Source organism: Carassius auratus, chromosome 19 (assembly GCF_003368295.1).
Source record: "Carassius auratus strain Wakin chromosome 19, ASM336829v1, whole genome shotgun sequence".
In the NCBI taxonomy this organism is placed as follows: Eukaryota; Metazoa; Chordata; class Actinopteri; order Cypriniformes; family Cyprinidae; genus Carassius; species Carassius auratus.
The window spans coordinates 27,052,034-27,124,122 of NC_039261.1; the positions used below are offsets into that span (position 1 = coordinate 27,052,034).

General features: G+C 36.2%; 4 protein-coding genes across 9 annotated transcripts in view; 2 read left to right on the forward strand and 2 right to left on the reverse strand.

Moving 5' to 3' along the window:
* The first annotated feature begins 13,008 nt into the window (after positions 1–13,008).
* Positions 13,009–16,345, forward strand: LOC113120036 (cholecystokinin-like). Its single transcript, XM_026289858.1, has 3 exons — positions 13,009–13,084; positions 13,799–14,059; positions 15,903–16,345. Exons 2-3 carry the CDS (start codon positions 13,813–13,815, stop codon positions 16,031–16,033), a joined length of 378 nt encoding a protein of 125 aa, XP_026145643.1. The 5' UTR covers positions 13,009–13,084; positions 13,799–13,812; the 3' UTR covers positions 16,034–16,345.
* A 1,816-nt stretch (positions 16,346–18,161) lies between these two features.
* trak1b (trafficking protein, kinesin binding 1b) lies at positions 18,162–33,631 on the reverse strand. 4 transcript variants are annotated; one of them, XM_026289862.1, is made up of 16 exons: positions 33,517–33,631; positions 31,901–32,370; positions 27,714–27,790; positions 27,095–27,211; positions 26,773–26,870; positions 26,418–26,526; positions 25,655–25,733; positions 25,432–25,562; positions 25,255–25,329; positions 24,989–25,126; positions 24,593–24,669; positions 24,283–24,480; positions 23,082–23,335; positions 21,874–22,161; positions 20,793–20,895; positions 18,162–20,718 (listed from the first exon to the last, which is right to left on the reverse strand). In XM_026289862.1, exons 3-16 carry the CDS (start codon positions 27,762–27,764, stop codon positions 19,941–19,943), a joined length of 2,496 nt encoding a protein of 831 aa, XP_026145647.1. In that variant the 5' UTR covers positions 27,765–27,790; positions 31,901–32,370; positions 33,517–33,631; the 3' UTR covers positions 18,162–19,940. The 4 variants fall into 4 exon arrangements, with proteins under 4 accessions (XP_026145647.1, XP_026145646.1, XP_026145648.1 ...); XM_026289861.1 differs by having other exon boundaries at positions 33,239–33,631; XM_026289863.1 differs by lacking the exon at positions 33,517–33,631 and having other exon boundaries at positions 31,901–32,095; positions 32,169–32,334.
* A 1,013-nt stretch (positions 33,632–34,644) lies between these two features.
* cfap44 (cilia and flagella associated protein 44) lies at positions 34,645–51,794 on the reverse strand. Of its 2 annotated transcripts, none has more exons than XM_026289864.1 (33): positions 51,728–51,794; positions 51,270–51,423; positions 50,351–50,513; positions 50,051–50,153; positions 49,712–49,928; positions 49,049–49,163; positions 48,792–48,956; positions 48,510–48,665; positions 48,341–48,388; positions 48,161–48,260; positions 47,968–48,062; positions 47,139–47,348; positions 46,939–47,049; positions 46,687–46,839; positions 46,219–46,455; positions 45,715–45,854; positions 45,296–45,572; positions 45,158–45,213; positions 43,648–43,810; positions 43,420–43,550; positions 41,935–42,140; positions 41,690–41,852; positions 41,436–41,613; positions 40,293–40,760; positions 40,007–40,210; positions 39,733–39,928; positions 37,424–37,552; positions 36,885–37,015; positions 36,690–36,806; positions 36,393–36,594; positions 36,074–36,234; positions 35,257–35,391; positions 34,645–35,032 (listed from the first exon to the last, which is right to left on the reverse strand). In XM_026289864.1, the coding sequence occupies exons 1-33, from the start codon at positions 51,768–51,770 to the stop codon at positions 34,784–34,786; spliced, it is 5,376 nt and encodes a 1,791-aa protein (XP_026145649.1). In that variant the 5' UTR covers positions 51,771–51,794; the 3' UTR covers positions 34,645–34,783. The 2 variants fall into 2 exon arrangements, with proteins under 2 accessions (XP_026145649.1, XP_026145650.1); XM_026289865.1 differs by having other exon boundaries at positions 51,270–51,418; positions 51,728–51,784.
* A 10,608-nt stretch (positions 51,795–62,402) lies between these two features.
* Positions 62,403–72,089, forward strand: part of ctnnb2 (catenin, beta 2) — a 16,742-nt gene continuing 7,055 nt past the window's right edge. The window contains exon 1 of one of the 2 annotated variants that reach the window (XM_026289867.1): positions 62,403–62,480. The gene's annotated coding sequence lies outside the window, so the exon portion shown is untranslated. Of the gene's footprint in view, positions 62,481–66,277; positions 66,454–72,089 lie in introns of those variants that run through there. The other variant, XM_026289866.1, reaches the window with a different exon arrangement.

The following is a 72,089-nucleotide window of genomic DNA, read 5'->3' on the forward strand; positions in this document are numbered from 1 at the left end:
AAAACAACCTATGTTAAACAAAATGTCCCCACAATGATTGCAATATATGAAATCTGAAAATATTTATTTTATTTTTATCTAAAATGTGCAGAGTGTTCTGAATGGGATAGATTTAGGGTTGGTGCAGGATGATAGAATATACGATTTATACAGTATAAAAATTATTAATTTTTTGGAAGAAAAATTAATCCTTTTCTCCCAGTTCAACCAAATATTCCAAAGAATATTGATTAAGCATTTTCTGTACGTCACATTTTCAGATTCTCAGACCTGCAGATGAGATATTCAAGCGTAAATAAATATATTTCTAAACTTTGTCTTTCAGATTGTTCAATAAGTGCTGGAGTGATGGCGCAGCTTCGCTGATAAGGCTCCAGTTTCTCCTCAACAATCAACTAGACAGCATCCAGATAAGCACAGTCTGCTTAGAAAAAAAAACACTTCTACTATGAATCACATCTGTTGTAGCCTACATCAGTTTTACCCCTAAGTGTCTGTGCAAGAATGTCTTGGATAAACGCAGGGACAAAGACATCAAATATTTACAAAGAGCGATATTAAAATTTTATAAACTTAAACAACCATATGTCTCTCTCGTACTCCTCGGCGTGAAATCCTCACAAGGATATTTTCTCAGATTTACGATCTGGACAGTATTTGCTGTTTTCTCGCCTGTCTCATCCCCAGTGCCTTCACAGAAATCAACGCTGATTTATATCAAACTCATTCAGAAGAACCCTTCGAAATACTGCAACAATATGCTACGACTTCAACAATAACAGACACCGATGTAATCAACAGTTTGCTGCAACAGGAGGAACGATTTTGGCTTCTAATTCAAAATGAATATTCACTGAATATAATGGCATTCACCAGTATATCGAATTATAAACATAATTCCTTATAGGTGCAACATCCATATTTCCTGTAATCGCTCCACTGTTTAAATTAGCCAACAATGGAGCCGTATGTGAAGGGGTGACGCTTGTAACATCTGAAATGCAAATACTGGCCTCTCAGGCTTCCACAGAAGTTCTGAATGAAGACCCTAATTAAAGCCTGAGGGACACATGGCAAAACCAACTCTCTCCCTGTGACACCTCAGACACGAGAATGATGAATAAATTACCATGAGAAGATGAAAAAAGGGTTCATTTCTCAAAAGTTGAAAAATCTGCACTTGTTTGGGGCCAGATAACAAAGTCCTTTGATGTTCAAGAACACTTTTTTTGAGAATTGGATACACTGTAGCAATAGGCTTGATTAACATTCTAATTTGGAATTTTGGGGTACTTTGTGATGACTTAATGACCGGTTTTCCCACTGTTAAACAATATCAATGTTAATAGACATGTTAATGGACCATACGCAGAGCCACACCCTCATATAGATCATACGCTCACTCCTCTAACCAAGATCTATTCCATTTCCTCTTGTCCGCTCTTGTTAAGTGATATGGAATATGAGAGCTGATGTCTCAAAAGCCCGTAGTAATTAGCCTTTTTCTACATTGACTTCAGGAATCCACTGAGAAAACTGTCAGTCAGCCTCCTACGCACTAAAATTCCAATATTCACCACAGAAATAACCATTATTAATGTTTCAAAGTTCACTCTTCAACTTCTCAAGGCATCACCCTGTGAAGTCTATGCTCTTGTGGGCTCATTTCTATAGCTGCCCTGCGATGAAGTTTCACTAGAGGAACTGGAAAAGGAGGGTCTAAACATGTCAAGTTGACACAAGCTAAAAGTGCAAATAGCAAACTTTTATCTATCGCTGTCTCTTTCTATCATTCTCTCCTCTTTGTGTAGCAGCGGCATCATAAGATGTCTTTGTTTAGGGTATAAAGTCAAATCTTTGAGCAAAGTTGAAAGACAGAATGTGGGCGATACTGCCTTTTGAAATTTTGGACCAAACTATGGTAAGTTCAACAGAGAAAGACTCAATATTTCAGACATCCATCTGTCCATAGCCATCATTTCTTCTTTCCTTCCATGATTTATCTCTCTGTATAAGTGCCTAGAGAATGAATACATAATGATGTAATGCCTAACATGATGTAATCATACTGCTTAGTTCAAATAGGCCAGAGACAAATTCGCTCAGCACTTGTTGTCGGCATTATATCATACTTGTAAAGGTATTTCAGCCGTAATCTTTATTTGGTAACACTTTAGTATAGGGTCCAGTTCACACTAATAACAAGTTGCTTATTAGCATGTCTATTATTAACATATTGGCTGTTTATTAGTGCTTATAAAGTACATATAATGCATGACATCCATAATACCGTAAACTTAACAACTACCTTATAAACTATGAATAAGCAGCAAATAAGGAGTTAATTGAGGCGAAAGTCATAGTTAATGGTTAGTTAATAGTGAGAATTGGACCCTAAAATAAAGTGTGACCCTTTATTTTGTTAGTCATTTACACAAGTGCTAGTGAAAGTTAAAAAAGTGTTAAAATAAACACTAAAAGAAAACATAACCTTTCATACATAATTTGACAATGTGTTTTATTTATGTCAAATATATTTTGTATAAACTATACATTTTACCACACCTTAACTAACAGTTATTGCAAAATGCAAACATGTTTTGCTAAACAAAATTCAACAATTAATAGGCTTTATTGACATCACTATGAATAAACATTCAAGTGCATGGCTTAGGAACCTAAAAAAAAAAAAAAAAAAAACTAATAAACAAACTTCATTCAAAAAAGTCTGTCAATTAAAAAAAAAAAAAAAAATCCTGGAAGTATAAACTAAGAAATAATTGTGACAACTAGCCCCATTCGTATATATCACACTGACGATCACAAACAGCTGCTCACTGCTGTATAATAAAGTATTTTTTTTTTATTTTTCCATGTAACTTTAATCTTACAAACAGAACAACAAGGTGCTCTTACATCTATGAAATGTCACCGTGTACTCGTGCATGACGTGTTCATGCATTTCTTCCTGTTTCCTGTGTGCTTAATGATTATTCAGTTAATCCACCCTCTGTGTATCACAGGTGATTAACGACTAACAAATATGTCACATGTTGACTTTACTGATAGGTCTGAGTCTTAATGCCAGCATGACAACAACATCTTGAACCCCCAATCGATACTGTTCTGTGACAAAAGCTCCAGCAATTCATTCACCGAGCCAGTCAGACTCATGCACTCCGAGACTGATAACTTAATATGAGTCAATCCGGCACTACTTATTGATTAGTCCATTTCTACATTTGCTTTTATGATCACTAATCTAATTTGTTGATAAAGAAAAGGCTGTTAGGAGATGGAGATGATGGAAAAGAGGACATTCCACTGAAAATGCTGAGAGATGGAAAGATCTCCAGGCATGGCTTAATTAAATACGTGTGGTGAGGGTACAGGTGCACATTAAGAAGGCAAGAGACAAGCCATCTGCTGCTACTGCAAGACATGCCAGGGATGAAATATTCATAAGCCGACAAACACACACATACAAACACTCATACACTATAGTATAGGCAGACACTGGCTGACAGCCTCACATGCATTTACACACTTGTTTAAGCATTCACAGTAGAGTGTATATGCATATGTAAGTCACTCGCACACCCTCACATTTGACAAAGCCTCAAAACAATTGGTGTCATGGGTAAAGCGTGTTTGACTTGTTTATTTGCACTACATCATAAGTCCCCGCTGTGGCCAGAGCTTTAGCTCATTTACATTTTAGCCAACAGCCAAGAATATGTGCCTCATTTTAGCCTCTTTCAATTACACTCCAGTTGTGACATCAATAAGTTGAACCCCTCATTCACAAATGACTGAACCTGAATCTACACCTCATAGGAATTCATACTGAAAACATTGAGAAAACCTGAACTCATATAAGACCGGAAAACAATAATAACCTTATTGGCTGCATCCTATACCTGAATATCTGTTAAATGTGTGACTGACAGAGCTTTCGATTTGTCTAATGACAAATCAAATGGCACTACATATGAATCCCGTCCAGAAAAAAAAAATAATAATAATCACATTAAATTTTTGTTTATTCATTTTTTTGTACTGTTGCCCTAATAAAAGAAATACAGAAACTTCTGGAAGACATCATGACTTGTAATGTGCCTTCTGTCCATCTGATAACACAGTCATCCACTAAATAAACACAGTTCTCCAAGGGATAGCACACTTTCCAATTGACTCTTGTCTCAACCACAAGCTTCCAGCCTGATGAGAGCACCATTAGAGGATCCGAACAAGCAGATCCTAGTCCGAATGCTGCTCGAGGAAAGTACCTTGTGTAATTAGAGACCGAGCAATCTGAAAGCCAGCTGTAAGAGGCATTCAACATTATACAGTCATTTATTTTTTATACAAGAAAAGTTTGTTTTACAAGAAAATTCAAAATGTCATGTTTAATTCTGTTAATGGATGATCCTTTTGTTTTGATTCGATTGTAATTATTTGTGAGATATACAATTTGTTTTCACATCATTTGGTTTTCAAATTGGAAAAGTAACCTATATAATATGAAAACAAATTCAATACTATAAGGTTTTTTCTTTATGTTATTTGCATTTACTAGAGTTTCCATAGCATTCGTTCCATCTTTGAGCGGATTTTATATTTGTTACAGTATCTTGATGCACTTTATGTGGTGCAGTATTTACCTGAGCTGTCAAAATGATCTACAGAAGTTTCTCTGTCCTTTTGTGCTTTTGTGCTTATTTATTCAGACGTATCACAGGAAGTTGTAACGAACAGACATGTGTCTGGGGGGATTTGAAAATTAGATTTTGAATGTGACTCATTCCCAACAGCAGGAAGAAATTGTATTTTTATTAACTTGTTTTCAGCAGAACAAAATGTGACATGATTCCATCATTCCAGAGCAGGCTTGGATTTTCCATATCAGACTGCATGTATGTTATTGATTTCAGTAAGGCCGTCTGAAATACTCAAAATTGTCTTCAAAGTCATCCTTGTTGGTTACACATTCCCTTGATTGCTTTTTTTTTGGTTAAGGTGTGCATGCACACAGATGGTGACTTTGAAGATGCTGCATGGGTGTAGGGCTCTTTAAACTCTGTTTATAATTATACGTTTTTTGCTGAGAGATTTATGCTTTGGTGTGACAGCAACTGGCAGATTCTCAAAGTCTGACTAATAAAACTTACAAACAGTCTCTGTAAAATATGTAACACATTTGGAATGGCATACTGTCTGTAATGCTTGCAACAAACTCAAACTCATTTAGAGATGAATATCATAGGATTAATTTGCATTGTCTGCTTTAGTTTATTCAACAGTGATCGTCATCACTAACTTCTTTACCCCACTAATTCACTAATTCACTTTCTTGCTTGTCATAAAATAAATGGACTGTGTTTCGTGAAATAAAAGCAAGAATCGTCTACTGAGTAAACAGGAATACAATGCTACTAGTGGAGTTCAAATCATGAAAACAGGATGCTTAACAGTGATTATTTTCAGTGAATCATAAACATTCAGCATGACTTGTGTAATCAAATCTATGAACAAATGACTCTCATGAACTGGTTCTTCTTAGTGAATCAAAAACAGTCTGATTCCCAAACGAACAAGCCTGCTCTTTCAACTTATTACCAATTTGAATCATGAATCCTCCACTGAACTGAATCAAAATCTGATTTACTTAATGGACTGTGTTTTCTGTGACATCAGTATTATCACTGCCTAATTATCTATACATTAATGTGATCATTTACATATATTAAGCATATTTTGTAAACAAAAACTTATTTTGAATGTGATTAATCAGGATTAATCATTTGACAGCACTAGTTTTTACATATGATTCTTTTAAATAAAAAACAAATAGGGCTACATCCTGACATCAAAAGACAAGAAGTGTCATGTTACTAAACATGACAGAATCAGCAACAACAGTATAAATGAAACTGACAAACAGCAACAATTCTACCATATTAATTATTCATGCTTCAGTGCATGCTGGGAAATGGCTACACCATAATCATTTTTTTTTCAGTGTAGGTCTATTTGAACTCAAAAAATGCAATAAACTAACTCTAAACTGTGCTTGTTGATTAGACGTTAAACATCTACAAGAAATGTAAGAAAAAAAGCTCCTTTGGGATGCATTACTTGTGTTCCTGCAAACCAAACATGTTTACCTTTACCAATCAGCTTACCTTCAGCACTTCCTAGGAAAAGATAGAGATGTGACCTCATGAAATAACGAAAATTATGTATGATGCTGATATATAATAGTATGATATTTATCAATGGCATACATTAGTAACAGGAGAGCAATGTTTTCAATCATCTCAAACAATCAATTAATACACTTCCCTATACACAGAAGAGCCGTGTGTAATAATGGCAGTCATTCATGATCTACTAAGCACTGCCCTTGATAAAGCACACTATTCAAACACCAAGGGGCCAATTATCCTGAATAAGGGCCTATCACTTATGTCAACAATCTACAATCGGGTTTTGACATTGACCTTTGTTTTGCTAGGTTGCCATTACTAATTGAAGCCTTTTACAGAAAATGATGAACTATGGAATGAGAGAGACTTTTATTTTATGAGGTCTAGTCTATGCACGAAGAGGAAGATGTGAGCATATAGCTGCAATTCCCTTTAAGTCCAAAAAAAGTTCCCTTGGACAAATGGGGGGAAAAAAACTGATTAGGGAATGACGTTATTTAATACATATTTTTTGGAGAATTGTTTCAGAGCACTGAAGTGCAAAATACTCCATGTTTGTACATTTCTAGATTCCTTGAGAGTAATGTACATTATAATGCTCTCAGACATTTCAGGTTGGCATGGAAATTGGACTCGCAATTTCCCACAAACTCTTGAAATGTTTTTAGATATTAACTGACTGAGACGTGTCATACGTGCATGTTTTTCTGATGTCAAATTCAGTTATTCACCGAAGACTGAAATACAATGAAGCTCCATGAACCATCTGCCCATTCCTTCAGAAAACATCCTCATTTCATCTGTCTTGCTCTCTCTTTTCATTTCCCACCAGGAGCACCATCATTCTCTGCCACAAGGTTTTAGAAAAACACTTTTTTTTTTTTTTTTTTTACCCAGAACAATCATGCAACATTTTATTCGTTTTTTGAAATTTGAATTCAAAATTATTTTGCTTAAAATGACCAGGACTCCTGTGTTTCCTACCAACCCCACTCTTTTAAAGGAATATCAGATCTCTCATGGAGCCGAGATTCATTCATAATTCAGCATAAGTCGGTTGTATCTTCCTTGCATATCTGACTCGCTCTCCCATACGAGAGCCCCTGGAATGAAGGATTACTGGGTTAACATTCACACCAGGGATGGGGGTTTCCTTCAATCAGGTCAATACGTCATAGAGAATGTATGTCTTTCAGGGTATTTTTAAAGCTAAATATATATTTTTAATGAAGCTGGTAGACAGTGATCAATTGATCACCACAGAAATTGTAGAAGTAATTACATTTGTAAAAATCATTGTTAAACCTGTATTGAAAAGTTTATGAACTGCTCTTAATACGGGGCCATTTACCTGACAACATTTTCAGCCAAAAATGGGAAACTTTTTATGCTTTTTGCCTGTTCGTTGACAGGCGTTTTGGGGACTGAAAACACACATTTCTGAAAAAGTTTCAAAGTGCAAGTTTTTTAAAACACCACCATTATTGTTTCTGTGTAAACACGCAAAATGGGAATCTTTTTTCTTATATGGCGACGTCATGCGCATGCATAGTACGTGTTCGGTAAGTAGACATGCTAGGGAAAATCTATCCCATTTTTGACTATCGTTGTCATTTAAATGTAGCCTTAGAGTCTCGAGAATTTAGAATTTAGACTCATTCATGGTAATCAAAGCACTCAATAGTCAAACTGCACTAAGACTTATTTATCGATTAAGAGTCTCACTAATTGATGCTTATAAATAGAAGGATTCATCTCCGGTGAGACTGAGTCCAGTGTGCTTAAAGTACAGGCTGAACTTCCTCAAATGGCCCGACTCTACAGGGGATTTCCTGCCCTGAATCGCAAAGCTATTCTGTAGCTTAGAAAATTCAGATTTAAAAAAAAAATGGATGACAATTAACAATAGGAAAACAAAGCTTTCAGACAGTGCAGATAAAAAGTGCAAATCTAAGAGCAGACTGAAGCAGAATATATGAAGAGCTGGTAAAAGCCTATGTATACCTTTATGGTTTATAGACAGCGGAGGTAAATGAGTTTACTAACCTTGTGTTTCACTCTTGAGATCATTTTTAGCTGCTTGTGGACATATATTGGCACGAGAATGAGTCACGATTTGATCCACTTCGCATCCTCCTCTGGAGTTTTCACTCAAGCGTTCCTTTTGTGTATACAGGCACATCCCTTCATTATTATATCAAAAGCCTGATTAATTGAAAGCCCCTTGGAAACTCGAACACAATTGACTGTCATTTATTTTGTTAAAAACAAGCATCAGCCTCTGATTGTTGCCCAAATCCTACGCAAGCCCTTTAACTGCCTGTCAGGTCAAACTTATTCAGGCTGGGGGGTAATTCATCATAATGACACCGCAATTGTGATTTAAGATTCAACACTGATGTTAATGGGAAAAGTACAGCTGAGGCATTAAAGTCCATGTAGTATCCTGAAAATGTGCATACTATTACTACATGGATCTCCCGTCAGGAACTTGTATAGACATTTAATGCTGGTGGTTGGCAGGTTTAAACACATGATTGATTGACGTAAGAGCTAGAAGCATGTTTATTTAGTAATATATTTATCTTTATTAAATTGCTGCTTTTTGTGTGTGTGTGTGTGTGTGTGTGTGTGTGTGTGTGCGCATGTTTTTGTGACATATCAGGGCACAACTCTGTATAATGACATGTGGATGACACAGGTGTTACAAGGAGAGGGTGACTTATGAGGACATAACCCATGTCCCCATTTTGCAAAACGCTTATAAATCATACAGAATGAGTTTTTTTGAGAAAGTAAAAATGCACAAAGTTTCCTGTGAGGGTTAGGGTTAGGTGTAGGGCCATAGAATATACAGTTTCTACAGTATAAAAACCATTACACCTATGGGATGTCCTCAAACATAAGTTAGTGAAAACTGCAGTGCCAGCTAAAAACCTTACTGTATGGCAAGGTATTTTGCTTTGTTTTAAGTTTGTGTTATAATACAAAGTTTGACATGGATTTGCAAGAATCCTCCAAGAAAAGTGCATATGTGAGACCATGTAAAACCATTTTGTTGCGCATATGCAAGATCCTATATGCTATGGCACCATTTGATTTACGAAATGTATATTATGCTTAGAGTAAGTAGCGCAGTCCCTTTTATTAGCCAGAGGCTTCAATCAATATCATTGACTTCCTGCCCCTTTTAAAGACGACTTAACACATCTTAACACCTCCCAGGATAATAGTTTTAATTAGATTCAACCAACATCCTTGCAATATAAAAATATACAGGCTGAGAGATAAAGAGAAAAATCTTTAAATAAATAGTCAGACATTGCAGAGAAGGGAAAACCTGTAATGCATTTTGTTTGGGTGGTGGAGCTCAGCATTATTAAATATTCATAGGCTGAAAGATAGGGATACTTTATGAATCCCCTATGGCAAACTTATGCTACATCTCAGCTGGTTAGGAAAACAAAGAGTGATTTTCATTGCAGAGATTTTGTCATGGTACTGAGCTCAAAAAAAAAACTAGCACAATATATGAATTTAACCATGGGGAGTTCATAAAATAAAGCCTGCAAAATGCCAGTGAAGTTTAAACTGCCTTTACAAGCTTTGAAATTAAAGTGCTGTTTTTGTCTTAATGTTTTTTTAAGATGGTTCAAAATGGCCAGTCTATTAATGTGTCTATTAATATTAACGATAAAAAAACGAAATCCTCCCCACTCAACAGAATCAATACTTTGCCTACCAAAAATACAGCAGAGTGACGCAAGGTAATCCAATTTGATAATTGTCCATCTATCCTCTCGTTAACATGTTTTTTGCAATGCCAATCAGGGGGAGGACAGGTGCCTCTTTCAGCACAGCCCAGCTGGCTCTTCAGTCCTAATTCATCCTGCTTCAAGTGTTATTGGCCAAGCTAAAGGTAAATCACACAATAAAACACTGCAAAATAGGATGCCGTTTCTTATACAGCACCCTACACAAAGATAATTACAGTGGCGTCACAGTAATGCTGGGGCACTTCCCATTAAACCAAATTAGTCTGTTCCCCTTATCAATGCAGATGTTGTTATCACAAGCAGGTGCTTTGACCATTTAAAAGTTAAAGATAAATGAAACACAGCCGCCACAGAGTACTACTACACTCAAGGTCCATAAACAGAAAGGTGTAATATTTTTTCTCATTCAAATCTCAATCGGATTGTAAAGGTGATAAATTCTGAGTGCATGAATTTATGCTAGAGTTATCAATAATTTTGGTCCATTTCCACTGAAAGGAAACCATGTAGATTTTAATTTTGTTAACTTTCAGGAATACTTTAGCATATATTTGTCTACACAGCTCTCTGATTTCATAAGATCTTGCATAAGACACAACTCTTTCAATTTTGCTTGGTCCTCTCCCTTCAGCTAACATGGACATTTTACTTGGTCTTTTCTGGTCTGAAATGTGGTAATTAAGTGTCATTAATTGACATGCCCCCAGTATGTAATTAGAGACAGACAGAGGGACAGCAGCAAATAGAGAAACAGCTTTAAATTACTTATTCATGTGTGCAGTGGAAAGTTTAGCCATCTTGTAAGAAGCATAGATTTACATAGGTCATCCTCAATTACTGTGGAATGATCTTCAGTAATGGTGCTGGTTTCATTTATTTCCAGAAGACTGTGAGGTGAGCACAATTACATCTGTCGTTTAACCTCCTAGCCCTCGATTTATAGATGATCCTGTCATGGCAGACTCCGATCAGAATAAAATACGATGAGGATCAGTTAATGCAAAATTTCTGCATGAACCCGTTTGGAGAGAGATTGAAGTTATGATTTGCACAGCGCTTGGTTTGACACGACTGATCATGGCAAAACTTCTGGCAAGACATTCTGATCTTTCTATTCTTTAACTTAAGGTTATTTTTTTTTAATAATAATTGTCTTGTGCTTACTAAGGCAAAATTTGGTTTGGTCAAATATACAGTAAAAACAATGTTTATTGTTAAATTATATTACAATAATTTTTTTAAAAGTATATTTTAGTATATATATTTTTTACATCTAATTCATTCCTGTGCTGGCAAAACTAATTATTCACAGTGTCAAATGATCCTTCAGAAATTATTTTTATATGCTGACTTGATGCTCAAGAAACATTTCTTTTTAAAAATAATAAATAAAAAAAATACTAACATATTATGTGTGAGTAAGAGTAATAATTTCTGACTTTACTAAATGTTTATTGCCTGCCTATTAAATAATTTGAGCCATTTTGCCATTTTTATTGAGAAGAATAAAAATAAAACAGGAAATAAAGGAGAAAGCATTGAATGGAATGGAAAACGTTGCAAGCCAGATTCAAACTTTAGCCACTCCTCTGATCGATAATGAAACCTCTTGAGCCTTGACTCTGTTATGTAAGGTGATGGAAGTGGGAAATGACTCTGGACTAAAAGTCTTGATGTCTTGATGAACCTTGCTATAAAAATCTCTTCATCAAACACAGGTTGCGAGTGCATCTCATTTGTGACTATCCTTCACACCTGGAGTAAAGAAGTCAAGCAAATTGAAGTGCAGGTTGCCTTCACATTACGACAGGCTCCAATCACACAAACACCTCCCACACGCCAGCCAATCGATTCTCATGCTTCACAGCACCTCCCACGCAAGTGTTCCCACACCGACCACGCAAATGTTACACCCCGATAACCATGAGAGGGAGAGAGAGACGAAGAGAGGGAGAAAGACTGAGGGACAGGTGGACAGACAGATATATTCCTTCACAGCTGTTTTCTGTGAAAACAAATGAAAGTACCCCATGAGTACTTCAATTGTCACCTCATAAAAGCAAAAAAAAAAAAAGATGTCAAATATGAGAAGAGCTACAAAAAAGGATGGGATAGACAGCCAAGAATAAGAGGAATGGCAGACGAGACTTTTTTTTCTCCTGTTTTTTGGCCACGCTTTTCTATAATGAAAGTGTATGAGCACATCGAGGTCCAAGCTACAAAAAGATAACACCATAAAATGATACTTTTACAGTGTTAGATCTTTCATTTTGAATCTTAATAGCTTGATAAATTATAGTTAAACCTGGATATTCTTCAGAAAAAAAGTCATATGGAGCAACATGAGGATGACATTAAATAATGACATTCTCCGTTCTGCGTACAAGGCTTTATAAAAGCAGTGTGTTTACATCATACTAAGTGTAAAAGTGCTGGTGCTGAAACACTTCCAGAAAGTTCTATATGTAAAGCTGTAAGTTACATAAAGAGTTATATAAAGTCTGTTTAAATATAGCTGCAGCTGTTTTTATCAAACAACATTTTCTAGAACTATTTGATTCCGACACTTGTGTGTCTACTTTGGCCCGCACCTGGAGAGAGTACAGGTGAGGCTGGTGCCATGATGGCAGCCATTCACTTACACAGCAAGAGCTGAAATGGCCAGCATATCTAATACGCAGAAATTGCATACAAATGACATGTTTGGTTTTTCCATACAGATATGAGTTCAATTAGCTTCCAGACTGTTCTCCTTGACTCTTGACCTCAGTTGTTGGAGAACTTTAATCCTGTTAAGCTGGCTGAGGTTTGATTAAAGTATCGCCAGATTCAGAATAAATGAATTAAAATAGTCTAATAGAACAATTTAGTGATTTCAATATAAAAAAAAAGAATTGTAGAACAGATGCAAACAGATGCAAAAATAGCATGATGTACATATGTATATGCTTCAACACTTTCCATGTGCGTGCATGTCTGTGGAAGTGTGTGAGTGAATGCATGTGTGTGCACGTCACAGCTGGGTATATAAGTGCCTCTCTCCCTCCTTCCTGAGAATACCCACTTTCATTCTCCTCCAAGCTCGCAAAAGAGAATAAGGTAAGAGATCCTATCCATCTGTCTATCTATTCTTTAACTTTCAAACATTAGAGTAACAGAATATAGTTGTAAACAGTGCTTGATAACTTTATTGTCTTTCTAAAATGATTTCCTTAATACTTTTTTATCTATATAGACTTAAAATGTCTTTCATCCTTTAGACCGAGTTGACAGAAAGTCTGAAAAAATAGCTTATTTGTTACATCAAATAATTTTCTTTATTTTCTTAGTCAAATAAATTAGTTTATTGATTACTGATGATTTAATATTGATATTAATTTAATTTAAAGGATAAATCAGTTTTTTTACTTAATGACTAAAATTTAAATTGTGCGTATTTAAAACCAAATATAAGAATAAGAATCAAAATGTGATATTTATAGTAGAATGAATGAAAAACAGTATATCAGTAAATCATAAATTAAATAAACTAAACCATGTATCAGTAACAATACAAGTTAATATGAAAATGTAATAATAATAAAAATATATTTTTTAATAATTGTATGGCAGTAAAAACAAACAATATGCACATACATTTAATATTAGAAATAATAAAAATTATAACATTAAGAAAAAAATGCAAATACATTTAATATTAATAATAATCAAATGTATAAAACATTTTAAAAAGAAAATTCATTAAATTGCATGGCAGCAAAAACTACAAAGGATTTCTTTTAACAAGCTTGCCTCTGTCTGCTCCTCCTCTAGTTCACATTTGCAGGATGAACAGCGGGGTGTGCGTGTGTCTGATCCTGGCTGCGCTTTCTGCCTCCTGTTTGGGTCGGCCCCGCTCCTCTTCCTCTGACACTGATGACAGCCCTCTCCCCTCGCAGCTGGATGCCAGTTTAAGTGGGCACCACCGGGTCGCCCGCTCCACCAGCCTCACCCTCAAACAGCAGCCCGCAGACACAAACCCAGACACTCGTGCCAACCTCAGCCAACTGCTGGCCAAACTCATGTCCAAAAAAGGTGAGAGACACTTGAACAGCAAACAATGGTCCACAATGACAGAAAGAATGACAATGGTTTTCAATTGTCTTGAAAACCAAAAAATGTAGCTTTAGCAAATGCTTGGTTTTCCGCACGGACAGAAACACAGAATGAGTAACAGTGAAACTAACTCATACTGCAGTACATACAGAAATGGACAACAGGAAGAGCTGGAAGGAGAAGCAGATAAATCTGCTCTTTCTCTTTGTTTCCATCTCTTCTGCTCTCCCTTTCCTGTATGACTTTCGTGCTCATATTTTCTCAGTGTATGTCCTTGTGTATGAACGTTTCTTTTGCCTTCATTTGAAAACTAGCTCAGAATTTCCTTTACAAAATTTTGTTTATTTATTGTAAATATGTGCAAAAAATTTTTTTTTATTCAAATTGGCTTATTCTTCATTACCATAAAAACAAAAATACTCAAAAAAAAAAAAAAAGTGCAACACAAATTTAGAGCAAGTTCATTTTTAGGAGAACAACAACAGGAAGGTGAAATGACAAACAAGCAGGTAAAATCATTACATGAAACTACAGGTTTCCACATAATGCAAGTAAACCTTTGTCACGCACTGTACTGTAGCTCCAGGTTAGCGTTGCTGGGCACTGACAAACACAAACACAGCCGAGAGAAGCCTGTTTATGCCGGAGGTGTACGAGAGGCGGATATTTTTTGGGTCAGGTGTGCACCATTAAATTGCATAACCACTCATTAGGGCGTCTCCTATTCAAAGGGGATCTTACTATTATCATTCCTAATCACAGGAACAGGGAATTGCACCTCTGAACAAGCTCAGTGTGAAATGACATTTTACTAAATTACTAAATTGTAAACAGGGAGCATCTGTAATGTGAGTTTATGCATGTGGATCAGGTTTTTCTTCTACATTATAGTGTCCAAATATTCCCACAAGGACAAAATGGGAAGCGTTTATGATCTCCAAAAGGAAAATAGTTTAATAAACAGGTAAATAATGTCTACAGAAGCAGAAAGGTTTTCTTCAAGAGTTAAATTTAAGTTAGGGGGTAGATAATATCATTAGCCAAGAATTTCAAAAAGCCAATGGAATGTCCAATGTGTGTGTACGTGATGAAAATACTCAGTGTGTGTAATGGGAACTAACTGATCCCATTAAAGAGTGTCCTAGATTCTCACCATACTCAGTTTCTCACTAAGGTCAGCTCTCTCTCTCTCTCTCTCAATAATTGTGAGTAGGAGGTGCAAGCTTCACACATGTCAGCATGTCACAACAAGTCTACACCAAAAGATAGTATGTATAGTGTGTTAAAAGTCTCCCATCTGTTGAAAACAGTATCACACCCTTGACAACAGATTGAATGACACCTAACATGCGGTATGAAGCTGAAACGTTGCCCAAACATTGCCACACACAGTAGCGTGCCACTCAACTCAATCATGTCGATTCAAAATAATAATTAAATTCACAGCAAGTCAAGACAATCCGGACTGTTTAAATGGCATTTTGACACATCTAAGTATAAGCCAGAGTTCACACTTGACATCTTTTTTTGTTTTGTTTTGCCGTTAACATCATTAATCGCTTACTTAAGTATGATTTATGTTCAATGGGTGACAGAAAACTGGCTACAGTGCCAGCTTCATTGATCTCTTGCCATTTAGAACCAGGTTTTATGTAGAAGATGTTAGAAGTTGTGTCTAAAAGTGATGATTTATTCTGATATATGTGCGTATATAGTAGTCCACCTTTCTACTTATACATATCTATACCATGTCACTACTAGTTAAATATTTAGGATGTTAAGAGATTTTGCATTAACTTCTTTCTTTCTTTCTCTCTCTTAGGTTCTGTTCATCGCAGCTCCTCCATGAACAACAGAGCAAACAGCATTAACCACCGGATAAAAGATCGGGATTACGTGGGCTGGATGGATTTTGGCCGCCGGAGTGCTGAGGAATATGAATACTCATCATAAAATCCATATATATCAGCTGGTTCCTCACCTACAAATAAAGAGTATATTTATTACTACTACTGTTATTATTATTCTAATGTACATTTGTTAAGAAACCAGTTTAATGCAATATACACATATGCCTAATTTTGCAAAAAAAAAGACAAAAAAGTCTCAAAGTATTGTGGTTGTTTTTCAGTCTTGTTGATTTTATTTGTCACATATGCAGTGGTTTTTGCATAAAGAGAACCATTGAGCTGATGTGCTTGTCAGATTCATGAACCCACAGTTTTCAATAAATCAGGTCAGCATTCAACTTTGGCCTTAAAATCCTACAGACTCCGGCAGTTTGTCCATCAAAACAGCTCGCAACCACGAGAACTCGCCTTTAATGGAAGGAAATGGCTTAACAAGACTTTGCGGCTCAAACGGCTTTGTCAGGAAGCCTCTTGGCTTGGAAAGAAAGTGAAAAACCAATAAATGAGTAAATGAATTAATGGAGGAAATGCTTTAAAGGAGCAATAAGTGGAGGCAGTGGAAAGATTTCTGGTTAAAAAAGACCATTTGAATTATTCAGATGCTCTCCAAAGACAAAGAGAAGTGGAAAGAGTTAGAAAAGAGAGGGTCGAAGGTTTCTTAAGCTTCAAGGCAGACTCAAGGGATTCACTGAGCTTCATTCACTGTCCAAGGGTAAAGATTTTCATTTGACAGGCACATAGAGACGTAAATAGACTGGAAGACAGACAGATGCAATAGATCTCCCTCTATAATAACAGGCCGACCATCAAGCTGCAGTGGTGGATGTGACATACGTCTTCAGACTGGTCAGCCGCCACATGCACGCACGTCACTGTCTGCTATAATTAGGCAAAGAGCTGGACAGAACTGTCATATTCAAAACATCACCCTTTTCCTCTACTGACCCTTAATAAAGGCGAAATGCTACTGAGCCGTAATCTAATACTGGCCAATAAGAACGAATGTTAATCACATCAAACCCTCAATTATAGATCTAATCCAACATCGAAGACGTATTACATCACATTAGACCACCAGTGGATTTGATTCAGCTTGTCATTATTTGGTCAAATGGGAATAAAGTTATTGGAGTCAGGACTGTTGCTGGGCAGGAACACTGAACCGGCGACACTGAGGTAAAACTTTCTCATTGGGCCCATTGGTTAGATTCTTGGTACCTGTGTTAGCGTAAACGTCTTGCCCTCATTTAAAACCATGAGCAATTGTTTGTGTTATTTTGTGTCTGGTTGGATGAAGCAAATGGACAAAACAAAACATGGCTACTTATTTGTGACCAGAGATTAACATTCGCTGATGGACATCTCATGATATAATTGAGGATCTCCCCCCCAAGACAGTGGAAAAGTCATTGCAGTGCACAAAAATAATCATGTTTAGTCTAACCTAAGAAACATCTTCAAATGATGCCCTACCTGCTTCAGGATATTAAATGCTACTGTTTGGGCTGCTTCGTCTTTGGAGGTCATCTTTGTGGTTTATGAGAAATACTCCAGAGTAAATAATTCCAGTCCTGTTCCCATGGCAATATAATGAAAACCTAGGTCTTTTCTTTTTTTTTCTTTGGACACTTAATTTGGAGAGCATGTCTGAAGTAGGTTAGCCGCCATCATGTCTGGGATAACAAATTGCTCCCTTTCACTTTTGTCTTGTAATGTACTTCTTCAAACAAACAATACCAAACGGTTATGGGAGAAATGCAACCCATTCACATTTCATATAATGGAGGAAACATTCTGACTGATCAAAACTATGAAACCAAGTCCAAATCAGGTATAATCTGAAAATACTTAAATAAATAAACATAATGTGACAATTTGACAAAAACTGCTTACCTCATTCCTTCGTGCCATTTTGGAAAATGGAAATTTACTTCAGTTTACCTTTGCTTCTATTTAACGCTTGTTTTAACATGTTAAGTACTGAAATCTAAGTAAAGGAATTAAGCAGTAACCATTTTTTAACAAATCTAACTATCTTAAAAGTAAATTTGTTAAGAGGTTCTTAACAAACTCAGTTGAAACCCTCAGTTACTCATGAAACGTTTAATTACGGACCCTTAGATTGAAAGCCTTTTTATTTATTTATTTCCTATCATGAAAAACACACAGAGTCAAGAAAGTCCCAAATTTTATTTGTAATTTCCATCAGCAGGTTGTGCAAAATAAGGAAGGAAAACAAATGAGTGAAGACACACTGACCTCTAGTGACAGTTATGGGTATCGACAGACAAGAAGCAAAATTTTTTTATTTGAAAATAAAATTATTCAAACGAACATTATTGCGTAGTCACTAATCTAAAAGCTTTTCCCTTGTACGACCATTACCTGAGAGCAACTAAATCTCAAAAACGTTATGAAACAGGTGGGTGTTAAACAGCACATTAGAAAGTCAAAGTGCACATTTCAAATAACATGAAACAACAAAACATGGTAAATGAATAAATAAAGAGAATAAAATCGCTCAGTGCTCATTAGTGCTCTCCAACGTTTTCCAGGTGTTCAGTAAAAACTCTGACATGACAGATGACTGAAATACAGGCACTCGCTTTTTTATATAGAAAACCAGCAAGACAGCAAGCACTTTCTGAAATCAGGCTTTTCATGTAGCCAATAACTCTCAATTCATTTACCCACTCATCGAATGAAAAGCTACAGTTGTCACTTCATTATTAAAGATTTATCTACTTAAAAAAAAAAGGTATAGACAGGCCAGGGCCATCCTTTGAGCAGTGGAACTGGTGCGTTCAAAACTGGGCCCCGCAGCGAAGGGACCGAGGGGACCCTGCTTCCTACCTCACACCGCGCCCCGCATCAGCTAAGGATGGCCCTGAGACAGAAAGATAAATATAGACAGAGTAATGTAGGAATAGAGAGTTGGTCGAGGTGGGTGATTAAACCAGTGCTGCACATCCTATCTGCTAGCATCAATACATCAACTCAAATGCCATCCTTCAAAACAAGCAGGCAACCAGGGAAAATACATTTTATAGATGCCAAAAGCAGGAACAGAACACCATTGATCCCGGATCGATACATTATCCTATACCCTGGAAATGCCCTTAGCTCGAAAAATACACATCAAGTGTGATAACTGAACTTCGCTCTAATTCATAGTGAATGAACCATACATGTGACTGCAGAGTTTCTAGTTCATTTGGTTTTTGTTGATTTATTCCTTCCTGCATGTGCACTGGCTGGGAAGTCAAAGTGAGGTCAAAGGTTACATACGATCAGCACCATCTGTACAGGATACGTCACATTAGATTGTACAGGGCAAATCAAGGAGTTAGTGAGGAGAGAACATACAGACAGATCAGCATGAATAAAAATAAACCACCATCTGCATATGTGTGTTTTTATTAAGATACAAATTAAAATCCTCTCATCATTTGCTCACTTTCATGTTGTTCCAAACCTGTAAGCATTTGATTCTTCTGCTGAAAACAAAAGAAGATATTTTCAAGAGTGTTTATAACCTAATAGTTCTGGTTCCCAGTGATTTCAAAGGTAATTTTAATGTCTATATTCTTTAACTGTTTAGCTGCCAACATTTTTCAAAATATCCTCCTCTGTGTTCAGCAGAAAAAAAGAAATACAGGTTTGAAACAACATGTAAATTAAATCAACATTTTTCAGTATGATTAACTTAAAAGGGCAACAAAAGTCAACAAGGTCAAATAATGGAGCGTGAAGTCCGATTTGGAATGATATAAGGGTGAGTAAATATCAAAGTTTCCTTTTGGAGGGGGGGGTGAATTATCACTTTATGTGAGAGTGTTTTTTTAAGTGTATATATATATATATATATTAAGTTATGACTTGAATTCTGTGTTAGTAAGATAATAAGGTACAATCCACTGATTGTGTGATTCATTATTATGCATAACTGATTATTTAAGACTTGTCTGCTTGGGTAGTTTAGGAGCCAGTAGCATTTCGTCCCCTTGAGGACCGGGGCCCTTCATTGCCATACTGGCCCCAACCATAGCAGGATAGCTTCGATTCCTCCTCATACCTTCATTTAGGGGACTAAAGGGGGACCCTGCCCTCCGAAGCCCACCCAGAGGACCTATAAGTGGGCTTGGCCTTGGAATCCCTCCCCCCGTTGCCCCAGAAGCCCCAGGGCTTGCCAACCCTAACCTTTTCAGCTTATCCACCAAGTTGAGACTATACATACTGACATCAGTTTGGCTCTCACAGTCTTTAGCCTGAGCCCCAGACACCCCTGCCACCTCTTTCAAAATAGACCTTGCTGGCTTGGAAGCCAAGAAGTTTTCATAGGACGGGCTCTTGAAAGAGAAAGGCATGGAGGTGTCCGAATCAGAAACCGCTGAACCTGGGCTGGGAGTGCAACGGGTGGGGGAATTTGGCGGAGTGGTGGGTCTGTTCGGGTCGGGAGGAGGAGGAGGAAGAACTGAGGTGGAGAAGAGGACTCCTCCGCTTCCTCTATCCCAGCTCTGAGGCTGGTACACGGCAGCAGAGATGCCCCTCTCCTGCAGGAGGCGAACCAGGCCCAAGGATGTGCTGAAGGTTTTGGTGGAGTCCCGCAGGTTGGTGAATGACTGAGACTGGGACAGACTCATTCTCCGAGGAGTACACGGCGTGACGGCAGGGGTCGAGCGGATACTGCTTGACATCACGCAGGACGAGGTGGGGACGGGGTTTAAACTGGACAGAAAAACAGAAAATGATTTGCCGATTGGCTAGTCAGTTATTGTCTCAGTGACAGGACAGTACATTACCTGGGTGTCACTCTTGTGAGCTCATCAGATGGATGGAGGATTTTGCAGGTGGTGAAGGTGTAGGTTGAACTTGTGTGAGCCATGCATTTGCCCGGGAAATACACTGGAAAATATACAAAAACTGAGAGTCAAACAAACAGTTTTCATTTATTTGTATCTAAATGAATAGTTTATGAAAGTTATGAAAGTGTTCTAAATATGTATTTTTAAAGAAGAACATTAATCGTTTGACAGCTATATATACATATATATATATATATATATATATATATATATATATATATATATATATATATATATATATATATATATAGCTGTCAAACGATTAATCACATCCAATTTAAAAGTTTTTGCTTACATAATGAGTGTATACTGTGTATATTTTTATGTATATTAGAAATACAAACACATAAATGTACATATAAAAAAAATATGTTATGTTTATATATTAAATATGAAATATAAGAACATAAATATACATACATACACATATGTAAATATTTTCAAAATATAAACTATATGTGTATTTATATATACATAATAAATACACAGTACATATATTTTGGATGTGATTAATCGCAATTATATAATATATATATATATGTGTGTGTGTGTGTGTGTGTGTGTGTGTGTGTGGTATGTGTATTTATATTGATTTCAGAAATATTTTAATTATAAAATCTGTTAATCCATGACAATGCACAGTTTTTATTTATTTTTAAATAAATAAATAGATTTTATATTTAGTTTAGATACTGAAGTCATATTTAATATAAGAACTTGTCACAACAAATATTTAGTTCAATTAATTTTATCTAAATTAATATTTACCAAATATATGGTTTTAAAATAATTTGAGAAATTTGTTAGACTAACATATAGGAAATTGTTTGTTTTGATTTTTTTAAAAATAAATTAATAATAATAATAAAAAATTATAGCAAATAGTGAATAAGGATTCTCTCTCTCTCTCCCTCTCTTTCTCTCTATATATATATATTTACACAACGTATGTCCATTTTAAACATACAATAAGCAACATAAATAGTATTATAATGTCAATCTATGACTCAAAACTTACTTGAGAACTCGATGGAAGCGTGACCTGTGCTGAGACATGGTGACGGGGAGGCTGAGGGGGCGAGGCTATGGGAAGCAGGTACACTGGAAATGGATGTGGTTGTGGTGGGAAGGTTCTGGAAATACTGCTCTCCAGGCTCATCTTCCTCATAATCGGCATAGTGATAGACTTCCTCCAGGTCCAGCTCCAAGGGACGGAAGCCTTTCGGGACCACACCAGGTCGGGCATCCAGGATACCGCCCAGATTAGGCTGAGCCAACTGCTGCCAGTGCTGAAGCGTAGCCGAGCCTAGGAGAAGAAAAAGACACGAGGGATGCAGAGAAGAAGTGTGTGATTATATCATCTTATTTACACTGCAGCTATATCAGGTCAGTGTGTAAACAAACACATATTAACAATGGTGCAATGATGTGATAATGAAAATATAGAATGAAGGAAAGAAAGAATGAGAATGTCTGAAATGGAATAAGAAGAAGAGACTTTATTGAAAGTGAAGAGAAAATTGCAGAACACAGACTTTAAATTAAATAAGGGGTGAAAAAAGTTAAAGAATTACAGAAACAGAAAATATGGATGAAGAGTGAAACAAAGTAAAAATGTCCATTTTCATTTTTTGTCCATTAGGTGGCAGTAAAAACACACAAAACAGAACTTCTTCCAAGAACTCTCACAACAAACTTCAAAATCAGTATTTCAATCACTACTTCATGCAGCTTAAGCACTACACTATAATTCATCACGACACTAGAATATATGTAACTGATCGGACTCTTTCACATCTCACATACATGGTTTAGCACAGATGAAACAAATGAAGTCCTGCCTTTTTCATTATAGTAGAAGAGCCTTCATAGAATATATAAATATTCATAACAGCACCATCATATGCAAAATTATTTGCATTAGCCATGTATTACAGTGGAGGGAGTTTTTCCTTTCAAAATTATCATTTGTTTGAAATGAAAGGGTTAGGTGAAAGAATTTTGACTTTCTGGTGAACTATTCCTTACATTTATCAATTTTCAAAAGTATGCCATAACCTGATCGCTAGTGTAAATGTATCCAGGAGCGGGATTCTCTGAAGTACGAGTGTTTGCGAGGATGCATTAGCCCCCACAGCGAATTGAAAAGCATCATAGTGGGTGGACGTGGCCTGGAACGGTAACGAAGAAATGTCTTAGGATAGACATTTTGGGTATTTCGGTCACCTTCCAGAGGTTTGACAATCTGGAGCTTGTCGGGAAGATAGGGCCGGCTGGCCCAAGCGCCCAGGGACATGATGCTCTCGCTGTGCACCAGCCTGTTTGAGTAATCTCCACTGTCCGCTGGCTCTCGGTTACGCCTCTCCCGCTCCCCCTCAAAGAAGAGACGCTCGCTCAGACAGTTCTGCCGCCGCAGAGACAGTCGCCTCAGAGCGAGTTTGAGCTCCTCAGAGCCAGAGCGCTTCTCAGGGGCGTCCACACTGCAGTCAGAAAACAAGGAGAGTTGTGTGACTGAAAACAAGACTCATTCTTAGGTCATTTGTTTAAAGTTATTTTAAAGGATGCTGAAATTAGTTACATTATTTGATAGATTCAAATTTGTTGATTCTGTAATGCCAAATTAAAATGATTTTATCTTTAAATGTATGATTTTCTATTAGTAATGTCCTCCAATTTGCAAGACCCCATTTATCAAAGTTACATTGCAAACGTGTTATTTTAAGGTTAGAATAGTGAATTTCAGATTTCAGTTGAATTAAATAACTTTCTTTATGCATTATATATTTTTATCTAAAAAGAACATTTTATGATAAAATACTGGATTTGTCTTTGTATTCACACATAATGTTTAACCGAATATATGTATGCTAAGGGATTTCTCTTATTTAAAAACTGTCTGACATGTTAAAGGTAGTAATGTGATGAGGTGACAGAGGTGAGTTTAGTCTTATAGCACGTATCATTATTATATTTTTACTTCACTTCTAATAATAAATGATAAAAAAATCTCAAAGCAGCTGCTCATATGATAAATCTAAAGCTCATATGTGATTTAATTTCTTCATTTGGGGTAGCAACAAAAAAATATTCAAAAATAAATAATCCAAAAATAAAAATTGAAAGATGCCAAACAATGAATAAAACGTTCAAATGATGAATCAAAAGTTTAAACATTCATGGCAAAAGGGAAATAACATTAACATAGTGTTAAATACGAAATCTGAATGATAGTACTAGAACTTATTCAAAATGATAAGTACATCAGTTGTTATGTGTTAAATTAAGTGTAGGTAAAAAAAAATATGACTTTTGGACATTCAGCACTGACCTTTTCAAAGAAAATAATAATGAAATGTAAAAAACTTAAAGGTCAATTTCAAGTTATTAGCATACAGTCTCTGTAAACATGGCTTCATAATGGACTCACGCAGCATCTGAGGGGCCGGTCTCCTGGAGCATGCTCTGTGTACGGTTATCAGGCGCTGCATTGCTGTCAGAGAGGGCGGAGCTAAGGGAGGAGAGCGTCTGATTGGACCCAGGGATGTTGGTAGCAGAATTAGCAGATCGCTGTCTGACAGACTGGTTGATGTTCTTCACGGTCTCGAACACACGCTTATGACGAACCCTTGAGACAAAAGCACATTTTGTTAGAGGAGATATTTAACTACTTCAGATTATGGCAATGAAAGATAATATGCTGTATTGGAAAAGGAAAAACAGGGAGGAAGATTTCAAACCTCTGTTCTTCATTGTCAGGATTCTCCAGACTCAATTCCTTCCTCATGGTTCCCTCAATTTCAGCAGCCAGGGAGTCCTAAAACACACATGCACAAACTTTTACGAAACTATCTACATGGGGATTTTTTTTTTTCTAGAGGATTGACCCTGATCTTTTACAACCTGCATTCAATCTTTTCAGACCTTTACCTTCTGGAAGATGTTATAATCTGGTTACAACAAGAACTAACAGATTTCAGAATAGCTTTTTCCAGTAGGCATAAAAAAGCGTAATATTGTATTTTTAATATACTTTAAAATGTTAGTCATGTAATGGCAAAGCTGAATTTTAGTGCACTGGCCTAGCATGAGTTATATAACTCTTTGTATGTGTGTGTGTGTGTGTGTGTGTCTACCATGGGGAAAATTCCCAGAGGGTGATAGCGTCGAGGAGTTCCTGCGGACACACTGCGGTTCCGTAGGTTCTTGAGCTCCTCCTGAGCCTCATGGAGCATTTCAATGCACTCGGAGTATTTCTCCTCCAGCTCCTGGAGCTGTGTGTGTGTGAGAAACCAACAACATTTTCAATAACATACACACAGAATATATTATGAAGGTACATGTATGCTTTTGTAAGGTGAAAAACATGGAATATTGATTTATTATGTCTTAAATAAAGTACCTCAACTGTAAGCTGTCTTTGAGCATCTTTAGCTGCTGAAAGGTGCTGAGAAAGTTCTTCGTTCTCGACAGCAAACTGTCCAAAACACACACAAACACATACATCTCAGAACATCTCACATATTGTACAATTCATTCACCAATAAAGTTAAAGAAAAAAAGATGAAACGGTTCTCACGGTTTTGGCTTTTTTCTGCAGGTCCACTATCTGAGAGAGAAGGTGGGTGATTTCCTCCTGTTGGCGAGAGGCATCTTCGGTTTTTTTGGCCAGTTCTTCTGCTATACTGGAGATCTGGATGCTGGACTGCCCTTTATGGAGAGAAAGGGTGGACTTATTCTTGTTTTGTCAAAATATAGAGCAATACACCTCCACTTAATCCCTAAAACAACATCTCCCTCACTTAGCTCTCTGACGCAGTCGTTCACCAGCTGCTGTTCCTTCTCCTCATAGGACTCAGTCTCAGACTTCAGCTGACTTGCCTGAGGACAAACAGCAAGTGTGTTTTAAGAAGTCTGTTTCATTCTGGTCTGTGTCATTTCTAAGAACATCCAATCATCAAATCAAGGTGAGCATTTAATAAAAGTAAAACGATTGCAATCTTTGTATAGTGGAGTCCATAAACCTCCAGAAACACGGAAATCCCATCCATGATAGTTCACTGTGTGTTCAGAACGACTCTGAATAACAGAGGTTATAGACATTCGGAAAGATTCTCAATCTACTGTGATTGCAGCATGCACGCACAATAGAAATCAATTCTTTTTTCTATTCACGCATGGAAATTTGGCAGAGGCACACACATTGCCCGGGGCCAAAATGTCTTCTTTCGCTTTTGCTTAGTCTTGCCAGTTAGTAGTTCATTTTAAATGAAATCAATGCTTTTATTCAGCAAGGACCCATTAAATGATCAAAAGAGACAGGGATGACGTTCATAATGTTACAAAAGTTTTCTACTTCCAGTAAAACCTGCACTTCTGAAACGTCTGATATATAGAAGAATTTATCTTAGACATTAAAGGATTAAATTAAATTATATAAAATATATTAAATTAGGGGAAAAAACAAATACAATTACCGACAAAATTGCAATAAACTTTGACTATGTTTTCCACTTTGTACCCACTCCAAACGTTTGAACGGTAATGCGTTTCTAAATGTAGTACCTCTGATCTGAGAGAGAGATTTTCCTCCTCCAGGTCTCGTAGTTTTTGCTGCAGGATGTCCAGAGAGGAACCACCACGAGCAGAAACTCCTGCCCTTCCCTGCTGACTCCTGATCCAGAAACCAAAGACTGTATGACTAAGAAATTCTGTTTTCTTTATTTCCATGGTTGAACAACTGTCTGATTCAACAGAAGTAACAAGTGTTGAGGTTGTTGAAAACTGTTGTACATTATACATTTAAAACTAGAGCTGAGAAGTCTGAGCTAATAATATCCTAACTGAAGCCAACAGGACCGGCTTCACTGGCCTTGAGCGATAGGTAAAAGAGGACAGTGTTATAAAACAGTGGACTGACGTGGGCGATCCAGACCCCTCTTCGCTCTCCTCCGCTGCATTAGTGTAGAACTGCAGGAGCTCGTCTTTTAGATTCAACTCATGGTGCAGCTGAGCCACCTGTGCACAATAATATAAACACAATTTAAACAGCAAGAATTCGTTCATTGCTAATTAGAATTTCTCATATTATTACTAACAGTATTAAAGACATGAACTGAGATCAACCATAAAAAAAGCTTCTGATAACTGAGAGCCAAATTGACTAAGAAGTGAACTCATGTAACTCATTTAACCTGAATTCCCAGCGGGGAGAAAATTTTGAAATGAATCTGTTCAAGTACCTCCTCCCTGATGGTGCCCACTTGTTCCTCCAGGTATTCGTTCTGCTCTGACAGAACATGGTTCTTCTTCAGGAGGGACTGACCGATGCGGGCGGAGAGCTCCAGATCCCGCTCTTTCTGTAGAGTTGAGAAAAAGAGTTGAAAATCCACTACTGCTTAAAAGTTTGGGGTTGGTAAGATGCTTCTCTTTTATTCACCAAGGTTGCATTTATTTGATCAAAAATACAGTAGAAAAAGTGAATTATTATAACAGTTGAAACAAAAAATGTTTTTTTTAATGTCATTTAAACTGTAGTTTTGGCAACGCAAATTTTCCTCACATGATTCTTCAAGAATTAATTCTTATATAATGACTTGCTCATGCAACATTTATTATTATTTCTTTTTGTGCTGCATAATAGTTTTGTAAATACCATGATTCCTTTTTTTCAGGATTCCTTGATGAATTGAAAGTTCAGAACAGCACTGAAATAGAACTGTTGTGTTGCACTAAATGTATCTTTAGTTTCCCTTTTAACTAATTAAATGCATCCTTGTTGAACAAAATCATTATTTCTTATTAATGACCGACCCAGACTTTAGCATCATAATAAACACACAATATCTTTTTAAACCTCACCTCCTCCAGAAGTCTTGTGACAGCGTCGATGTCATTGTAGGTCTTGGTCATCTGGCCCACTCGCTCAGCACATAGTACTGAAACACAGACCGAAAAAACACTTGAGTACATTACACCAGCTTAAACAATTTCAGTACAATGAGGCAAAAGTCCTACATCCTGACCTTAAAAATGACCCTGATAAGAGAACTCTCAAGCTTGCAGACATGTAATGTCAGTTTAAGTAGATAAAGAGAAGGGGAAAAAGCTCCTGGCTTGCTGACCTCGCACCATCATGCTCTTACAATAACATCAATGACAAACCATGCATGATTGCCCCGCGACTGTTTCCATGGTGCTGTTACTCAGCAACCCCATCCACAGTGAGCCTGCTTTAATGAGGACTGTAGATCTACAATCAAACTCGGGACATTGACTGTAAAGATATTAAAACGCTTCTGGACTAGTGATGAGAAAGTTTTATGAGGTCATAGTGTCAGACTCTGGACAGAGCAATAAATAAGACAACCATGCCGTCCTCTCTACACACACACAAAGATATCCAGAGGCCTCAGGCTACACTCAAAAAGGAGAAAGGGTAAAAAGGAGAATGTGATTAGCTTTAAAGCACATCTGAATCTCATCCAAAACACTTACAGATAAAACTAGCCCACAGCATGCAAAAGAAATGCCTCAAATGCTCAAAAACACCCCCTGATAATGAGAAATAAAGGCAGGAACTACAAATGCATGACTTTACCATCAGCATACTGCTCATAGCACCACTCCAGCTCAAAGTCTTCTGCTCCCATGATCTTGTGCATCCTTTTATTCCCTCTCCACTCAGCAGAGAGGAGAGGACCAGACCGAGCGTTAGCGCTACACTTCCTTCCTCCCGTAACCGTACTGAGTGATGCTGAGAGTGTGGTCAGTTACAGCAATAAGAGGAGAGTGACTATATTTAACTCTATGATGAGAGAGAGAGAGACTGTGGGAGGGAAGGAATCAGACAGAGAGAGAGAGAGAGAGAGACAGAGAGAGAGACAGAGAGAGAGAGAGAGAGAGAGAGAGAGAGAGAGAGAGGCTGTAGTGGTGGGGGGATGTGGGACATGAAGGTAATGTTGATATCACAAGGTCAGATGTAAAGGACTATAATCTAATGTGAACTAGAGGGTCATTCATGTGATTCAGTGTATTTCTATTCCTCTGTCACATGACTATGCAATATTATCCATGATCATCATAAAATAATCCAATAAAATATCATTTTTTAAGGTTTTTTTTTTCTTATTTAGTTAAGTCGGGGTTATTTTGGAAACATGTATTTAGTACCGGTAATAATAATTTTTTTAAATGTATTTTTTAAGAAAATCCAATCTAAAATTACAATAAAGAAGTTGACAGTGTTACAAAAGACTTGTATTTTCAAATAATTACTGTTCTTTTAAATGTTATATTCATCAAAGAATCCTGAAACGTATACTGGTTCACATCAAAATATTAGGCAGCACAAAAGGTTTTTTCATATTGATAAATAAGTTCTTGAGCACCATATCAGAATATTATAATGATTTCTGAAAGATCATGTGAGACTGAAAGATTGGAGTAATGATGCTGAAAATTCTGCTTTGCCATCAATGGAGTAAACTACATTTAATTATTCTTATGTTTCTTTTTTTGTAAATTTAACAGTATTTCACAATATTGCTGTTTTTACTGCATTTCCGGACAAATTATTGCATCCCTTGTTCTGTGACCTTTTAACTGATTAACTGATATATGATACTGTATATCTAAATTTCAAATGACAATTAAAAATGTATTTAAAAATGTAAAATAATCATTATAATCCTTTATTAAATGTCTTATTTGGTCTTTTAATTATTTGTAAACCAGTTTACATGCCTGAGCTTGACCAGAGCATGATTCTGAAAATCTGTAATATTCTATAGAAATCGAAATAGTTAAAAAAGATAGAATTCAAAGGGTAATGAATAACAGAAACCACCCTAGTATTCCCTCTAAGATTAATTAAATGCAGTTTTCCACTGGACTGGAATAATTCCTTAACTGTCCAGCAACTGTAATATAATTGAAATATAATACCGTTGCAGTCTGTCAGAAAAAGATTACTTATTACATTATCATTCATTATGGCAAAGGCAGAGCTGATTTCTTAGTCTTTGACAGTATATATTAATATTCTGTCTGCACAGAAAGCTGATATGAGGCATGATTCAGACAGTAAACATGACTCAGTAGGAGCTATTCAGATGGGCTTGAGTCAAGAGCTGTACACAATTATCCAACTGAACCCGTTTGAAACATTTAAACTAAAAAGTGTGTCGACTTATTATTGCTTTTCCACACTAGCACATGCAGCAGCCAATCAGTGAAACTTTCGAATTGTGCGTTAAAGTCTTTTACACGGATGCATGTGCGTCAGACTCTCCAATATGTCTGATACCCTGGAGGGGAAATCTATAACAGTTATGTAACCAGAACCAATTTAAATAATGAAGGCTGCTGAGAGGTTAATTACACAAATTCTCAGAATGCTAGTGATAAGGTTAGGTCCAGTGCAAATAAATAAGAGAAATACGTTCTGTAACCTATTTATAGTGGAAAAAACATACACTACTGTTCAACAGGGACAGTATGGTTTTTTTTATTAATATTTGTTTTAATTATTATTAATTAACTTTAAGGATGTATTACATTTGTCATAGGTGACAGAAAAAAAAATAATCAAGGTATGCACAAAAATATTAGACAGCTCAGTTCGGCTGTTTTCAGCATTGATAATAAAAAAGAAATGTCTCTTGAGCACCAAATCAGCATATGATTTCTGAAGGACCATGTGACACTAAAGACTGGAGTAAGACTGCTGAAAATGCAGCTTTGACATCACAAGACAAAATTACATTTTAAAAGTATTCAAACAGGAAACAGCTATAACAGTAAACAGTAACAATATTTCACATTTGGAGAAAAATGCAGCCTTTATGAGCAAAAGAGACTACTTTAAATACATTAAAAAACTTTACTGACCCCAAACTTTTGAACGGTAGTTGATCTTTTACTATGAACACTTCTACATTAATATGTGATATTTATATGTTACAAAACAGTTCACAAGCCACATTACAACAACAAGAAAAACTTCACAGAGGCGTGTAAAACAGTAATGGTGACATATATTGGTTACATAATATGTAGTCTGACTGAGCATATATATGGGCTTACACCAGTTCACTTTATTTTAAACTCTGTAGCTCACGCACCAAACAAGTGTGGATACAAAAGAAACCAGCGCCATCTAGTGGCTGAGCCATATCACTAACAACACCATTCACTTTTCACGATGACCTTCATATATCCTCACTACATATTCCGTTACATCTAGGTCCCTTAAAAATGGAAAAATCATCAAAACCATATTATATGGCAAGAAAAAAACCCCTCAAATATCGGAGCAGATCTCACTCCATTAGATAAAAAGAAGAGGAATCTGCAGAACTCTAGTCTAGCAATTATTCAGGTAGCTACAAAAGTTTCAAAAGTAATGTTTTTTTCTGCCAACTAAACCACGAAATATAACTTTGCTTTATTAGCAATGCATTTTATATGAAATATAAAATGCATTTATTAACTAAATGTATTTATTTTTTAATATTAATGTCCATGCTTCTAAAACCAGCACAATGCAGAAATGCACAAGATCGTTGAATGTTAAAATTTAAAAAAATCAAACAGAGATCAAAAGTATGTGCAAATGTATAAAGATAAAAAAAATCTAAATACGAAAATTACATAAGAAGTCTTGTTTTCTGAGAAATTGATCAAAATCAAATGAGTTTGTAATAATAAAAAAGGGAGTGGTCTTAGAAAAGCCAGTTTAATTCCAAGGGAAAACAAGTTTTCATTCCCCACTCACAGATATTTGTTCTGGTTTTAAACATAAACACACTTCATTTTGCTTATTTTCACAGAAAACAAAACTTCATGCATTTTAATTTAAGGATATTTAGATAATTGCATTGGAAAACAAAGTAAAAATATTAAGGAAGATACTACTGCAGCACATGCAACATTTAATGACATAAATGTATGATTTTTTTGTTCCAATTTAAGATCTTTTTAAGGCCTGCAGGACCCCTGTTATTGGTCAAAATTCTTTCTAATGATAACAAGCCTGTTTCACTCACAAAAGTAGTTGAGTGTCTCCTCGATCTGCTCTGAGGTGAGGTCTATGCGTGTGTCTGGCGAGATGAGAGGTGTGTGGATCCAGTCGTCGTGCTCATAGCCGTACACACAGTCTGCCCTGAGCCTGTAGACTGGCAACTGCTCCTCCAACAGACTGATAATCTCCACCTCAGGGAGCTCTGTGCTGTTACAAACATCTACAACAGAGAGAGACCGAGATGTGCAAATCAACACTTATATGAAACAACACACATTCACATGCGTTCTGACCTGTGATTGTTTCTGCGTCCCTGTAGCAGGCGTGTGGCGCTTGAGGCACTGGTTCCTCAGTTCCTTCGCCTACATACTGCTCTTCAGGGATGGGTCCAAGGTGTACAGCTTCTGTAGGATCTGATCTTGAGCACTCAGAACTGGACTCGTCCAGCTTGGCAACTTCTCAGTGAGATACTACAACATGCCCAGCTTTGCCCCTCTGTAAACAACACAGACCAATGAGATTAAAGATTATAAAAAAACAAAAGTAGGCCTATATGCTGTTTTAGGCCTGCTTTGGTATTAGTTATCTAAGGATCTTGCAGACAAATCATTTCATTAACAACCACAAACATGTAGGCCGGATAGTATTTGTTTTTGTAAAGTTTTTTTTTTTTAAATCCATTTTCATAATTTTTGACAGGCCACCAGGTGCAGCAAGGAGGATCCTTTAAGGTAAACTAACAGTGCATAGAAAAAAGATACAGTCTGTTATAATTACAAAATAATATTAAAAATAAAATATCCCTAACCTAAACCTACCTCTTACAGAAAACATTCATTGTTACACTTTTAATATATATTTTTTTATATATTTTTTTCCTCTCGTCAATAATGTCAGTTTTACTATCCTTGTGGGGACATTTGGTCCACAATGTAACATAAACAAGAACACACACACACACACACACACACACATTTTAGAAAACATTTTAAATCCTCAGATCACACATCCCTGTAGAATGAAAGCATCATCTTAATCACAGAGAATTACAGGAAATATTGCAGATTCTGGCAGTGTGCACATACAGTCAGAGATTATAAATCACGCAGAACATCTCTCATACAGGAATTGTAAAGCGAGATCACGTGGTTTGTTTTTGTAATGGGCGTGTGTACGCATGTGTCGTCATGACGTTCCTTCGTATCTTCTGCGGTACCTACACCTTACGTAAACAAGATTTTAAGTCATTAAAATGAACATCTGTATTTCACTGTAGACCACATTTTAGCTACTGGTACACATTATCAAACAAGATAATGTCATGACTGTGATAGTGACTATATAGATTAATCTGCTTACTTACAAGTAAGGAAACTCCAGTTCGTGTGGAAATCATGTAGCGTTAACGTTAATTAATTTATCGTCGTCCGGATAATACGCGCAGATGAACCACAGATGAACTTATTTCTCCAAATGGACGGCGTTAGTCACGTCAACCATAAAGCACAGTCTTCAATTCTGCTTTTGTCTCTAAAGAACCGATAACCTAGATTGTCGGATTGTTTCACTAACGTTACAACGGGATTGTTACAGATGTCTTCAACAGCAGGCGTCGAATCTCCTAAAACCGCTGAACCTTACTTCTTATTTCCTCTTATTTTGCCCATCCTATTCATCATCCTTTCCTCCTGTATCACCTCCTTTCATTCTCAATCTGAGAGCGCCGCAATGTCTGTGACGTCACACGTCAAACGCGCAAACCTCGCGCTACTGCAGCAACTCACAACACACCAGAATGTCACACAAAGGACGTGACATAGTTTCTCTGTATACGATTACTGGGCTACATTTAATAGCTTTCGTAATTTAATTGAATGTGTGTGTTTATTCATTGATACTAGAAACAGGAGAAGGTATATTTGGAAATGACACCTGTTTATGAAATCTGTTTATATTTTTAGATGTCAATATTTATTTTAATAATATTCAATTATGTTGTCATATTTAACTTTTTATCAAATTTTTACTTGTCTGTTCACCTTTTTACTTGTTATAATTTTACTTAGTTTACTTAAGTAGGTCAGGAGTCTCTTTTATATAATATAATTTCACAAAAAGCACACATATAATGAATGTAAATGAAGTCTTTTACATATATCATGTCAAACTACAGCACAATGTTGTCACATTCTAACTGCTTATATACAGATGTTTCTTTTTATATTTCTATTATATGCTTGAGTATTGCTTTCACATTCTAGATTTGAAGCTTGAAAAGAAAGTTTTCACAGCACAGCTCCAAAAGTAGAAAAATTGGGCTATTTGTGATGCTGGACCACAAGACCAGTCATGAGTAGCATGGGTATATTTATAGCAACAGCCAACAACACATTGTATTAGTCGAAATGATGGATTTTCTCAATATTTAGATTTTTTTTTTTTTTTTTTTTTTTTTGCACCAGTAGATTCAAGATTTTCAAATAGTTTTACCTCTGCCTAATATTTTCCTTTATCCTAAAAAAACATACATCAATGGAAAGCTTGTTTATTCAGTATAAATTGACATTTATGTTCTCACCACAGGTGATATTTCAGGCCTAAAAGCTCTTTGTCACACTCTCAGAACATAAATGTGTGCACTTTAATTGCAATCTTTCTAGATTTGACACTTGCCTTATCAAGATGATAAAATAATGGGAAAAATCCCCAAGGTTACAGAGCATTTTCTAAATAGGAACCCCCAAGAAGGAGACATATCACACATTAAAATCACCAAGGAAAGAATTTATTACAATTAGACAATTGCATTTTTAGCCTGTCGTACATGTCTACAGGAACAGACTGATAGATTGAGGTCTGTGTGCTAACGTGCTGATTTTGCACTTAGGGTAAAAGTGTGTGTGTGGATCTATTTCACAGCTTTGCTGCTGAGGTTAAGTTTCCTGTGTACACCAGAATTGCTTGCTGTGTGTTTGTGTGGCAGGGTAGGAATGGGAGGCAGGACAGGTTCGAGCGGAGGGAGAACATGGCCATCTTTGCATGAAAGAGCACGGATCTCATCACTGAGAGCTTCGATGTCCTGTGTTTGAGCTGCTATCAGCTGCTGCAGCCTCTGCAATTCCTGTTTCTCAACCAGACGGCCTCGGAACTGACCCACCTTAAACAAACAAACACACACACGTTTTGAATGTCTGAGGAGTGTCCTGCATACACTGTACATTCACTGCAGTAAACTGCAGTAAATATTGCAGCCGTTCAAGATGGTTTTTCAAACTGGAATTGAGTAAACTAAATCATGTCAGAAGCATGACTTCATTAACAACAAATGTGTGAAGAATTCAATAAAGAAATTGATCAAATGTGTATAGTGAATGAAAATACCGTCTTCTGCTGTCTGGCATTAAGTTGTTCATCCAATGCTTTTTTCTGGCTGAGCAGGCTGTTCATTTTACGTAGTCTCTCTGTGTTTTGTTTCGTGATTTCTGTCAGTGCCTCTCTTGCTTCTATAACTTTTGCCTGGTAAACACATGATCATGAAAAATTCCTCTAGATTGTTCAATTTAACATCATAATTGGTTTAATTACATATATGAGTGTTTAGAAGTTCACGTGACAATAGATCATTATTCACATATTAAGTCTGCTAAGAAAGTAATACTTTAATTCAGCAAGACTTAAAATGATCAAAAGTGACAGGAAAGATATTTATAATATTACACAAGATTTCTGTTTAAAATAAACGATGTTCTTTTAAACTTTAAATTCACTGAATACTGAAATACCAAAGAAAAGTGAAAAAAAAAAAAAAATCACCAGTAATAAATTTTTCTTGAGCATCAAATGAGTGTATCAGAATGATTTCATATGACTCTGTAGACTGGAGTAATGACTGCCTAAAATTCAGTTTACCATTACAGAAATAAATTCCATTTTAATATATATATTGAGCCTTATAAACAGTAATTTTTAACACCTTTAGAACAACTAAATCAAACCTCGATTTTTTGTGTTTTTAGGAGACATTATGGGTTAAAAAAGAAGACAGTTAAAGATGATGATAATAATATCATAATAATAATATTTCACTGCTGTATTTCATTACTGTTTTATTGCATTTTTGATAAGATAATTTTTTCAAAAGCATTTCAAACCTTTTAAATGGTAGTGTAAGGCAAAGGTAGGCTAAGTGTCACTGTACCTCCCAGTGTTTGAGCTCCTTAGTGTATTTGGTGTCGTGCTCTCTGATCTCCTGTCTCATCTCCTCTACTCTCCTGTTTCCTGACAGAGTCTGCAGAACTTCAAGATCAACCAGCTCTCCGAACTTCTTGAGCATCAGCTGCTCGCAACGTACCTCCGACACTGCAAAGAAATATATTTCATGTAACACTTCATCCACTGAAACTCAAGTTTAAGGAAATATAATCTCATCCCTCAATGTGAAAGTAACAGGTTATAGTATTTTTTACAGCTGCATTTTACAACTAGCAGCAGGTGTGTGATTTGAAATAGTCTCGGACCCTTTATTTTGGCCTCCATGTCTTTAAGGTCATGTCTGAGCTGTACGTGTTGTTGCTTGGCGTGTTTATAGAGCTCTCGCTGTTCAGTCTTCTCCTGCTGCAGCTCTTTAATGCGCTTCTCCAGATGTTGTAGATCAGCTGTGTTCAGGACTAATGCTGAGTCAAGCTTACCCGGTAATAGACCATTATTCACATATTCAATCTGCTCAAACAGAGAGAAAGAGACAGAGACTTGATACTGGATGTTAATTGCACAATATAACACAAAAGATAATCAGCACGTAATTATGTTCCCACCTGATGCAGTCTGAGGGGCACCACGACATCCACTTCATTCAGCTTCTGCTGCTTTTCACGGTTAATGAGCTCCAGATCACCCTCTGCTGCTTTACGATTGTTCTGCACAATCTTCTCCTACGAAAACAAAGGTACTGTCTCTTTAGGCTGTTTGGAAAGAACGGAGAGAGGAGTGGAAAGAACAATTTCTCTCACTTTCTTGGTCAGTGTGTCATACTCCTTCTTTAAACCGTCAACCGTTTTTATCTCCTCTTGCAGATGCTCCTCCACATCCAGACGATGTTCACGCAACCTCAGTGTGTTCTCTAAAAGCTCGGGATCACAGTCTGATACACACACACACACAGGACATATATATTTCATGACTTATATACAGTACGTGTCTGTTTTATTGGTTCTCAAGAAACATTTCTTCCTATTATCAATGTATAAAACTGTTTTTATTTTTTTATAAATTGTGATACTTTTTTTCAGGATTCTTTGAAGAATTGTATTTATTTATAATATTTTTTTACATTGTAAATATTTTTTACGATCACTTTTGAATGGTTTAATGTGTCCCTGCTTAATAAAAGTATTAATTTAAGGGAACATCTGATGCCAATTTCAGTCACAAACTTTTGAATGGTATTGTGCATAACATAATGTATGTTATATATTACGTGCAATGCACAGGTGAACAACAGGGTGTAAAGAAGACACTTGCTCTCTGAGGAGCTGGTTGTTGATCTTACTTGGTGGACACACACTGTCATCCAGAGGAACTCCAGTCTCAGGGTCATCATAATCCTCATCATTATCCCCGTCTGATTCTTCATCAGAGTCTTCATCGCTGTCATCTTCCTCCTCCGTCACATCAGCACCTGATGGAAGGAGCAACAAAACGAATATTACATTTGAATGAACAAAAACTTGAATGAAACTAAACCTTTTATAAACATTTTGTTAACTGAAATAAAGCTGGATTAAAACATAAATATTAGACAAAAACTTTAATTAAAATTAAATTAATTAGAATTAAGAAGCACTACATTTGCTAACCAAAAATATAAATGAATCTTAAAGATACATATAAATAAAAAAATAATGAATTAATTTTAAAAAAGCACAGCAAAAACTACAAATATTAAATAAAAGCTTATTCAAAATAATAAAAACTATACTAGGATATAAATAATAATCATTTTAAAAAATGGAGTCTAATTTTATGTGTATCTAATTTATGAAGAAGAAAAAATCTGTTTATTATTAACTGCAAACATTTAAAATAATAGGAAGACAAATATCAGACAGTAATGACAATTGCTTAATCATATTGAAATATATTTATATATATATATATATATATATATATATATATATATATATATATATATATATATATATATATATATTAGTGCTGTCAATCGATTAAAAAAAATTAACTAATTAATCGCACAATTTTTTAAAATCTGTTCCATCGCAATTAAAAGACTGAAACTTTTTGGATATGTAAATGTAAAATGTAAATAATTAATGTAAAGTCAAGACAAAGAAACTATTTTAATTCAAAATATGATTGTTTATTGGAATTTTTGTTTAACTTGTAACACAGATTTTCTCATGTAAACAACATACCTGCAATAAACCATCAATATCCTCCAAATTAACTGTTGGCTTGAAAGCCATATTTATTACAGAAATAAAAACACAGGCATGTAAGTACCATTTGAATTTCAAAACAATCAATGCCAATAAAAAACAAAAATGATTTCCATGTTGAATTCTAAGTGGACTGCAAAAAAATTCCAAAGTATAGTCATTGCCAGTGCTTTAAGTGGGCCGGTACGCACCAGTACTCAGTACCGCCACTTCCAAATATAGCTCTTGAGGGTACCGCCACCTCTCCGTGCGCCCAGAACGTGCTTGTAGCGTACCGGTACGCTCATTTGGACATCTGTTTTAATAGAGGTTTTAATCTTTTACCTGCACTGCCGATTTTCAGAGCGCCCTTCACAATGTAAGCTTCCTAATTCATCCCACCCAGAGCAGAAACTACATTACCCATTCACCCTTAAGTTATACAAGTGAATAGCGCATGTATCGCTTTTCCCACTGTTAAGTGTCAACAACTCAACGTGGCCGGAGAAGGTGTGTGAAACTCGTTGTGAGTTATACTAAAGCAAAATCTTGAGTATTTATTGTCTGATAAACATTAAAAACTGTCTGCGGAGGCTGAGTCGTCCTGCAGCCCCCGCTGGCTGTTCATTGGCTGCAGCATCTTTTTTCGAAGTTCTAAAAAAATGCCGTAGACGGCAAGGCACAAATTTAGATATTAATTTATCTAATTAATCTATAGCCTATGCACAAAGACAATATGATATTTTTGTCCCCTTTTTGTTTTAAAGCTTGATGAAGAGAGAGAGCGCAAGTTGCTGCAGCTGCGAGGAGGACAGTGATGCACGCGTACAGGAGTGATTGACAGTTCGCGGCACTGTGTACAAAAAATACTCCGCTACACAATTATTTCTTTATTTTCGTTTAAGCTTATTAACGTTAGCGTTACAGAAAGGTCTGATTTACGCACTGTTACAGTCATACAGTCATAATGTTTCTTGTGGCAGACTGAAGAGTAATCCGGCAGAGTTTTATACTGAAACTTTCCGTCTAAAAGTCCTTCCTTGGTCTTATCCATATTTCTTTGCACGTTGAACACACATAGGCCACAACTGGAAATAAAAAAAACTGCAACCGCGTTAATTGCGTTATTTTATTTTAACGCGTTAAATATTTCAAATTAATCTAATGCGTTAACGCGCTAATTTTGACAGCACTAATATATATATATATATATATATATATATATATATATATATATATATATATATATATATATATATATATATATATATATATATATATATATATATATATATATAAATTAATTAATTTAAAAAAGTACAAAATCCAAGGATCTTAACACATTTCCTTTATGCAAAATATAGTTTTGGAAATGTGACTTTTAGAAAGGTTTTGTAAAATACACAGAACACTTGCAGCTCACCGTCACGTCCCTGCGTTTCTTTCTTCTTTGTACGCTTGATCTTTTTCTTAAACACTCTGGTGAGGAATTCCTCAAACTTGTTGTTCTCCCCCAGTGAGGCTTGAAAAGTGGCGGCGATTGTTTTCTCCTTTCCTTGAAGTCTCAGGATGTCTCTCTTCTTCAGCTCCATCTGCTTCTTATTTTCGTGCATCTTGGTCTGCAAAACAAAATGCTGAATGTGAAACTCTTCTGTACTGGATACACTAAACACACGTGCAAATGAAACCACTCGCACCCTGATTTCTTCCTCTTCCTGTAAATAGGTGGTCAGTCGCTCCTGTAGTATGTCCTCCCTCTTCTCAAACTCCTTCAGAAGCAGCAGCTCCTCAAAAAGCGTCACATGTCTCAGATCAGCAAGTTTCATGTACACATCCATCTCCTGCTTCTCGTGACGCAACACACACAACTCGGCGTCGAAGCGCCACACTGCCTCTTCCATCTGCAGAAGGATTGAAAGAAGGATGTTTTAAAAGACTATGATAAATAAATTCCCCTTGAGATTCCTAACACACCAAACTCACCTTTTTAAGAAGCTGGTCTTGCTGGCACAGGTTTCTGAACTCCTCAATATCTCTCATCTCTTTTTCTAGCTCTGTGAGCTCCTCTTCCTGCTTATGAGAGTGCGTTTCTTCATCTTCGTTCTCAATGTGTGTGTCCTGAGCCTCAGTGTGTGTGCCTTGCTCCTCTTGTTCAAGCAGCTCCAGGATATTCTGCTCATCCTGTTGTTCTTCCAGGCCAGTGGAAGCCATCTTGTCCCTAAGAGTGGCGTAACGCTCCAGGGTGGCCCGGGTGTATCTGTGTTTCCTCTCTGGCATCTCTTCTGGCATTAAGACGGGTACAGCTGGCAGTGGACAACGCTTCTCAGGTGGCAGGTGCTGCTGGACCTCCAGTAACTGCTCCACCTGAGCCTGGAGCTGAGACACAATCTCCATCTTACTGTCCCTAAGAGCCATCACACGGGAGTTCATCTCAGACTTCTTTTCAAAGATCTGTCAAATATAGAAAAGTACATAGATCACCACATGCAAAGATCATAACAGCTCGGCTTATTTTAGTTAAAAAGCCACAAAAAGAGGTATAAAGATTTTGCATACCAATTATAGACAATTATTGTTATGGGATCCACTTTTTTTTACTTCATTTGTCGAAAAAAAAAAAACAAATCAGAATGATTTTTTTTTTATTTTATTTTTTTGATCATTTTCAAAAAATTGTAATCTCACTAAAATGCTTTTTTCTTCTGCTGATGAAAACAACAATTTTGTTGACAAAAATGTGCAAAAAAGGAGAAAATGTACTCTAAGTTTGAAGTTGATAAAATTACATTCACATATTAAAATAAAAACTGCTGATTTTAAATTGTTATAATATTTTAGAATATTACTGTTTTAACTGTATTTTAATTTAAATAAATCTTTTAAAATCTATAAAAATCTCACTTCTAAACCTTTGAATGGTAGTGTAGACTTTTATTTTGAAAAACATTAAAAGATTTATGAAAATAACAATTATTAAAATAAATATGAAAAAAGTAAAAATTATCAAAGTTTATCAACACATATGGCAACATCAATCATACTGTCATATTGTTCACTCACTCTGATACAGTATTACGTCTTTGTTATGGAAAGCCTCATATTTGGTGATACATTTGTATCGTTCACCTTTTTTTCCAGTTCGACTAACTGCAGTCTCTTCTTCTCCACGTTCATCCGCAGGTGCTCGGGAACAGTAAAGTCTTTTGCTGACTTCAGTTTAAAGTCGCCCATTTTCTCCTTAGCCAATCGGATCGCTTCCACATCCTTAGGGTCTTCATAGTCCTCACTAGGCTTAGAGGAATAGCTGAGGAAGCATTAACAATGTTACACACACATACACATATAAACAGACAGAAAGATACACACACACTGGTACTTACAGTTCTGCCCACTCTTTTTTCCTCTTCTCTATCATGGCTCGGGCTTTCTCTGCCTTCTCGGCAGCTTTCCGGAGTTTCTCCGCCTCTCTGCTGGCCAGTTTACGAGACCCTGCCTGCATGCTTCCCGACTGCATCACCGGATCTGTTACCAGCTCATCCTGCACTGCTTAGAGAGAAGGAGAAGCATGACTACTTTGCACACACACAAGTCTAAATGTTCTTTTAACACACTAATCCTGTCTCACATGAAATGTTGCTGGCTTCTTTGCCAGGCTGTGCTTTGCTCTGCCAGTGATCCTGTTCCATGTGTCCGCTCTGAGATGGCGCTGTGCCATGCTGGTGCAGGTGCATCTGTATGGCAGACAGAGCCCGCAGCCTGTAGTTAGAAACCTTATGTCCACTCTTAAACGCATGGACCGTGATCGTGTCCTCCACCACTGACTCCCAGAACCTACAGAGACAACAGCAATAGAAGAGCAGTGATGCTCAATCGTTTCTTCCCACAATTCAATGACAATAAATTAAATCTGCAAATTGAGATTTACAAAAACAGGCTTTGAGTAGTATTTTGTAGTATTTGTTTTTATAGACCTATATTACAATAGCTTAATTTGTATCTACTTAAAATTTTCCTTATAAGGTTTATGAGAAACATTTAAATACTGTATATAGGTCACTCATTTCATTTAAAAACAATATTACTTTTTTTTTATTTACTTTACGTCATGTTGTTTTGGACCTCACTGACTTTTATTGTATGGACAAAAAAGGATGAAACATTCCTAAAAATATCTTGTTTTTTGTTCCTCTGAAGAAAGTAAGTCAAACAAGTTTGGTACAACATTAAGGCGAGTACATTTTTTTAACATATATATATAAATATATATATATATATATATATATATATATATATATATATATATATATATATATATATAAGCACTACCAGTCAAAAGTGTTTGAACAGTAAGATTTTGTATGTTTTTTAAAGAAGTCTCTTCTGCTCACCAAGCCTGCAGTTATATGATCCAAACACAACAAGAACAGTCCCATTTTGAAATAGTTGTACTATTTGAAATAACGGTTTTCTATTTGAATATAGTTTAAAATGTACTTTATTCCTGTGATTTCAAAGCTGAATTTTTAGCATAATTTCTCTAGTCACATGATCCTTCAGAAATCATTGTAATATTCTGATTTGCTACTCAAAAATCATCTATTTTATTATTATTTATTTTATGATTACTTTATCATCACTTTTAATTAATTTAAAGCATCCTTGCTAAATAAAAGTATTCATTTCTATAATACCCCCCCCCCCCATGGATCTTTCTTTTCATCAAAGAATCATGAAAAAACTGTTTTAAACATTGGTAATAATAATTATAATAATAATAAATGTTTCTTGAACAGCAACATAGCATATGAATTATTTCTGAAGGATCATGTTACACTGGAAACTGAAGTAATGATGCTGAAAACAATGTCTTGATCACAAGAATAAATTACATTTTAAAATATATTATTTTGCTATATTTTGGATCAGATAAATGCAGGTTTGGTAACAAAAGAAAATTCTTTAAAAAAAATATATAAAAATCTTATAGTTCAAAAACTTTTGACTGGTAGTGAATGAAACTTCAAGAAAAGCAGTTGTTCTTTAGAGAAGAAGAAAAAATGTGTAACAGAAAAAGAATGGAGAAAAGTAGCTCTGGATGGAGATATAGTACATTGACTGTAGTTTGTTAAGACCGATGCGGTATCTCTCCTCCTCCCAGGCCAGTTCTTTCCTGACTTCCATCATTCTCTCTTCTGTCTGTCTTTCAGTCTCTTCACGGAAGCTCGGGTCCAGTTCAAACTCCTACAAGCACCCATAAAACATTATGTAAGATCATTGTGTCTGTATAATCATTACACTGAGAACGGTGAGTGAACGAGGAGGTGTGAGATCTATGCACCGAGCGATGGAGGCGGATGTGTTCAGGAAGACCCTGGTTCTGCTCCAGTAAAGCTTGAAATCGACTCTGCAGTTCCGCCAGCCTCTTACGCCGCTCCTGTTTCCTCTGTTCTGCATTCTTATGCATGCGGTCCAGCTCCAGCTTCTGTTTAGCTGTTTCTATGCTGCACACACACACACATACTTATGATAAATAGACAAGCTCCGGCTATGCATTATAATAAAAATGCAAAAAAAAAAAAGTGTTTCTGAAGCTGTATGATGTGATGGATAAAAATATATAGCTTTTCTTGTTTTTGTAATTAACTGAAATTAAATACTGTTTTTGTCTTTCTTTCTCCTGCTCATAGCTTAAAATCACAATGTATTCATATTTAGGAAATATAAGTTTTCGATTTGTAAATGCTTAATTAGTTAAACTGTTTATTGTTTATTGTACAATTTATTTGAATTAAAATCAAGAACAGTGAGATTTTTTAAATCTGATTTTTTATATTTATTATATTTATCTACTTTTTCATATTCATATTATTATATTATGTGATATGTTTAATCCCATATTTAAGTGCATTTAATGTAAAAAAAAAAAAAAATCTTGTAAATGAGACTCTTTTCTTAAGATTAATATGTTCTTGAATCTTGAGAAAGTTTTTATTGCTGTGATCATTATTTATTTTTATATATGAAGAGTTAATTTGCAAAAAAAAAAAAAAAAAAAGAATCAAAATAACCTAACTGCAGTTTGATCGAGATTAACTGGAATGCACAATGAAAAAACATGATTTTTGAAAATTGTTAAAAACGGAGTTGTCTGTTTTTGCAAATTAGCTCTTCGTAAACAAACAACTTAAATAAATACCATGTTTTTCGGACTATAAATCGCACCTGAGTATAAGTCGCATCAGTCCAAAAATACATCATGATGAGGAAAAAAACATATATAAGTCGCACTGGACTATAAGTCGCATTTATTTAGAACCAAGAACTAAGAGAAAACATTACCGTCTACAACCGCGAGAGGGCGCTCTATGTGTTCAGTGTAGACTACAGGAGCAAAGAGCAGCATGGAGCGCCCTCTCGCGGCTGGAGACATTTTCTCTTGGTTCAGGTCTCTTAGTTCATTTCTCTTGGTTCACGTCAAATTAATTTTGATAAATAAGTCGCACCGGACTATAAATCGCAGGACCAGCCAAACTATGAAAAAAAGTGCGACTTATAGTCCGCAAAATACGGTATGACACTATTCAGGGCCAAACTTTTGGCCCACAAAATGAAACTGATAGTTAAACCACACTGTTATCTATAATGTAACATGATGATTAAGATGCATAATCAGATGTATACAGGTCTATCAAAATATTAATATTTACAATGTTCTATGTTCTGTATAAAATTATGTAAAAAAAAAAAATTTTTATTGAAAGCCCTTATGCAGTACCTCTGTTGACACAAAATAGAAAGGCACTCGCTTTGACCCTTATTACTTGTTTTATTCAAATGCACATAGTCACCTGTACGCGGAAGGATCCTCTATGTCCTGAACCGCTTTCTCCGTCTCCAGCCCAACCTGTTTTCATGACAGAGTAAGACGGTAGAGTTGAAACACACAAGTAGACAACTGCCCTCTGGAAATGAACACATGCACTGACCCGTGGAGAGGGCACTTTGGCATGTTTGAGCATGGCTTTCTGGAGCTCCTCCTCTGGCAAGCAGCTGAAAGAGAAGATGTTGCCATCCTCTCCTGCAGTCAGGACAAATGTGTCATCAAAGCTGAAGCGGACGTGGCGCACATGGCCGTAGTGGTTGTCATGGACGCTGAGGGCCCAGTACACCTGCATGGAGCTGAGCTGATGGTCCGAGGCCTGTACAGGGTACACCCGAATACTGCCATCCTTCATGCCACATAACAACAACTGCCTGCTCGAACTGAAGACAAGAAGAGTAAGGAATTAATTATTAGGTAATTATCAACTACAATATTGACTCAAAGCTGAAATAAAATCAAATCAGGAATATAATCATTAATGCTCAATCCTAGGCTACTAGTGTAGAGTCAGAAGAACCTCACTTGAAAGTGATGGTGAGAATGGGGTTTTTGTCTGCATCATGCACAGGTATGAAGGAAAAGGGCTCATCTGTCCTCTCTAATGGATCGCTCTGCTGTTCAGAGAACTTACAGTGGTACAAATACCCTGAGTCATAGCCACCCTGAGAGAGAAAGAGGGAGGCATTACAGTGACACATGTTCTGCACAACAAGTTACACTACATTTATTTAGAACCAAGAACAAAGAGAAAACATTACCGTCTACAGCCGCGAGAGGGCGCTCTATGTTTTCAGTGTAGACCACAGGAGCAATGAGCAGCATGGAGCGCCCTCTCGCGACTGTAGACGGTAATGTTTTCTCTATTGGTTTATGTCTATTAGTTGATTTCTCTTGGTTCATGTCAAATTAATTATGATAAATAAGTTGCACCTGACTATAAGTCGCAGGACCAGCCAAACTATGAAAAAAGTTGGACTTATAGTCCGGAAAATACGGTAATGCATGTCTGTGTGAATATGTATGTACCATAGAAAGCCAGAATGACCCTGGTGTTGAGTAAAAGCCGCAGTGTAGAGGACTGGGAGGAGATGGAATGTAAAGAGGCGGCAGTTCCTCTTCCTTCTCATCCTCTTCTTTCTCTTCCTCCTGTAGTTCCTCCTCTGTGGCATCTGGCTTCTGCTCCTTTAATTTCTTCAAGCGTCTTTCCCTCTCTTTCTTCTTCTCCTCTTTTCTGGCCTGCCTGAGTGCTACCTCTGCATCTCTCTGCAAACACACATGCATTCAGCAGCAGATCATTTAGCAATATAGTAAATTGTGTGTGTATCTTCACAGTTGATATTAAGAATCACTTTTATTCATATAAAAGCCAATAAGTAGAATCATTTTAAAAAAAACCCATAAAAGTTAAATATTATTTTTAAAAGGTTTTATTTTGAAATAATACACTTTAGGAGAAACAGAGAGAGAACGTCAAAGAGAGAGTCAGGGCTTAACCTTAATTCGGGACTTGATGCTGCTGAAGCAGAAATGCATTGTGGGAAGATCTGAGAGTTGAAAGGTGTTTCCACCAGTCTGAGCTCCGGGATCAGGACACTGAACTTCCACCACATGACCATTTCGACAGAAGATCAGCAGAGTGTTTTTCTCCTTTAAACGAATGCACAAATCTTCAGTGTCAAGAAATCACTTAGGATATGGTCACCACATGAAACTAAGCAAGCTTCACTGCTACCAATCATCACTCACATGTGACTGAGGTGACCACTCCAGACCTTGCACAGGACCTGGGACTGTAACAAACCCTATTGGTGTGTATCTTTCCCCCACCGTGAAGAAGAAAACAGTGCTGTCTGCGCTCTTAAAAAGAGAGAGTGCAAAATAATGTAAATCATGTTAACACAACAGAATATAGAGACACAAATCATTCTCACTCACTCAGCCCCTACCCCAGTAGCCATGATCTTTCCAGTTCTCTCGTAGGCGATGGCGGTCACAGGTGCATTGTGGGGCTTGAGAGCTTGTCTCAGGCGGAGTTCAGCATCTCCAGAGCGTGTGCGTCCTGCAACCGTGTGCAGACTCTGAGTGTTATACAGCTCCAAGAGACGTACAACGCCGTCTTCAAAACCCACAACCAGCAGACCCCCGGCAGTGTTCACCTGCACAGACAAACAATATGAGCACACAGGGATGCATCAAAAATTGGTACCATACTGGTCATCATTCGATATTATTCGAATAATAATAATGATCGATGGTTTGATTTGATATCTATTTTTATTTGGTCAGATTTTTTACATTTAAATTGCTCTGACTTAAAGTTAATCTCAAAAAACAATAAAAATGTTATATTGAATTACTTAAAAAAATATATATATTTTTTTTTTACTTAATAACACTATTAAATGTAATCTTTAGCAAATCTCCAAAATTTATATTTTGAAACTGTACATTATAATGTTATGGTGCCCAAATTGACTTTGGCATATGTAATATTATTATTATTATTATTATTACTATAGCATTCAATTCAATTAATGTTTTGAGTTCGATTTTATTTTTATATTTTAATTGTTTTCATTTTTCGTTTCAATTCTGGAAATGTTGTTATCTGCTTTTGACATTTTTATTATTGTTTAAAAAAAATTCTGTACTGCTCTGTTTTTATTTCAGTATTAGTTTCATTAATTTTAGTACTTTAACTATTTATTTTAGTTGGTTACCAAAGCAACATTTTGCATGTTTTTGTTTATTTTATTTGATACTGATTTACATTACCATGTCTGAAGCCCATGTGAGTGTTGTCCCTCCTTGTTTGAAGCGGCATATCGTGAGCTCTTTCTTTGAAAGAAAGTCAAACACCCTGACTGAGGCTGGGTAAGATAAAAAGGTATTTGTCAATGTTCACATAAAGCACATCATTGGTCTGTGTATGTGGGTGCATGTTTGGTCAGGGTTCAATCTTCCTTACAGTCCAAGGCTGTAGTGGCCATGAGATGGCTCTTTTCAGAAACATCCATGCCCTGAATGGCACCAGCATGAAATGAGAAGAGACACTCTGGATCTTGGGTCTGCAAAACAGAAAAAAATCTTATCGAACCTACCATGGTAAAAAATAAAAAAGATTAAGCAACTGTTTAACATGACTCACAATGTTGGAGAATGAGAGATCCAATTTCCAAATACAGCCATTAGAGTCCTGTTAAAATAAAAAACACACAAAATATTCAGACTGGGCCTTATAGTTGCTTTGAAATATTGACAAAAAATAAATAAAAAGCAAGTTCTATATAAAATAAAAATAAAAATAAATTGCACACCTGAGCAAACCAGATGGAGGTTTCTGGGATTGAGCTCTTGACCATAGAATGTAAACTGACATTACGGCCGATTATTATCTCATTCATGGGTTCAATCTCAAACAGACCGCTGTCATCAACTGCATCTGCCGTGTCTATGGTCTCCAGGTTCCAGCTCTGAGAAAATGATAGAGAACTCGCTTTTAAAACTTTCCAAAACAAAACATCCTCATCATTTGCCTCAAATAAGATTATACTTTTTAGCAATAGCAACAATCAGTGAAGTAGCACGGTCTCACTTACTCTGACTGCTCCATCAGATCCTATGCTCATTAGTTCTCCCTCATCCAGGTTAAACTGGTAAATGGGGCCGCTATGACAAGTGCGTCCACCTTTACGGCATAATTCCACCTTTATCAGACCCCCCTCCCAAAGCAGCATGTTACCCCACTCTGATCCTGACACAACCTGAGAGACGGAGAATTCACTTCAAGAACTTGTTCATTTAAAAAGTGTGTAGATTTGTTTGTGTAAACATGGAAAATAATAAGCCGTTGAACCTTTCCATCAGGAAGCTCCACATATCCTTCTATATCTGTAACTGTCGTTTTTCCAAAACTTCCCAGCAACCCTTGCAACTTTAAACCAGTAAATGTATTAGCCATTTTCCAGAATCTGAAAAAAAAAACCTCTATCAACACATGTATACACTAACATTCACAAGGGTCTGTAAGATTTGATAATGTTTTTGAAAGGATACATTTATTTGATCAAAGTGTAATACTGTGGAAATATTATTACATAACTGTTTTCTACTTGAATATGTTTTCAAATGTAATTTTTTTCTTGTGAATATGGCAAAGCTGAAATTTCAGCATCCATATAACGCCTGTCACATGATCCTTCGGAAATCATTCTAATAATATACTGATTTAGTGCTCAAGAAACATGAATGTTGAAAACAGTTGTGCAGCTTAACATTTTTGTGGAAACCTGACATTTTTTTTTTGATGACGATTAACAAACATTTCCTTGAAATAAATATTTTTTACAAAAACCATGAATGTTTCTAAAATTATTAATTTCTAAAAAAAAAAAAAAAGAAGAAAAATCTTACTGACCCCAAACCTTCCAACCTTAATATAGAAAAAATATGTTTTCATAAAAAAATGTAAAGTTATTAAATGCAAATACATAAGCGAAAAAATGACTGCATTTCAAACCTAATGTGCCCAGTGCCAGATGTAGTGAGCTGTCCAACACTGTCGGGTGAAAAGGTGACCCTGTAGACATCCTGCGAGAAAGCTTTATTGCACAGTGTCACCTGTTCCTGCTTCCAGTCCCACAGCGTTAGCATGTAGTCTGGAGCTCCACCCACGCTGGCCAGTAAAGAGCCATCCCGATTAAAATCCACAAAGCTGTATTCACAGCCTGTGCCACCTTCGAGTTAAACACAAACACACTAAAATGATGCTTGTATGCTTCTATCTCAAACCATTTCCTGTTTATATTTGAGTAATGCTGTTGTAGGCCTTGTATCTGAGCTGCCTCTGATGTCCTACCTCTGAGGATCCTGTAAGGCCGCAGGGATGGATACTCATATATGATGATGTTGGGCTGATGGCCTTTCTCTGCCACTGCAAGATACTGCTTACTTGGATGAGTCTTTGAAGAGAGAAATTATATTTTAGTTCTTATATTAGGTGAACAGGTCCACAAAGCCTGATAAGTGCTACAACCTTCCTCATGTCGCTCATACACTCATGTATCAGGCCATTTTTTTCTGTTGCTGTTGATATTTTAATTTGCCCTTGCAGTTATCATTCACATATATAGCCATCTAAATAACAGTATTAATATACCATAATGGCTCCGATTCCTCCCCCGCTGCTAGAGCGGATGTAATGCTGTTTTTTGGTGTGCATATCCAATAGGATAAGCAGATTCCCAGCTATGAAGGTCAACGTATGCTCATCCAACAGCTGTAGGTTTCCTCTCCGACCACAGTCATAGCCAAATGAATGTCTGGGCTCAGTTTAAGGATCAAATGAAATAAGCAGATATTCATGAATCCTCCACCCTTCACAGGGCAACAAACTACTACAGGTCATATGTTTGTAATAACTGCATTTTATATGTTTTTGAAAAAGTCTCTTACGCTCACCAGGACTGCATTTATTTGATCAAAAACGGTCATATTGTAAACTATTGCTTTAATTTAAAATACCTGCTTTATCTTTTATTTATTTTAAAATGTAATTTATTCCTGTGATGGCAGAGCTGAATTTTTAGCAGCCATTAATCTAGTCTGCAGTGTTACATGATCCTTCTGAAATTATTAATAATGGTTCTTATTATTATCATTGTTGAAAACAGTTTTTGTTGCTTAATATTTTTGTGGAAACCTTTACACATTTTCAGGATTCTTTAATGAATAGAAAGTGAATGAACAGCATTTATTTGAAATACAAATCTTTTGTAACATGATAAATGTCTTTACTTTGTCATTAATGTATTTAATGTCACTTTTGATTAATTTATTGTGTCCTAACTGAATATTATTTTTTAAATATTTTTATACTTTTGAATGTGTATCACGGTTCCCACAAGAAAAACTGTTTTCAACATTGAAAATGATTCATGAATCAGCATATGATTTTTGGAGAATCATGTGACACTGAAGACAGAAGTAATGTCTGCTGGAAATTCATCTTCAACATCACATGAAGTAATATATAGTATGCATTTTGTTCATATATTTATGTCATCTGCTGCGGATACGAGAGGTGCAGCAGGTTCTGTGGGATGTTGGAGTCTGCAGTGATGAAGGGTTTGGAGCACAGTTCCTCATAGCTGTAATGCATGTCATCTGGGATCGATTTCTTCTGCTCTTCCTCAGGGTTTCCATCACACTCCTCAACCCCCACTGTCTGCTCTGAAATAAAAACTCCATTAAATCAGGAGCTTCATATGAATTCATTAAGCATTTGACACACAAATTAGAAAATATATAAGATGAATGTGATAATAAGTATTAATCAATTAACATTTTATATTTCTCAACGCGACAGTAATTGTTTGTTGGACAAACAGATGTCAAGTTTGTTTACGGATGATGATGACCTACAGTTAAAACGTTTAGATTTTGTTAAAATTGCACAAGAACTGCGTGAACATGAAGTATTTGTCAAAACACATCGTTTCTGAGTCGAATTAACGCATAGAAAGTGTTATTTCACCTGGTGAAGTAAGTTCATCTGTTAGCGTCTCGGAAGCGTCCATATTCGTCTGAATGCATTGCTTAGCAACCGTACACTTCGCGCATTGCGCACTGGGTATTGTAGTCTATTCTTATTACAACGAGGCCAAGTGTGTTTCTATTATTACAACTTCTACTCACAACGTGTAAACCTCAGCGTATGAATCTCATATAGTATAATAATAGTGGAATTGTTCAATATTTGTTTCGTAGCCTTTAAAGCAAGTATTACTCTATTAACTAGATTATTAGTCTATAATATAAAAATGGTAGACTACATGAATTTGCAGAGATGCCACTAGATGGCAGTACAGCACAGTGCTCAGAAATAATAGACGCCATACCAGCACAGCAGTCAGATATAATAGAAGGATTCTATCCTTTGACATAAGATTAAAACATAAACAGTGTTTGATAAATAATGAAATGTCAGTCACAGAAAGTAAAAAAAGCTGGCATATAAGCACACAATACACGCCCAACCATGGTTCTGCAGAATTTACAACTAGGCCAATGTTAGCTCTCTTTTCAAATGTGAGCAAACTCACCTGCTCACACAAAAACTGTGCTTCACTCAGCAGTGACTTACAAGACTGAACACACACTTCTGCTCACACGCACATAAACACACTGTCCCCATTTCTCACAGCCAATAACAATCCACCCACACACATCTCTCACAAACTACTACCTGGCCTTCACAAGCACACTCAAAGTTTTTTTTTTTCTTTCTTTTTTTCAATACTTTGCATTGATTGTAAAGTAGAATGGCAGGAAGTCAGCATCAAATGGTGGGGCCCCTTTCCTGTATGTGATAGCATGTGTGTGCGTTTATTACACGGGGTAACAGTTATACTTAAAGACAAGAAACAAAACATCTGTGAAAGAACTCAAACACACACATATACAAAAGAGGAAATTGGAGACTGATCAGTACAATCACTTCTACTACAAATGTTTCAAATTAAAGGGATAGTTCACACAAAATAAAAATTATCTCATAATTTCCTCACCCTCGTGTCATTCCAAAAAATTTTTTTGATTGGACATAAAAAGAGATGTTATGAAGAATGTTCATGCTGCTCAGTTCCATAAAATGAAAGCTGAAGCGACCAGAATAAAAAAAAAAAAAGTGATCTATACAACATTTTCACTATATTTTGAAACCATACGATAGTTCTATGTAAGTAACAGACTGAAATACACATTTTTAGTAGTGTAGGCTGCAGTCAAAACATATACTACCTACATAAAAAGTAAAATTATAAATAAATAAATAAATCCACTTTATTTTTCAACGCAGAAGTAAGCCTTTTTTTGTAAATATGTGAGACTTCCGCTTTATTAGCCGCTAGGAAAATAACGAGAAGAATAACAAGTGCCATAAATGGTACAAACCAGTGTGTTCATAATAAAGATAATACATTTATGGTACACACCAGTTTAAACCCAGGTAACGTTAGACATGTTCAAACGGAACAGACACTGGCCAAGCGCTTGTGTATGTTCCAAACGTTTCTTGGCCTAAACTGTGGCATAATTTTCATTTTTGCGTGAGCTAGCTCTTTAACCCGATACGCGGGACTGTGTGCGTGGGTGTGTATGACAGCACGTGTAGGGTTACTCATAATGACTCATTCTTTTTATCCAAAGAGGTCATTCTCTCCCCCTCACCTCGTGCATGACCTCACTAGTATCTGAGGTGAGTCACCTGGCAGACTTGTTTGTGTTTGTAACACACATAGATACACATCTGCCTTACTTCAGAACACATTTTTCGAAAGCAAAAGCAAACTTTTATTACAAATACTGAGATCCCAAACAGTTTTCATGAGGTCCTCAAAAAGGGAATTTAAATGGCAAAAGTAGTTTGAAAACAAGTAAAAATCCAAGTTACCCACTGGGCTATCTTTCTAGAAATGACTAGTTGTTTTGCAGACAGAACTAAGCTCTCGCTTAACAGTCCATTTCAAACCATCTATAGCATATCTCTGTGAATAAATATCTATGCAAATTATGTTATTGTGCAGCGAGTTTAATTTCCTCTTTGTCAAAAGTAATCGGTCTTACAGCTCCACCCCCTGCTGTGAAACTTAATTAGTATTTGTACTGCCTGTGCCCACACTGTCATTCAAATTGCACACACTATTATTTATGAAAAAGACTTAAAGCAGAATGGGACTGTATGTATGTGTGTGTGTGTGTGTGTGTGTGTGTGTGTGTGTGTGTTGGGGAAGAGAGGCTAGCCTGTGAAAAATTAATTCCCTTGTCTGCTCGCTCTAACTAGCCCGCACAGCAGGAATCACACTTTGATATGTCTCTTATTTAGAAAAAACTACCAATTGCACGTGCAGACACGTCCAGACACGACGCGATAGTCCGTTGACAGTGTGCACTTGGACTATTTTAAGCCTCCCTATACAGTGCTGTCTGTCAGTATGCAAACGTCATGAAGCATCTGTGTATGTGCTCATATGAAGGTTTAGACATAGATGAGGGCAAAGCAAGAGTCTAAGTATATATGTGTGTGTTTTGTGAGTTAGTCTGGTAAGCGCAGAGCATTGATGGTGTGCTCTGCGGGGGGTAAGCCGCCTCATAAATCTCTGGATTTTTGCTCTTTCATGGAGGGTCTGCAACAGGAATGATAATAAAACATAAGAGACAGTGTTCCTGTCTATCATACGCACACACATACTCAAATATCTACTTTAGACATCTCTTCGAGCAGCCGGTAGAAATGGTGTTGTGGAAGTGCAGGCTAAGGTTGCAAATGCAAATGATTTTCCAGTGAAGTTGCGATGTGCAAATATTACAGTATACGCAATAAGAATTTCAATTCAGATATTATGTTGTCTTCATGATTTAATCCCCTTGTTCTGTTTGGGGTCTCAAAGATTCAATTTTAATAGCTCAAAATACAGTGAAATGTCTGGTTTCTGCTGCCTAAAGTGTTAGTTCAACCAAAAATGAAAATTGGTGTCATTTACTTTACTGTGTGAAACAAAAAATAAGATATTTGAAGAATAGGTCAACTGTTGGACCCTATTGACCATTATTGTGTGGACAAAATATCAACTGTCTTCCACAAAATAAAGTAATGAATGATTACAGGTTTGGAACATCATGAGAGTGTTAGTGATTAAAGAAATGTACATTTTAGGTGAAATATCCATTAAATTAGATGGGAAAAAAATATTAATCTTAACATTTCAGCGCATTCTATGAGATGTTACATAATTATGTTTGGTATCCGAGACCCCATATTTTCATTGTGATCGAAACAGAAAAAACAGAACTGTTCAAACAGATGGTTAAGGCTTCAGTAATATCTCTCTAATGGCTTTTGTAAGGTATTAGATAAGAGTAACTACTTATAATCATTTAATGGAAAAAATAAGGTTAATTGTTTGAAATTGCTGTTGGATTGTTACCATAAATTAGAAATTAACATTGGGTTTCTGGGACCGCAAACATAAGTCTCAATAGATTGTGTGGGTTAGGACAATTTGAATTAAAATTTACAAGTAAACATCTGTCTGTCTGCATTTATAGTCTGCCTGATTTGCATGATGAAGATTATACAGTGTTATTTGGTTTATTTTAAATGAGTATTCATCTGGTGGCATGTGTTTGATTCTCTTCTGCCAGTTTGCTCTCACGAAAAATGTATTGTATCCATACTTACAGTATGCAGAGCGATTACTTGTAAACTTGTAGTAGATCACTACACAGTTACTGATCTCTATATATTTTAGCACACAATCCATATGTATAACAACAGTTAGTCTTGAACCATTGGAATAAGCTTTGAAGCTAAAAATCATTTTGTTTGAAAGCATATGAGGGCTCACAATTGAGATGCCATGATTGTTGCACGCTTGTGTTTGTTTCTGTCACAAAGAGCCTGTTGCAGTATGTGCATTTAAAGGCCTCAGTGAGCCAAAAGTATTTTACGTTGTACTTCATTTAAGCTATATTGTTTATTTAGGCCTTCTGTGTAGTTTTGAATATGACCAACAAACATGTTTCAGGATATTTTTGGAAAACGGCCTGTTATGTCAAAACATATGGCATAACAGCAAGCCACGGAACTGCGCTCCGCAGTCTCTGTGCCTCCTATTGAATCCCATTAGCAATATGTGTCTGCATTCTAGGCTAATAAATGCATAAATAGATAACCTTTCCATTTATTAAAAAAGTAATGACAGATCAGCCAATCAGCTTCATAGGTTGCAAAAAGCATAGAAATAAGAGAATAAGATGTGACTAAAAATTCATCTTTGTGAATGCCCATCACTAATATATTTGCTCTGCATTCAAATGTGAAAATTGAAAAAGTTTCAAATATAAAACTGCATAATTTTATAGTTACTGCAGTGCGCTTTTACATATTTTTTATAATTGTAATATGTTTTAATCTATTTAATGAATATGACCATTGATGATAATATGGCATTTGAAAAAACCAAAAAAACTTTAAACAATCGTGCTTTACCAATTTTTTTAATGTAACATTGCAATGAATATCAGGTTACAATAAAGGACAAAACATAGATGAATACAAAGCAAGCAAGAAAAAAATAAAGACTCGATGACAAAAAAGAAAACAAAAAGGAAGCTGGGGGTGGACAAAGGCAGAAGCGTCTGGCTGCAGAGAGAAAGAAAACAAGAGAGACGCTTTTGTGAGGAGAGGGTGCGGAGCTTCGCAGAGGTGAGTCAATGTGACAGCCGAAAGAGAGAGTGTCGGTCTGTGTCCATGTGCAGAGTAAACCCTTTAGTCCTGCGACCCCGCTCTTCTTTAGCCGAGCACTGGGGCCACACTATTTCCCTAATCCAGCCGCTCTAAAGCGACCGACAGGCCACTCACAAACGCTTTAATGCACAGCAGCCTTTAGGCACAGGGTCATTAACATGATATTATCTCCAGACACAGACTAGAGTGTGTGTGTGTGTATGTGTGTGTGTTTGTTTAGTGTGTAAGCTACACTGGTCCTTTCATTGCTATCTCAGTCTGAAAAGACCGAATGTTACAGTCTGACTGTATGTAGCGAGGAGATACTTTGTTTTTATATTGTGTGCAAAAGCAGTGCTGGAGCAAGTGCATTTAAATGATACCATGTTATTAGGTTTTGGGATAATACTGGGCATGTGTAGATCAATAAATGTGTTTCTAGTCCTAATAACACACTTTAATATTACAATGATGCTAATTATTATACCTGGAAAGCACATTAAATGTTTAGGTGGATATAATATAGATTTCATTAAGCATTACACACCTAATTACTGGTTGTCACTTCAAAATGCATGACATTACAATTGTGAGTCTATGCATATTGAAGCTGTTTGTGAGTCATTTAATTCTATAATAATGTAATATGTTTTAAAATATAGTGTATTAAGTAATTTGTCTTTATTTTATTAGGACTACTCCAGTGGTGTGACCTGGAATTCTCCCTGTAAGTTGGCCTAAATATTTCTGATATATTTTTCTTTTTATGTAATATAAAACGAATGCTCCTTATATCATTTTCTGTGCTAAGGGAGTCTGTTTCTGGCTTTCCCAGCTCTAGGCCCATGCTGTGCACAGTTGGGGGGCCTGAAGCTCCAGCAGCCACTTATTTAGGGAAAGAAAAGCGAAATCTTTCGTCTTCCAGCCTCACTTTCTTTTTACAAAGCCATTGAGAACTGAACACGGTCTTGGTCTGCTTACTAATTTTCTTAAGTTTCTTAAGTTTAACGTAATTGTATGTCCTTCTGGACCTGGACGTCAAACCCGGAACAGGAGAATCTAGTTTGAGTTAATCGACATGCAGATATTCCAGCCATTTCACGACTAGCTTGGAATAATATATATTTCTGAGGATGAGATGAAGATCTGAGGTATGTAAAGTTATGGGTTCATGGGTTCAGTCATAACTAATTCTGTGTAACGGAACGCTATTGAGTTGCTAATATTTGAGGATTCCCACTTATTATGGAAGCATAATGATAAAATGGGTTCGAGGAGATTCATCATAATTCGATCAATGTGGTACCTGAGGTAGAATCGTACAGCTGTTAGAAGCTGATCAATATTTGTCTCACCTCTCTGGGTGTGCAGTATAAGAGCAGCTTTGTGGCGAAATACCATTTAAAGTCAGCATATGCTCTCATTTTCATATTCTTGTTGGCTCGAGTTCAAATCCTTGCCATAGTGGAGAGTCTGGGATGTTTGGTTTGGTGGGAAGCCAATGCTGAAAATACCATAATAGTCACTGCGGGCCTAGCAGCAACTAAATTTACAACCTATTCAGAACACATGAATATGGGTTTGAATACAAGGCTAAATTGTTTGAAATTTCTCTAGTCTAAATCTGTGATTTAAAATCAACCCCTCAAAAAAGAAAAGAAAAAAAAAAAACACTTTCCTCAGCTAGGTGAAAAGGAAACCATGACAAAGAAGTGCATCTGTGAGTGCAATATATTCAAATTGTAAATCGTAGTCTTTGTAGTATCTTTGTGCTTGCATGAAATGGGTTGTTTCGCTACACGTTGCATTATATAAGTTTAGGATGATTACAAGGCTTTAATGCAAACTGTTATTAGATGAAAGACAATTTATAATCCATCGTATCAATCTAGAAGGAACACAAGAACATTGGTATAAGACAGATTCACATGAAACACGGGCCTGAACAGGAGCTCTACGGGTATTGAACTGTAAATTCTTGCATATCCCTTTCAGTACAACATGAATTCATTCTGTGTGTTAATCTGAACAATTATTCTGATTTGCATTTTGATGTAATTTGCTGCGTATTAACTGATTTCAAAAATAGAAAATGTATTGTGACAAACAATGTAACTGCCTTAATACATGTAAAAAATTGCCTTTACCAATTAGGTAATATATATATATATATATATATATATATATATATATATATATATATATATATATATATATATATATATATATATATATATATATATATATATATATATACACACTTATTCTTGTTTAAAAGTGTGCAATGTTCTGTTACTAATTACTGTACATTAACATTTGATATTTCAAAAGAATAAATGGCTTTATGATGTTTCTCTTTAAAAACATTTTTATCTCCCACCTGAGGTCTTCTATTTCTGTGCAACGAAGAACACCTCAATAATTTGAATCTTTATACAGAGTAGATCTGACATTTTCTTTACAACCCCCCCCCCCAGTTCAAACATAAAACATTTCAATAGAAAGACTGTAATAAAAACAATTTAACGTTATATAATTTTGTCAATTACGTTGCTGCATGTGAAAATAGACAGCATAATATTGGGAGTCTACGTGATTTTATATTTAAAGAATGACACAGCTTTGATCTCTGCATTTTTCTCATTTGTGAATGTCTAACATTAAGGCACACGATGTCCTGCGCCTACAGCTCTGAATCATACAAACAAATGTTGTAGCCAATCAGAAACTGTTATTATGTGTTTAGGTGATTTACTAACCAATCAGAATTGTGCAGGGGAGACTGAAACTGTGCTGGCTTGAAAGAGGTGCAATTTGAAATATAATTACCAGCAGAATAATTAAAATAATTTAGTTCATTTCGTACCACAGGTTATGCAACCCTTTTGAAGCATTAAGATTAATCAAGGAAAACCACAGCTATAATTGGAATAATGTCAGACAAAATAGCACATTTAGTATAAAAATAAAAGCCTGCTGTAGGGAACACTATTCATCTAAATTGATCCTGTTGCCCTACATTTTCACTCAGAACTGAACATCAACTGTTTGTCCATCTATAAAGTCAGGCAGCAAAATGGAATTTATGTTTCCTTTGATATAAAATGAGGCCTTCATCTCAAAGGCTGTTGAGTCCAAGGGCATCTTGAAGTGATGGGCTATACTGCGTATTCTTATATGGTATAATACAATCTGAAAAGGCACAGACATCAATTTTCATTTATTTTCCAGCCCTTTTTTCCTGTCAAGGTTGGCGCTAGATGAGGTCATCTTTCCAGCAGCGGCTAAGAAAGCTTGTGTGTATATTGAAGATACGTGGATGTCTTATGGACACGTCTTGATGCCAAGGTTATGCTGACAGTATAAGTGTGTGAGTGAGGATTGTATGTGTGACGAGATTTTAGCTTTACCCCCTTCTTTAATCAACACACACAATAAACAAAGATAGGAAATTCCCCAGCAATTCTGTTAACCTTTCCATGCGAGCTCATGTTGAGTGTAGCATTTGTAAAATAAGCCTATTCACATTGATGTTAAATGTGTGTGAACATGTGTAAACAACTAATTAAAATTATACTTATTTTCTTAGAAAAATCTAACAGAGACGTGATACGTTGCATTCAGAAATTTGGGGTATAGGAGATTCTTTCAAAAATGTACAAAGAAATTAATTAGCTGATGCTTTTAAATAGCAAGGACACATTAAATTGATCAAAAGTGACAGTAATTATATTCAGAATGTTTATAATTAGATATTTATAATAATTAAATATGTAGGTATAATGTTTATAAACAGATCATTTATAATTTCAAATAAATGCTGTACTTTAATCCTGAAAAAGGGTATTACGATTTACAGAAAAATAAGTACCACATACTTCCATACTGATAATAAATATATATATATTTTTTATGTATTTATTTTATTTTTTTATTTTTGAGTAGCAAATCAGAATATTAAAATGATTTCTGAAGGATCATGTGACACTGAAGACTGGAGCAATGATGCTGAAAATACAGTTTTGTGTATTAATTACATTTTCAGATATATTAAAATAGAATATGGTTCTTTTAGTTTATAATAATATTTCACAATATTGCTGTTTTACTCAAGTCTACAGCCTTGAGAGGCTTCTTTCAAACGATATACAGAATATTTGCATTTTGTTAGCAAAATTGCATCTGTTTTTTACTACAGTCTATAAATAATGCAAAGTGCAGCATCTGTCACAGGATGATGTCCTATTTTTTGACGCATATACAAGCGTTGTGAAAGCCGACAGCGGCAGTGTGAATGATGCTGATCAGAGGAAGAACATCTAGTTATGCTGTATTGAAGTAAAATCCAGCAGCAGGCTTCATTTCATTCTCTGAGACAGAAATACACATGCACAGTTTAGATCTGATTCTGGATGTGATTATGTGTGAGGGATGAGGAGGAGGAGGAGGAGGAGGAGGATGTGAAATGGAGATAAATAATTTCAGCGATATAGCTTTCACAATGCTTGTGCTCATTCACCCTCTCTCACTCACTCACTCACGCACATAAGAGCTATTCCAGGAAATTAATTTATTTTTAGCAGAACTGGTATGCTTTTAATTACCAGCATAACTGTTGATGACTTATTGTAGGGAAAATAAAGGAGAAATTTCACAAGATTGACACTGGTTAAAATATTTCATAAAACCACAGGAAGTGACTATAAGGTTTACTGTAAATTGCATAAAGCTAACACACCGAATAATGCATAATTTCTAAATATTTGCAAAACAATGCATTTCAGATATATTGAACAATATCTGCTTACTTTGTGGTTTCTGTTGTCCAAACGTTCCCTCACGTTCTTAATTCAGTTTTTTTTCAGTTTTAACTAAGCTAAAAAATCCCCCATAAACGGGTTAAAGTGGTGTATAAAACAGAACAATGGGGCCATTTCTAAATGTTTGTGTTTGTTGGTTTTGACTGGTAACAGTTTGTGTTCCACTATGCTGCTTTTTAATTGATTTTCTATGTAAACATGAGCTAGACATGCATTTTTGACTGTCATTTTTCTCTCTCTATTCTTCAGTGTCCTGCACATTTTTAAGATGCCATGTCGAGTTAAAAGAAGTTCAGCTTTTCAAAATTCACCTGGAGACATTGTCTTTTTTCCATTCTTAAACATTGCGCTGCTTTTATGTGAACATCCACCATCACTCGGCAAATTCATTGTACTGTGCATGAGCCGTTCATAATTCTGCTCCGATCCATCTCGGATTTTTCCAAACACAAGAAAACATTTAGTGAAAACAGGCCTCAAAAAAGGCATATAATATCATGAATCCCGTGCAGAGAGGAGTGTGCATTTGTTTGTAGGCTTGTGTTCAAAATATGGATGGTAAAAGAGTGATAAATATAATGAATAGAGACTGCTAAATAGAAATTATAGACAGACTCCTTATCCAAGCATAATCCTGCATTCTTTTCTGGCCAAACATCCCGCTGTTCATTTGAAGAGCTGCGATGCCAGCCGAGCCCCCTCACTTCTCCGCTCACACATTACCAAAACTCCAGGGTTGCGTCATTTACCAAAAAGCACAAAAAATCTATCTGAAGCCCTCTTTTTCAATAAAGAGCATAAAGTTTTTTTTCCCTTTTGTGCCAAGTCCTTGTACTCCTTTCACACTGGCCACCAAACCATGCCTAATGGCTCCTGGGGAGAAGAGGCCCAGATTGCAGCGTCTTTTCCCGACAAAAAGAGCTTAGAAAACTAGGCTTAAAATTTCAGGGTGCCACCCCCGCCAACCCACCCCTCCTGGAGCGCGCATATGCCCCTTCTATCCCAGGAGAAACAAGAGATGAAATCAGAAATGGCTGCGGATGGTGAACGTGAGCAACCACAGTCACTTTGGGTTATATGCTGTAAATCAAATTCTTTTTTATATACTGCAGGTGAACATCTGGGCTGCTTATATGTGAATCTGACCCATCAAGAATGGAAGAAATTGCACTTTATTATGGGTAAGATTTTGCTTGAATACATTCGATACATTCATGTTTTGCTGTTGTGGGTTTGGAGTAGAAATCAAAGATGAAGATATTTTATTCAAGAGCATCACAGTTTTCAAGAGTGGACCATGAAAGGTTCAACAGATATGGCATATTTTTGGAATGCAGCATGTGATGTAGAAACCAAGATGGCAAAATGAACTTGGTGATGAAAGTGATGAAATGATGAAAATGGATTCAGCTTGCATATAAAGTAATGAAATGGATTTCCTTAAGACTGATTAAATAGCACTTTGAATGATTATTTTGAGCACTTTTGAATTTTCATTATATTGAATAAAAATGTGAAGCTTAGGTTGTGACTGCACTGAGGACCAAATGTTAATAATAGTAAAACACTAAAATCCCTTGTTTTATTTTTTACCAGTCAGTGGGTCTGTATGAGAAAAACATATTACTAAAGGATGCTTTGATTAAAATTATTTAGCTATAGGATGGAAAATATATATCAGAAGATATAATAAAAACTAGTGCATGTGTGTGTGTGTGTGTGTGAGAGAGAGAGAGAGAGAGAGAGTATATGAATGTCTGCAAACTGAGCATGAGCAGAAGGAAAGGATTAGATCATACATTTAGAGAGGATGAGAGGGAAAAGGGACAATAGTCAAGCAGTGTATAAATGAGACCAATGGGAAAGTCTCTGTATAGTGTATTGACCATATAGACTATACTTCCATTAGGAATATGCTTAGTGGGAAAATACATGCCAAAAAAGGACAGACGGAGAGGTTTTTTAATCCTAACTGCATCTGTTTGTTCATTACAATACCTTATTACATGTTCACAAGCATGCAGATGACAATATTGCATGAATAATGTTTAATCCAACCACATACAAGAGTTTATTTAGTGAAGCGCAGCATTGTCGAAGCTTTATACGAAGAGGCCGATTCCTTACATCTGCTCTGCTGTTTACACGCACACACATCTCCACCTTTTAAGGCAAGGAGATGAGAATTGATTGATTTTCTACTAGGTTTAAGGTGTGCTCTGGTTTTTAAGAAGATCCTTTCAAAAAAAGTAAAAGACAAACACAGTTCTGTGAAAGCAGAACAAGATATGGAGTCTATTTTAAGATGACTCGAGGAGCCAGCTCCTTCGATTTCTGTGGCGTTTATGCTGTTCATGTAAATGTGATTTAAGGTGAAGCTAACTTGGCATCAATATCGATAATTCATCTTCTTTTTATTGCGTACCATCTGCAATCGATCTGTGCTTGCTAATCTTCATTACAAAGGCCTCAGTCTCACTGATTTCCTAAGGACACACAATGTCGATGTGGGATTGTGTAATTTGCATTACATAAAAAAAAGAATGTGATGAGAAAAAAGACAACAATATTAGAATTCATATTTGTTCCATATTTGTCTGATAAACCACATCACAAAGAAAACCTTAAATAGATAGTATTTTTTTATTCTTTAATTTATGACAAACAAATAATCTTTATACAGTGAAATAATTAGTTATAGAAAATATGTTTACGGCATTTATTGCCTAAAAAATGAATGAATCATGGATTATTTTTCATGCCATTTTATAACACAGTTTCGATTTACATTTCATATTTAAATTGTTGATTAGGTTTTTAAATGCTTTTTAAACTCCAGAGTTACTTACTTTACTGTTAAAATGGTTAATGCTAAAAAATATGTTTTTGCGTAATGCTAAAATGGCATCAGTTCCACTCCAATATAAAATAAACAATTAAATAAATTTCCTTAAAATTCTCAAAAGCAAAATTGTAAGATGTAACAATATCAATATTTTTCTAGGGTATAGTTTCTGTATCAGTAGACAGACAGATTCTGTAGGTCACAGTGAATTTGGCAAGTCTGGGGAATGGCGTGTTAGGGAAATAGGGAACAGGAGGAGGTTATTAAAATATGACTGTTCGATTTTTAGTTGACTACCTCACACCTGGTACTCTCAGCATGAACTGAAAGTGAGGTGTACCTCTTACCAATAATAATAATAAATAAATAAATGGCTAAATAAAAAATGAAAGCTTTCTTTTCTTTTTCTTTTTTTACTATAAAGCTGCATGTACTTTTTTCATTTATATTCCATTATGTAACAGCAACATGTTAATGATTTCATTTCCAAATAATTTTAATAATAATGCAATAATGCCCTATAGAGTTTTATTTATGTATTTATTTAAGGTGAAAAGGCCCATAATATAAGAGATCCTATCTGTTTTGGGAGCGGGTCATGGGGGTTGGTCTGATGAAAGGCATAAAGCACTTAAAGTTGTTAAGGGCACTCCCACCATTCAGAAGCACTTAGTGTGGCCACTCCCCAAAATCTGCACACACAATTACCATTGGAGGGTGATATGGAAACACACACAAGCACTTACAAACACTAATGCTTTTAATTAATAAACTGATGACATTTCACAGGTATTTTGTTATACTGGATTTAAAATGAATGTACTGACAGATATTAAGTGTTTGTCTCTATAAAACAATGGGATCTCTAAATTGCATCCATCCCAAGGCATTTTCCTATTAAAATTATGAATATTTACTTGCTGTTGAATGTAATTGTGCTTGTCATCACCTGTTTAACATTTATATTAAGGGAAATTTATGTTTTCTTGTCAGAAGCGCTAAATAGGCTAACTTTTTTTTTTTTTTACCTCTGCATGTTGAATAGTGTCATGAATGAGTACTGTACACACACACACACAAAAAACATCTGCAGAATACATAGTGATTAAACCTGCCTCCTTAATCACCGTGTTAGACAGCTGCTGTTTAAATCTGTAAGTCTCAATTATCTTATTTAATACATTTGTTAATTTCTCATTTGGAGTCTGCTGTGTGTTCCTTATTCTATAATCATTAGATTTTAATCTGCCAGTTTTTAAACATGATATGTGAATTTCAGATGGACATGAATTCTGTTTATCTTTGATTGTTAAAATAATAAAAACATCCAGAATATTTAGATATTTAGATAGCATGTGAGCTTTTTTATGCCTTTATTAATTTATATCTGCTGTTGGATTTGAATTGTTAAATGCCTTTGAAAACAGGAAATAATGCACATTATTTTAGGCTACTTAGGTCAGGTAAAATCACACACACACACACACACACACACAAAAACTTAAAGGCAAACAGCTATTTGCTAAAGTAAAAATAATATAGTGGTGGTTTTAATTATTATTATTATTTATTTATTTCTGTAACAGCTACTTACTTTTCCACAACAAAATGTACAGTGACAGATGTAGGTTTACTGCTTGAGCAAAACTGTTACATTGTTTATTTTTTCCGTTTTAGTCCTAATGTTTTAACAAAGACAAAGCAGTAGGCTATAAAATGTTTCAAGAAACGTAGTTATAATACAAAATGGGGTAACTCAAGTTAACCATCCTGCAGCACGAGCAGCGTTTGCTCTAACCCTAATACAACTGTTACCTTTGTATAGCTGCTCCCGACATCCCATTCAAAACACCCACATTCCAACCTAATGGACGCACCTCGCCCTTCCTGTAGCTGCTATATTACTCCGCGCATATCACATTCCCGGTGTCGACTAAAGAACTTCTAGATCTCAGACGAGGTACTTGGAACATAAAAAAGTATTTAATGATTATCACATGTCACTTTATATATATGTATATTTCTAACGCTTAGCTTCATGCTGTTCTAAGCCGCTGCTGCGCCCTAGTTTTTCGCATGCGGTAGGATACATGAACTGCATTCCTCGTATAAGAGCTGCGTCTGAGCGACGCCATTTTAAGGTCTATATTCACATCAGCGCGGAAGGTTTGCAGCGCCGCTAACGCAAGAGAGTCGCGACCCGTCCGGGAATCTCACCGGCTGGCTTGGCTGTTTCATTCCTACTCGGATACCGACGCGTTGGTCAGGCTTCGCCGGCCAAACAAAGGAGTTCATCTTTATAATTTCAGGTAACGTTAAGCGTTTTAAACGCGGAATGATACAATTCCTAGTAGTTTTGAGATCGGAGCATCGGGAGGATCTTCCCAGGGTTTTCCATGCTCAACCTGAGGCTGGATCTACCTTCCGCGAGCTGAATACTTAAATTCGCCTTGTTTAGGTTTTTACTCTTATTTTATGCTTGTATTGATCTAAATTGCAGGTTTATACACACCGCACATTGACTCTTGTGTTTGTTTACTGTAACGTTAGCTCCGCGCACACTGGCTAACGTTAGCTTTCATTCAGGTCTATGGCTCGAGCAGCGAGCTAACCGCAGATCTCAAAACGATAAACAGTGTTGGTAATAACACATGATTTCACCTGGGACTCTCCGTGTTGGTTTTCACACTAATATTATAACGTTACACTTGTGTTTGTAAACCGCATCGTGATTTAATTTCCTCAGCTTCAACAGTTTATGTCGTCAGAAGTATCGTACCGGGGAACTTTTATTTGTGCTTGTCTTTTACAAATAGTAATGGAAACCGAGCCGATCGATTATGATCGTTGTAGTCCGTAAGATTTTCAAGTCAGTCGGGTGAAAGTATGTCAGCAAGAAAATCAATAGTTTATCCATTCGTGAGAATGGAGAAAATCAGTTTTACCTTTTTATTTGTAAAATCTTTCCAGTCCTGTTGCATAACTATGTAAGTTACGTGTTCGTCAGCTTAAAAGAGTGTAATGGAAACCCCTAATTCAGTTTGAAGTGATCAGACGTTAGGTTGAAATGAGTTAACGTATCTAAAGTGGTTTTCTTGAAGGGTGTTGCTGGATAAATTGTCAATTCATTTTGTTGAGAGGATAACCGTGATTTGTGATGAAGATGAATTGTCCTGGTTTTGGCGTCTCCTCACGGATTTGGTTTGATGAATTATAATCGCATTTCTCTGTCCGATAGATCGGAGTCGAAACATTTCAGGGTTCATTACTCTTCCTCGAAACAAAGGTCCTGGTGGCCGAATTCCTGCGTGCTTTCAAGAGCGACTCGGGTTTATCTGCTCCCAGAGTCCGGGGCAGCTGTTTCACACACTTTAGTTAGACGTCCCCACCTTGAGGCTCGGTAAGAGCTGACCTCAGATCAGCTCCGCTGGAGGAAGTGTGGGCGGGGCTAAAGTCCGACGGCAGCGTGTGGTCTGGAAACTGAAGAAGGTCGAAACTTTTCCACGATTACGCGTGTGGTCGCGTTTTCAGCGGCGAGTGTATTATGAGTTTCTTACCTGTGTGGGAAATACCATCAGAAGTCTGTTTAAAAACAAACTCGGTTTCCCATAATGAGCATAAATGCCGGGTTTATGGACGAAGAAAAGAAAATGATCTGGAACATAATTTGGGCTTGTTCACTAAGGATGTCTTCATGCTGCTTTAAGCAAACCTAAGATATTGCTCGTCTAATATACATACGTGTTTGCTTTTGTAAATTATATCAAATGCTTTCAACAAGATTGTTTAGAGGACTTGTTTACCCAAAAACAAAACTTGACACTCGCCCTTATGTTTCAAACTTGCATGACTTTGCCAAAAGTAGTATATTCACTTTCATTGTATTGAGGAAAAAGAAAAAGATTCAGTGGAATTGAATACATAATAAATAGTTAGCTTTCTAGTGTGAAAAGGGCTGCAAGTTCTGCTTAATATCGGTTATTTGTTGTTATTAAGAAACCCTACGATTGTGAATCCGAATAGGAGTTTGTAATGAAGTAAATGGTCTTAAAGGGACAGTCCACTCAAAACTACCAGAGAACCACTTCTTGAATCCTTGTTGTAAATATGCTGTCAAACGATTAATCAAATCCGAAATAAGTTTGTGCTCATAATATTTGTGTGTGTATGGTGTATATTCGTTTACACCGTATATATTTAGAAAATATTTACATATACATCTTGATATAAATATACACTGTTTATAAATATTTAATGAGCAGCATTTTTATTAAATATACATGTGTGCAAGCGTGTGTATTTATACATATAATAAATATACAAACTGCACTCACATTATTTAAACTAAGTTTTATTTTGGATATGATTCATCATTTGCACTAATTGTAAACCCTTTTTTTTATTTTTTTATTTTTTTTTTGCACCAGCCCTGTGCAGCAACATTTCAGATTCTGTTAACAGGATACAGTGACTAAACCTTAAATGAGCCCATCAAGAGGGCTAATCAGAAGGCCTTCCTTTACTTTGAAGGTTCAGTTTCCAAATCTGTCCCATAATCACACAGTGATTCGTCTGCACGTCCGCCTCCCGTGCGCCTGTATGGAATGCTGACTGGTGCTGCAAGGAAAACCCTGTAAATTTATGTCTGACTCCCTTCAGTGTTTATTGTCTGGTAAATTAATTCCAGGTCAGTCTCACCACTGTGGAGGACTACACATGCATTTTGCATAAACTACCACAGCTGCCTCTGTTTGCTCTCAAATCATCCCTCTGCCTTCACATGCACCCTTAAAAAGCCTAATTTATTAACATTGGCACAACTTCACAGTGACTTATTTCCCGCTAGTGGGGTCTTTCAGTACAGGCCTGTATTTGAAGCGCTGTATCTTGTGTCATGCAGACAAACACACACACAGGAAAGGAATGTCCATCGCTGACTGCAGGATGTTATCATAAGCAAGGTTTTCTGTAAATGCCTGTATGTGAAAGCAGCTCTTGATGTTATATTTTGGAGGGTCATGTCTAAATTTTCTGCTACAGTAGTGCTTTAGAATGCTGTACGTACCAAGGTGTTTTTTTTGGTGACTGTGAAGGATGACACTGTGATTCTGCAGCTTCATCATTAAAAGCGGTTCTCACTCAGACAGCCTGGATGCTCATCCAGCTGAGAACCAGCACTTAACCTACTTGCAGAGGGTTGCAATTTAGCACAAGAGCTGGAGTGCATGTGACTTGAGCTGTGTTCTGATTCACACAGTCTCTGCACCCGTGACCGTGGGACATCTGTAGAAGTTCAATTTACTTGACGACAACTTTATTCATTTTAGAATAACCTGCAGTGTCCTCGAATGTAAAATTTTTAAGTTCTGGAATTTCTTTACACGTTAATTCAGTTGCAAATACACTTGTTGAACCTTCTGATTTTAGACACTTTACAATGTTTAAATAGGTTTTGCAGATCTTTACCAAAAATGTAAGCAGATTTCCAAATATACTTATGTAGATCTTTAAATTTATTAAAAAAAATTTTTTTAAATAAAGTACCTAATGCAATTCAGTGAGTCTAAGTTTGTCATAAATAACCTCTAAATTTAACGATTTTTAAATATTTAATACAGATTTTATTTTTATGATTACAATAATAATGTTCTAGCTTTAAAAGCACTTACTGGTGTGCAAATTTTCCTGTTGCTTATTACACTTGTTCCCAGTGACACTGCATAGATTCTTAGTGGTCAGCCGATGTGATATTAGGGATTTTTTTTCTGTATTGATGATATCCGGAGGAATTTTAATTATATCCATGAGCTTGCATTAGTTCACTGTATCTGTTTAACAATTGTCCTTATTCAAACTGTTAAAGTAAACTTGTGTAAAAAAAAAAAAAATTTGTTTGATTTAGTAATAGTGCAAATGTCATTCCTCATTCACTATTAGTATTCAGCAAATGCATGCTCCTATACTAAACAAGGCCTTGAATATCTAACAAACATCTAGATTTTTTTTTTACTAATCTTGAAGGATATCTGCATTGGCTACCCAAGAATCCATATTGGTCGAGCACTAGGTTGTATTTGTAACGATTTGAACTGTGTTCATAGTTGTAAACATGGACTGATCCCCTTTGCCACGTGATGCTCTTTCCTTCCACGGCACCAAATTAATTCTTCGGATGTTTGTTTGTGGTCGGGTTAACTCCACTGATTGATGTTGCCTAATGTGTAGTTAAGTTGGAAACGAGCCTTTCGGTTTCTTCCCATGTTGTCGCAGTATGTACTTTACATTTAACCCTGATATCATGACGCATATTGGGTCTTTTGTGGCTTGCAGGATGTGAAAGCTGATGTTCTCCGCTGCAGGAAGACAAGTTTTGTCAAAGTTTCCGTTTCCCAGGGTTGTCCAATTCTCGACGTTTATTCTCTGAAAATGTCCCCTCAAGTCAGTAAGGCTGTTAATTAACCTCATTATATGGAAGAGTTTATACTGAGAGATGCGTTGATTTAGACTAGCTTTTAGTGTGTTTTTTTTTTTTCTGTTTTTGTTTTTGTTTTTGAGCCGAGAAGGGATGTTAGGCTCATTTAATTGATTAAATTGCTTTAGGCTCATGCAGGAAGGAAGACAATCCCTGAAGCAGACATGAGCAGTTTCCTATGGAAAGAAAAATCGACTGCTCTGGTTTGAGGCCAGCATTAGGAAACTTTCACGTTCTAAATGCTTGGCAGCTTTCGTTTCGTTGTGGCATCTTTTCACGCTTCTAAATGTGTCCTCTACCCCATGAACTGGCATCACTAGCCTGAGGCTCTGCGCGAGACTCTGGAGAATTCTAGGCATCTGAGTTTTAGAGAGGTCATTATAGCCAGATTTAACTTCAGACACCTACATTTTCTCTAGCAAATGCATACCGTTTTAAAATGGTTTAAACTCTACCATTCAAGGGTTTGGGGTTCACGAAGATCTACTCAGCATGGAGACCCACATTGTTGACAAAGGCTGATTTATACTTCTGAATCGAATCTAAGCCGTAGGTTGTGCGTAGTACGTGCAGGCTGCGGCGTAGCCTGACGTGCCCCTCCCCAAAAATGTCACCGTGCTTATTGTGATTGGTCTGCTAGTACCCCTCCCTCAATAAGTATTTGCATTTTGTGTGTTTTGCGCTTTAATATATTTTAATGTTACAAAATAAAAAAATCATAGAACAAGTGTCATCACTTATTATAAAATGTAGCATTACATTACTTTGTCTGCGGCAAACAGTTGTTCTGCCATGGTTACAATTCCTTGTGGAGATTGAAAGAATGCCATCTGCTGTTTTTATTTTTTATTCATTTCTTAAATGGTCTTTATTTCCCGCTGTTACGGCTGATGCTTCTCCAACAAACTGCTGCTGCTTCAGCTTTAGCCGTTGTCTGCGTTTACATGAGCAACATGCCCGTGGACACTGCAGGCTAGCGGTTTGCATGTGTACTGCACACTGACGCGGACAATGAACTCGGTAGTATAAATGGAAACCGATGTACATCCTATGGCATAGAGGCTACGGCGTATGTCTGACGCAGAAGAAATTTATTGGGCACCAAATCAGCATATCGCAATGATTTCTGAGGGATCATGTTACTTAATCTTTAGCTTTACCACCAGAAGAAATCACATTTTAAAAATGGATTAAAAATAAGAACTTTTTATTATTGTTAGTATTGTAATATTAGTAACATGAAATCATAATTTAAAGAATGCAGCCTTAGTAAGCACAAGAGACTTAACCATTACAAAAGCTTCCTGACCAAAGGTTTTGGTTGGGTGTGTTTTTTTTTTTTTTTTTTTTTTTTTTTTTTCTCCTGTAGCATTCTTTAAATAAGTTAAAGCACAAAATAATGCTGTCAGCATTCCGTCACGTAAAATCCTCTCGGAAACGTCGCAGTCATTTACACTTAAGCATCTTGCAACA

Excerpts from the sequence above, each read along its gene's own strand:
- trak1b (XM_026289859.1), bottom strand. The coding sequence starts at position 28,516 with ATGCACAAGATCATGGGAGCAGAAGACTTTGAGCTGGAGTGGTGCTAT. Across the intron at positions 27,212-27,713 it reads TCACAAGACTTCTGGAGGAG|AAAGAGCGGGATCTGGAGCT; the intron begins GTGAGGTTTAAA and ends TCAACTCTACAG. Across the intron at positions 24,670-24,988 it reads CTCTGGGAATTTTCCCCATG|GACTCCCTGGCTGCTGAAAT; the intron begins GTAGACACACAC and ends TGTGTGTTTTAG.
- LOC113120036 (XM_026289858.1), top strand. The coding sequence starts at position 13,813 with ATGAACAGCGGGGTGTGCGTGTGTCTGATCCTGGCTGCGCTTTCTGCC. Across the intron at positions 14,060-15,902 it reads CAAACTCATGTCCAAAAAAG|GTTCTGTTCATCGCAGCTCC; the intron begins GTGAGAGACACT and ends TCTCTCTCTTAG.
- cfap44 (XM_026289864.1), bottom strand. The coding sequence starts at position 51,770 with ATGGACGCTTCCGAGACGCTAACAGATGAACTTACTTCACCAG. Across the intron at positions 50,514-51,269 it reads CAGAACCTGCTGCACCTCTC|ACATTCATTTGGCTATGACT; the intron begins GTATCCGCAGCA and ends AACTGAGCCCAG. Across the intron at positions 50,154-50,350 it reads GAGGAATCGGAGCCATTATG|ACTCATCCAAGTAAGCAGTA; the intron begins GTATATTAATAC and ends CTCTCTTCAAAG.